Source organism: Lolium perenne, chromosome 3 (genome assembly GCF_019359855.2).
Source record: "Lolium perenne isolate Kyuss_39 chromosome 3, Kyuss_2.0, whole genome shotgun sequence".
Taxonomy (NCBI): domain Eukaryota; kingdom Viridiplantae; phylum Streptophyta; class Magnoliopsida; order Poales; family Poaceae; genus Lolium; species Lolium perenne.
The window spans coordinates 22638805-22698598 of NC_067246.2; the positions used below are offsets into that span (position 1 = coordinate 22638805).

The window sequence follows — 59794 nt, forward strand, 5'->3', positions numbered from 1 at the left end:
TAAACCACGTAAAATATGCAAACCAAATTAGAGACGTCTAACTTGTTTTTGCAGGGTTTGGTGATGTGATATGGCCATGATATGATGATGAATATGTATGAGATGATCATTATTGTATTGTGGCAACTGGCAGGAGCCTTATGGTTGTCTTTAAATTTCATGTTGAGTAGTATTTCAAAGTAGTTGTAATAGTTGCTACATGGAGAACAATCATGAAGACGGCGCCATGAATCTTGACGCTACGCCGACGATGATGGAGATCATGCCCGTTGATGATGGAGATCATGTCCGTGCTTTGGAGATGAAGATCAAAGGCGCAAAGACAAAAGGGCCATATCATATCACATATGAACTGCATGTGATGTTAATCCTTTATGCATCTTATTTTGCTTAAATCGCGACGGTAGCATTATAAGATGATCCCTCACATTAATATCAAGATAATAAAGTGTTCTCCCCTTGTATGCACCGTTGTACAGTTCGTCGTTTCGAAGCATCTCGTGATGATCGGATGTGATAGACTCAACGTTCACATACGACGGGTGTAAGCAATGTTGCACACGCGGAATACTTGGGTTTGCTTGACGAGCCTAGCATGTACAGACATGGCCTCGGGACAACGGAAACCGAAAGGTTGAACACGAGTCATATGGATGATATGATCAACATGTTGATGTTCACCATTGAAGCTACATCATCTCACGTGATGATCGGTTTTGGTGTAGTGGATTTGGATCGTGTACCACTTAACAACTATGAGGGATGTTGTATTAAGTGGGAGTTCATTAGTAATTAGATTAAAACATGAACTAATTATCATAAACTTAGTCTGAGTAGTATTTTGAATTAATTTTGTAGTTTTGGCATCCGTTTACTACTATGCGCTAGTCTTGTAATTGAGATAGAAATACTGTTAAAATCTGACAAGAAACTTTACGGATTGGTACCGTATTGTTAAGAATCAAGAATTGATTAAGTCCTATTGCAAACTTTTAGTAAACCTCACAATGTTGATTCAAAGAGCTATGGTTTCAATTAGTACCTAAAGTTATCTTGTCTCCATGAAACTTGAAGTTCAAATCTGTTTGAAAAGTAAGGAGCTGAAAATTTAGTTTTCAGAAATAATCAAGGTATGAGATATATGTGATATCTAAGACCTTATTGCAAGATGATAGAATATAAATTTGGTGAGACTACATAAACTCATAAGTTTTATGGGAATGTATGAAGGTTGAAGACGCCAGGTGTCACAATCCTCCAACTATTGGGGCACTAATAATATTCGCATATCCATGAAGTTATCATCCTTAGTATGCACCGTTGCTAAGACTCGTCGTTTCGAAGCATCACGTGATGATCGGGTGTGATAGATTCTATGTGTGCATACAACGGGTGCAAGCCAGATTTGCACATGCGAATACCAAGATTAAAACTTTATGAGCCTAGCATGTACAGACATGGTCTCAAAAAGTCATCATGATACAATGGATAAAATTATGAGTGAAATTGTTCATCATATTACAAGATTACTAATAGTGAAATCCGGAATACTTGTCATATGATGATCAACTTCAAAGTAAGAACCTCAAAGGTTATTGGTATTTGACCAACAAACCAAGAAGTTATTGATGTTGAAGTGTTTTTCTGAATAATGAGGAAAGCTAAAAGAGAAACTGCAAAAGATATTTTGGCAAAAAGAGAAAAGACTAGAAGGTCTAGCTCAGGTGTATATAAATGATATACATGTTATGGTTGTATTTCTAGTTAAGTCACACAATGAAATTCTTGGGTATTAGTACCATATTGGTTGGTATGAAGTGTCATACAAAACAACGCAATACAAGAATACAATGGCCTAAGTGACTGACAAGGAATATGATAGGAATGCACGTCTGGAACAAAATAAAGTGTTATTGTGTTCGTCGTTAGCATTCTATCTAGCCCTTAGAATTTATAATAAAGAACTTAATAATTGTTATTTTGCTCTGGTCAAATGAAAACAATGAGTTGTTTAAATTATGACATTACTCCATGTACAATGGATAAGTTATTATAAATCTTAATGGTGAAACACACATACATAACACTGACGCTAAAATGCCGTAAGGCAAATGATTTGAATTCCACTTATTTGTGGAACCGCCATTTAGGTCATGTTAGAAAGGAACGCATGAAGGAACTCCATGCAAATGGATTTTTGGAGTCATTTGATTTTTGAATCATTTGGCGCTTGCAAATCTTTTCTAAAGAGAATGATTAAAATATCGTTCATAGGCCAAGAGTTGAACGGGCAACTAACTTAGTGGAAAAATACATGATGATGTATGTGGTTCACTGGGCATAGTTGTGTGCGGGAGATTCTTCTACTTCATGAAAACTTTCAACAATGAATTGAGTATATATATGTGAATATATTCAATAAGGAAGAAGTTTGAAACATTTGAATGGATTCAAATAAATTTCAGCATGAAGTGGAAATCATCGTAATAGAAAAATCAAATATCTATGATTGGATCATTGTGGAAATATTTGAATTACGAGTTTTAGCGAACATCTAAGAGAGTTATGAAATTGTTCTACAACTCACATTTCTTGGAGTATCATAGTGATGATGTAGTATCCAAGAGATGTATCCAAACTTTGTTGGATTAATGATGAGATAAAATAAAATAAAGCCATTATATTTTTGTGGATTATGCTTTAGTGACTACCGCTTTTACACTAAATAGAGCATCATCATGATCCGTTGAAATGACACCATATGAGTTATGGCATAGGTAAGAAACCTGATAGTCTTTTCTTAAATTTTGGTATGCATAGCATAAGTAAATAAGTTTACAACCAAAATCGGATGAATGTCTTTGTTGGTTATCCCAAAGATTTGATTGGGAATTCTTCCCACGAAACAAAGACAAAAGTGTTTGTCAATGTTTCTTATTTCCGAGAAAATGTTTCTAGTGAAGTATTTGAGTGGGAGGACAATATAATTTGATAAGGTTTATGAACCTGAGCATAATGATCAGAGTAGCGCAGCATCGGAATTGGTTTCGGAAGCGGCCACAACGATCATGGCTCCCATGACTACAAAGTGTTTTAGTCATGGAGATCGAAGTACATATTGAACCTTGTAGGTATGGTTTACTTTGTGATCAAATAAATGATTTGTGGACAAAGGATTGATTTTGAACAATGATAAACCAACTACAAACAAAGAAGTTATGATGGGCCCTGACTCCGTTAAAATGGCCATGCGCCATGAAATCCATAATAGATGAATACTTTTTGAAAGTAAATGGATCTATAGACTTGGATGAAATATCCTTGAAGAAGCTCGACTTGTCGAAAAATTGTTTACGACAAAGTTCAAAGAGTTGACTACGATAAGATTAGATCTTCCGTAGAAATGCTTATAGTCTATATGGATTATTCTAGTAGGATGGCAAAATACATTACTTATCAGAAGTATGTATTAAAGGTGTATACAAGATACAACCAAGAGTTTTGCTGGTCCGTGGAATATTAGATAGGTATACAAACTTCAATTTGATGAAGTGAGTATCGCGGAGTTTGAATCTTCACCAGATGAAATAGTCAAAGAGTTTTTGATTTCATCAGAGACGATGAAGAGGCTTGCATTTGCAAGAAATTAAGTGGGAGCGCTAAGACATATTTATAATACTTTATGTAGGTGACATATAGTTGGTTATAAATAATGTAATTATATACTTGATTAAAAAGGTTTCATTGAGAAATTAACTTCAATGAAAAGATATGGACTGAAACAAATTTAGTGTCAAGATCTATGAAGATAGATTGAAACACAAAATAAGTTTAAGTCAAGGTACATAGAATGGATATTGAAATAGTTCAATATAGAAATATTAAGAAGATGTTCTTGTCATGTGAAGTTTTAACAAGACTTGAGTGTATCTGACACTCAATGAGTAAAAACACATGAGTGATTATAGATCACGAATAATATGTACACAATCAGATATCCTATGCTCTAAGAGTGTTATGAGCATGATTCATGTGATAATCACTGAAAAACAGTAAGAATATTCTTGAGTACTTAAGAAGAACCAAGTATATATATATAGTTTTATATGGAGAAATGACAAAACAAAATCGCTGTAAGGTGTTACACCGATACTAATTTTGTCACATATGAAAATAAAATTTCAAATCTCAAATTAGACTAAGTGTTGTTTAAAAGGTAGCACAATGAGCTAGAAGTTGTCTATGCTAGATTTAGAAGAGTTCTAAATATTGTGACGGATTCTACAAAAGAAGGCAGAGTATGTCATTGTTTTGACAATGACAAAGGATGTTAAGTCAAGAAGTTCTTTGAGAACTAGGTGTAGTTCCGATAGTGTTAGAACTTTGAAGCTATATTGTGTGTGACAATATTATTGACATATTTCAGACCGCGGAATTAAGGTTCCACCAGAAGACCAAATATATTTAATGCCGACTCATTTGGAAATGAGTGATGCGTTGAGACGCAAATAAATTACAAAATACATATGTTTCTGAACGTGTCAGATCCGTTGACTAAAACCTCTCCTGTGAGCAAAACATGATAAAGCACCGGAAGGCCAAGGTGTTATATCTTTACAAATGTAAACTAGATTATTGACTCTAGTGCAAGTGGGAGACTGAAGGAGATATGCCCTAGAGGCAATAATAAAGTGGTTATTATTTATATCTTTATGTTTGTGATAAATGTTTATATATCATGCTATAATTGTATTAACCGAAACATTAGTACATGTGTGATATGTAGACAACAAGAAGTCCCTAGTATGCCTCTTAAACTAGCTTGTTGATTAATGGATGATTAGTTTCATAATCATGAACATTGGATGTTATTAATAACAAGGTTATATCATTATATGAATGATGTAATGGACACACCCAATTAAGCGTAGCATAAGATCTCGTCATCAAGTTATTTGCTATAAGCTTTCGATACATAGTTACCTAGTCCTTATGACCATGAGATCATGTAAATCACTTATACCGGAAAGGTACTTTGATTACATCAAACGCCACTGCGTAAATGGGTGGTTATAAAGGTGGGATTAAGTATCCGGAAAGTATGAGTTGAGGCATATGGATCAACAGTGGGATTTGTCCATCCCGATGACGGATAGATATACTCTGGGCCCTCTCGGTGGAATGTCGTCTAAATGTCTTGCAAGCATATGAATAAGTTCATAAGAGACCACATACCACGGTACGAGTAAAGAGTACTTGTCAGGAGACGAGGTTGAACAAGGTATAGAGTGATACCGAAGATCAAACCTCGGACAAGTAAAATATCGCGTGACAAAGGGAATTGGTATCGTATGTGAATGGTTCATTCGATCACTAAAGTCATCGTTGAATATGTGGGAGCCATTATGGATCTCCAGATCCCGCTATTGGTTATTGGTCGGAGTGAGTACTCAACCATGTCCGCATAGTTCACGAACCGTAGGGTGACACACTTAAAGTTGGATGTTGAAATGGTAGTACTTGAATAAGGAATGGAGTTCGAATATTTGTTCGGAGTCCCGGATGAGATCCCGGACATCACGAGGAGTTCCGGAATGGTCCGTAGAATAAGATTCATATATAGGATGTCATTTTATGTGAATTAAATTGACGCGGAAGGTTCTATGGAAGGTTCTAGAAGGTTCTAGAAAAGTCCGGAAGAAACCACCAAGGAAGGTGGAGTCCCATGTGGACTCCACCTCCATGGCCGGCCAACCCTAGTGGGGGAGGAGTCCCAAGTGGACTCCCCCTTAGGGGCCGGCCAACCCCCCCATATGGGAGGTGGAACTCCCACCTCTAGTGGGAGTCCTAGCTTGGCTAGGTTTCCCCACCATATGGAAGGTTTTTTGTTCGGGTCTTATTCGAAGACTTGGAGACCAACCCTTGGGGATCCACCTATATAATGAGGGGCCAAGGGGAGGGGGCCGGCCACCCTAAGACCACAAGCTGGCCGCCCCCCTTGAAGTGGCCGGCCACCCCCTCCCAAACCCTAGCCGCCCCCCTCTCCTCCATATCTCCCGCGTAGCTTAGCGAAGCTCCGCCGGACTTCTCCACCGCCACCGACACCACGCCGTCGTGCTGTCGGATTCAAGAGGAGCTACTACTTCCGCTGCCCGCTGGAACGGGGAGGTGGACGTCGTCTTCATCAACAACCGAACGTGTGACCGAGTACGGAGGTGCTGCCCGTTCGTGGCGCCGGAACCGATCGTGATCAAGATCTTCTACGCGCTTTTGCAAGCGGCAAGTGAACATCTACCGCAGCAACAAGAGCCTCATCTTGTAGGCTTTGGAATCTCTTCAAGGGTGAGACTCGATAATCCCCTCGTTGCTACCGTCTTCTAGATTGCATCTTGGCTTGGATTTCGTGTTCGCGGTAGGAAAATTTTTGTTTTCTATGCAACGTTATCCTACAATTATAACCCAGTGATGATCATTAGATCATATATATTGTACTCTTTTTCCCTTAGTGAGTTTTCCTAATGGTTTCTCATAAAAGGTTTTTAATGAGACAATATAAATACAAGTGTCTAGATATGCCACATTGCTTTCTCCTTGTTTTTCCCCATTGGGTTTTAAAGGAGTTTTCGGTGGCACATCATATTGCACTCTTTGCAATATTTATATGTCGTACCTCCTATTTTCCCCACTGGGGTTTTTAAAGAAAGTATATAAGGCATATTTATTGATCTCTAAAGTCACTAATGAGATTTTTCCTTATCAAGGTTTTGCTCATATGAGTTCTCAAGAGATAATAACCTTTATATGTTGTATTATTTTCTCCTTATTTTTCCAACATGGTTTAAAGGAGTTTTAACAACATATCAAATACAACTCTCCTCATATTTTTCCCACAGGGTTTTTGGGGGAGAGATTTTAAAGATGATGACTTTCAAGATGATAGAATATTTACAAAGAGCACCGTTATTTACAAGGACATCCTCATATATAAGAAAGAAGACTTTCAAGACTATGCAAGAAGATCTTGAAGATTACACAAGAGATTTTTAAGAAACAGCGTTGTCCAAGGGTGAGTGTTGGAAGTAGGATAGCTTTGGTACTAAGCTAATTAGGCAGTTATTAAGATTAGCTTAGGTCCTAAGCTAAGTAGTCAGTTAGTTTTGTCCAAACACTGTAATACCGAAGAGGTGCCTTTGTAACCGCCTTATTGGCGTCTGTTCGATGGGTATATATACCCCCAACAATCATCAATGAAATATCACTTGATTCTCTCAATCATTAGTTCCTAAAAATCTGATCCATTATTATCGGAGTAGTGAAAAAGAAAAGAAAAAATAAGAAAGAAAGAATAGCTGGGATTATCGTTTTGCCCATCTGGTGGAGGTACTCCGCCAGTTTTGGCTGAGTTTTGGAGTTAGTATACTCTATGGGATGATAATGGAATACCGGAACACATGAGAGCATCTCCAGCCGTCTCCCCGATGAGGCTCCCGAGAGCCCTTTTTTTCATCCGGACGACGAAAATTGACCCAGCCACGCCCCTGGGTCCTTGTTTTCGTCCGGATTTGGGATTCCATCCATCCGACGAGCCCATGTCAACCCCCCCTCCCCCGGGCAGCGCTCGGGGAGTCCGGAGAAAACAATAGCGCGGGAATCGTCTGGTGGCCCCGACTTGTCGGCGACAGAGGCCGATCTTCATCCTCCTCGCATCGTCTTCCGGAGATACGGAGCGCGTGCGTTTGGGGGAAGTTTTTAATTTAATAGATAGAAGATATTTGTAGAAGCGCGTGCAACATAAATAAATTACATATAAATATTCGGGAAAAACATAAACAATACATATAAAAACTTCGAAAAAAAATTAAACTACTTCTTCTTCTTTGATGGCCCCGCCTCATCGTCGTCACGCTGGCGCTTCCGGCTAGTCACCTCCTTCGAAGAGGCGGTGTCGGTCGACGCATCGGAGGAACTCATGTCCTCCTCGTCGTCGAAGGTGCTCGCCGGCTGCACCTGCGCCTTCGCTGCGTCCGCGTCCGCCTTCGCCCGGGCTGCCGCGTCCTCCTCCTCCTCCTCTTCCTCGTCCTGCTCCTCAGCCTCTTCCTCGTCCTACTCCTCAGCCGCTTCCTCGTCCTCGCTGTCCGGCGGCGGGGAATCGTCGATTTTCGGAGGCGGGGAATCGTCGCTGCTAGGCGTTGCAGCTCGGTCCCACGAATGGCGCCATCCAGGCGATTTCCCCTCGCTGTCGGTGCTCGATGGCAAAGAGAGACTGCTCATGTTGAAGTGTCCGACGACAGAGGATGGTGAAAAGATGAATGGCGCCGGCCAGTTGTAGATCGCAAAACGTATATGTAGTGGTCTGTCGACGAAGAGAGTGGCCGATGTGGGCATTACCCTTCGGGTAACCCGTATTGTGCTACCTCTTGTGGCCCAACCAAGGGCCCATGAAGATCATCCATTGACCAAAGTGGGCCGCCATGTCGGTTCCGAAGAAAAATACTTGGCGAACAAGGCATGAAGACGAAGAACAAGGAAAGTTTGGACGTACAACTCTTTGTAACCTAATCGTACCCGGACAGACCTCTCGAGACCTGGCTCACAATATAAGGGTCAGGAGAGGTTCTGCCGAGGGACACACAATCAACTTAGCCATAACCACCATAGGTCTAGAGCTAGTTCATACGAAATCTTAGCCTCTCGATGAGATCTTAGTCCAAGCCTTCGGCTGCCCCATTGTAACCCGATATTTTCGATAATCAAGATCAGACAAGAAGGAAGTAAGGGTTTTACCTCATCGAGGGCCCCAAACCTGGGTAAATCTCTCTCCCCGTTTGTTTGGTATCCGATGTCTCATGTCATCCTGCATGATTCCGTCAACCCTAATCCCCAAAAGGTGGGCATTGCCGAGGAGTACCCTCGACAGCGGTGGTTGCTCTTCCGCGGAGTTCGTGCTCCATTGCGGCGGTTCGCGCATCGAGGCCATTGCGACGGTTCCCGGCGAGGCGTTTGGGCTCCCTAGGCCACTTGGCGGTCCATTACGACGGTTCAATGCATCGATGGACGCGGTTGCATCTGCGACGGTTCCCCTTCCCGGCAACTGCACCGTCGCTATTTACGCGGTGGTTGAGCGTCAGCACGCAACCCTGGGCTCGCCGTTGGGAATATGGGCCTCCCCAGGCCAAATTTTACATCCATCTGGTGCTAAATAGCGCCGGATTTCGGCCTGGAGAACCCCAGCGGATGGAGATGCTCTGAGCCCTTAGATCGTTTAAAATAAACGACTGCTGGTAGTTTCAGGGCACTGTAAAAGCCCTCTTTAGTGCTTTGTTGGCACGAGTCCAAGCTCTTCCTCCCAAACTTAGAGCAAAGTCGAACACAAGGATGACTCGGACTCGGATCGCTTACCTCTTCATCATTAATATTAAACGGTATGCCTAGCCTTATACAAAACCCGTATGATCCAGCTAAAATATATGAAATGTTGCATAGGTATGGCTACGAGTACGTACGTACGTCGGCTCATCGACGACGACTTTTCCGCACGGTGGCGGTCGTGGCTAGCAGGCACGAGGAACGATGAGGCAGTTGGCCAGCCACACTAAGAGCAGGCGCTAGCAGACATAAGCCTCGGAAATTTCTCGTAGGTATTTTTTGGCAGGGTTGGCGATGGCGTGCATGCTGGACGGTGGTGTGACGAACGGCCAAACAGTCTGGAGGAATTCGGCCGGATTTCTCGATGCGTCAGGTACAAGGTTTTAAATAGCGGGCTATTTCATTTAGAGAGGACCATCTCCAAACGCTATGCACGTTATAGCGCGCTATAACGCGGGAAATACAAAGGAGCTCTCGGATGCAACGCACCTCCATACTTGGAAAAAATTAAAAAAAATTAAAAAAAGTTTTAAGAAATTTAATTTTTTTTGGAAATCAAAGATGATCAGGTATTGTACCCGAAACAAAATATTTTCCTAGGAAATTACTTTTATTGTATCCTGGGTAAAAAACAAACTCGAAATGCCCCATGACCAGATACTATTCACTTTATTTTTGTCATAATTTTGTCTTTTTTGCCCTGGAGTCCATGGGAATCATTTCGTGTCTAAACATTTTTTTACGAATACAAACTTGATCATCTTTTATTTCCAGGAAGATTCAAATTTTTTTTTGACTTATTTAAATTATTATAATTTTTTTGGTCTATGGGGGTGCGTTGCACCCGAGAGCCATAAGTCTGTTTTGGCTATAACGCGCTATATATAAAATAGCGTTTTGCAAAAAGACATGCAAATGTTAAGGATTCCGGCAACTAAAATATTGTCCAGCAGACAAATTGCATAACCAGATCGTTTAAAGTAGATTCCCAGGACCAAACTAAAGACAACATTTTTTAACACGTACTAATATTGTGATTTAGAGCCAAGAAGGCAACAACAAAGTTGAAAGCACTCATTCAGAATCGGAAGAACTACACATCAATATATAGTTCAATACATCTACGCATCTACAAATCAGGATGAGGATGAGGCTCTAGTCAGCTCTAACCTGGTGGGTGATTTTTTCTAATGCGTCTTCGACATCCGAGCCGAAGGAAGTAGCTGACAGAACTCTGTGGGAGGAAGCAATGGACACCGACGTCACGCTGGAAGAGGCAGTCGCCGCCGTCGCTTCCGTGCGGAACTGCTAAACTGGGATTTAGGCTAGGTTTTGCCGTACGTATACGGGCTTTAGGTATTTAGCTTTGTTGGGGAAATTGGATTTTTGGGCGGATGGGCTGGCATGCAGTTTTGGACCTTTGTTTTTTGCAACTAAACGTTTTAGCACCGCTATGTGTTATGTGTTTTAGCGTGATTTAGCACGATTTAGCGTGTTATTTCGTGTTTAGCACTCTAGCGACCATTTTCTGTCAAATATAGCGTGGAGGGTCCAAATCCGCTATTGCGTGCTAAAACCGGCGAAATTGCGCGCTATTTAAAACCTTGGTCAGGAACGAGACTAGACAGGGCCGGCTCTGGCCCAGGGCAAGAAGTGCGACGGCCCGGGGCCCAACCGAAATGGGGGCCCATTATTTCTGTCATGGTGCATATAGGAAAAGGTAGAAGAATTTTTTTTAAGCCCATCTAGCATACACGTATTTTAAATTAGGCTCATTTATAGAATTTGTCCTAGGACCCTCCAAATCCTAGAGTCGGCCCTGGACTAGACGGATTGTGTCTCACACTTTTTGACAGTGTTGACGCATGCCGAACAATGTTGCGTCGGCGGTCGCGAGGTTGCCTGACGGCGGCCGTGATTGCGCGTTTAGCCGGCGGCAGTAGTACAGATCAGAATTGTACGTGGAACAGTGGTTGAAGAGTAGGGTATATCTATACGTGAACATAGACGGTTTCAGATTTGGATTTAATCATAAGCTTAAACAACACCGGTTGGGTTTGCGTGAGTTTGAGGGAGGGGTTGTACTTGAGCAAGGCTCATCCAGTAATATGACTTGAGTTTAAATGAATTTTTTATTATTTTCTTAAGTATTTCAGATTTTTCTGATCATAATGGACTAAACGCAAATCTCTTGCGTGATCTGAAAAGGAGGGAAACTATAAATGTATAGAATCCCGCTCATCTGGATATACTGATTTGGGTCGTCCATCTTTTTTCCTTTTCTTTCCCTGTGTCATGCCATGAACGCGACATGGCAAAGTAAAGAACCAAATAACCGGAAACTAGTAGGCCTTCCGAGACAATTACAACCATGATGCTGACAATTACAACCACAACTTATCTCATCGGTAGGCCTTACGTGAGTGTGTGGATGTGACACTATGGGCTTTGTGCACGTCTGCTTGTTGTATTGAAAAAAAGAAGCTTTCGTTGCAGGAAAATAAGAAAGAGAAAAGGTTGATCCACTAGCACAAAAGGTGGCAAAATTTCTAGGTTTGCATCAATCAGCAAAGGTATGGTGACGTGCCACTAATAACATGGCATGAAGAACATCTTCGGCTCATCCAACGAGAATGACAAAACGTAGTTCTCCTTTATGCCAACTAAACTCAGTCTATGATAAACCCGAGGTCAGAAGTTTTACGTGTAACCCAAGAGCCCGGTGTCCCTTGTGGTTGAATATTTTGATGGTTTGTTTTACGGTTGTACTGACTGTCGCTTGTCTCGTATTGGCTTGAGGAAGGTAGCAAAATATTGGTGATAGCTCCACCAAGGACTGAGGTCCAGTGAGTGATGACTACTAGTTGGTATGTGTAACTATTCAACTCACGGGCGGCTATTAGTTCGTGTAGCGGTGCAAAATGTTGTTGTCAGACCAATGCAAGTTTATAGGCGGTTTGGCAACATAGTTTTAAAGACCTATCCCTCCGTCTCAGTTTAACAGGCGCGCACGTAGTTTAAGAAATTGACTTGACCATTATTTTGGTCAATGAAATGTAAAACATATGTCATAATAATTATATTATTGACTTTTTTTTGCATACGAATCTAATGATATGAATTTTGTAGACATAAAATTTATATTTTGTTGACCAAATCAATGGTCAAAGTTTGTCTTAAACTGCGTGCGTTCCTATTAAACCGAGACGGAGGGAGTACTTGTGATCATTATCAAATTGAGTTCAATTACATAATAATTGTGCGTACCTTGCTCTACAAAGAGAGAAGACATAAATGTTTCTGTCTCCAACTTGTAATTGTGTGATTTAATTGATGTAAAAATGTACCTTTGCTAGAGGGGGGCCACCTCTCTGGTAGCAACAAAATATACCCACCTAACATTTCTAGACCAAAAAAGTCAGCCGCAAGACATGATCGGAAGTTCAATAAATGGGATATTGCGTACAACACCTTCGCAACCATGTGTGGTAGTAACAGATAATCTTTAAACTTGCCTTATTTCCATCACCGTGTCTGAGTTATGTACACGATTGAGTGCCCACAAAAACCTACCTCTTGTGCGACGTCTCTCTCTTTTACTTCTCAGGGCTACCCCAATATCTCTGAACATAGGCCAATCATGGTCACAGAAAAATAGTGTGTCCATATCTTGCAAGTAGCACCCGTTCCAATGGTACCTTATAGATAATTTTCACTATATAAACCTTTTGAGGTTTGCCATGTCTCTTCGTGGCTTGGCGAGTAACCTCGAGGACAATGTGTATCTCTGCGCATGAATACCGCATATGCAAGTTTTTTTGTGTGTGGAGGCAATAACAATAATTGGCCGTGAATAGTCCTCTATATATAAAGAAAATCATAACAATGTACATAGATTTCACACTTGGGTATGTTGTGTTGTCGACCCACATGCACACACACACACACAAGAGAGATTTGTGTTTGTGTACATCCGTCAGAAATGAAAAGGAAAACGATGTTGTCCTTCGATTTCACACTTCGTGTACGGAGTGTCCGATACATCAATTTGTTAATGGAAGGTTCGCTGTAGGAGACGGAGTGTGGTCTGAGACGATTTTTTTTCCAGAATACAGTGGTCTGACATGAATGAAGCTTAGATTTGTAATAGCTCAAATACTCAAGTGACAACGACGGAAAGCAAGACTACAAAAAAATGTCTTAGCCTTCTCACATCCTGGCTATAATGCGTCGGAAGGACTTCATTTGGGTAGTACAGATTCGACAACAAAAGATTATCCCGGATCATTTTGGACGCGAAGATTCTACTACATCCCAATATCCCCGCCAAAGAAAAAGGTTATGCTAGTATAGTCTTCATTGGCCCAAGTGTTGGAACAGAAGATTTCGACGGCCCGGCCTACTCGTTTCCACGAACCTGTGAGCTCTTCCTGTTCTTGGCGCTGGGCCAGTTACGTTGGGCTCTTATTACACGGACAGGCACTACAGAGCGTCTAGTGACACACTCCGCACGTGCAGTGGCGCGGGAGCGGGCTTGGGTTTTCCAGCAGTCTGGTAGCGTCACAGGCCGTGTACTGGAGGTTGTAAACAAAACCATGAGGCTGTACCGGGAAAGGGCAAAAAAAACCTGTTGCATATATCACTTCCTTTGGGACCTAACGCTAAGGCGATTAGGGTTTAGGGCGACTTCGGCGGCGATCGACATCGACGAAGGAATCTGCCCCGGTTGATCCCTGCTGCGGAGCCTCCCCCGTTCGGGCTGACTAAGGGGCTGTCTAGTACAGCTACCCGGCCTTGGCGGTGAGAAACTCGTGCAGGTTGGATCATATCGGTTGGGAGGACACGGTGATGGAGGCGGAAGGATCGAAGAAGGCGAGGGTCTATGAGGTGGATGAGTTGCTGAAGAATCTCAAGCTGAGCGAGGCGGAGCGAGAGGGGGTGTTCTTGGCAAAGGAGGATCGTGAGAGTTTGCCGGAGGTAAAGTGGATGGCTGTCGGGCGACTCCTGACGGTGAGGGGTTTCAGCGAGCAATCATTGGAGAAGACGCTGAGGGCGGCATGGAATCCCGCGAGGGAGGTATCGTTCAGATCGATCGAGCAGAATCTGTTCCAAGTGCAAGCACACTGCGTGGGAGATTGGAACCGCATCATGGAGGATGGTCCGTGGCTCTTTCGGGAGTGCGCGTTCATGGTTGAGAAGTTCTATGGGGCAACCCCGACACCATCGGTGTTGCCAAACAGGGTCCAGGCATGGATCCAGATTCATCGTATCCCACCAATGTATCGTACGGAGGCAATACTGAAGCAGTTGGCAGCTAGGGTTGGTGAAGTTGATCGGGTGGAAGCGAAGGTGGTGTCCTTCGGCAATGGATATTTCCACAGAGCTCGTGTCAAGCTGACTGCGGATAAACCTCTGCCTAGGGTGGTCACGTTTACACCGGAGGGATGTGAGAGCATGATGTTTGTGGTGATGTATGAGAAGCTACCCAAGTTTTGCAATTTCTGTGGCAAGATGGGTCATGAACACATGGAGTGTGGGACGGGGGAGTATGCTGGTACTGATTTGCAGTTTGGGAACTGGATGCTCGCGTCGGAAGCGTCGTGGCACCCGAGCACACCGAGGGTACGCCTGGGGTTTGCGCCATTTGGAGACGGAGCAAGAGGCGGACGTGGTGGTATGGGGGAGCGTGGTGGTAGGTTCACTGGGAGAAGAGGAGGCAGGAGTCGCCCTCCTACGAGTTGTGGACGGGATGGGAGGGTCTGGGTGGGAAGTCGAGCTTTGAAAAGATGCCACCATGGAAACGTAATTCAGGAGAAGCTGGCCTGGACAATGGTAAGGGGAACGCGCTGGAGGACTCAGCGACGAGTCCGCTCAAGCCGCTGTTGGAGGGGGTTGAAAAGAGTGCAGACAAGACAGGAGCACAAAGGCATTTGAACCTGAATGACGTCGATCTGGCGTTGGTGGCTATCCCTCTGCCACCGCCTTAGTATATACCACCGAAGGACAAGAAGAGGCAGAAGAAGGACAAGGAGGGTGCGGATAAGACCAAGAATGATGCTGGCAATGAGGCGGGCTCCTCCGAGGAGCGCCGCCAGCAGCAATGAGTTGCTTTGTATGGAACTGTCGCGGACTGGGCGAGGCTGCAGCAGTAAAGGAGCTTCGCGACTTCGCGAGGTGTTTCGCCCCCTCGATTATATGTGTGATTGAAACTCAAGTGCATAGATCGAGGGTAGAAGGATTACGGCATACACTAGGTTATGATCATTATTTTGCTGTAAGTAGCTCTGGACGTAGTGGAGGGCTAGGTATTTTCTGGAACAATGGAATAAAAATCGAGATTTTACCGTATTCGCAATATCACATTGACACTATTGTTACGGAGGCTGTTGGGCCACCGTGGAGATTAACGTGTGTATACGGGGAAGCACAGACAAGGGAAAGATACAAGACTTGGGATATGTTGAAATTCATCAAGTCATCATCAGATTTACCTTGGGTTTGCCTAGGGGGTTTCAATGAAGTTTTACATCGATCGGAACATGTAGGTGTGCAAGAAAGGAGTCATGCTCAAATGGCAGGGTTCCGGGAGATGGTGGACTTGTGTGGCCTCAGAGATCTTGGATTTGAAGGCTAGAGTTGGACTTTCGAGAAGAAAGTAGTAGGGGGCACTTACTGTCGGGTGCGTCTCGATAGGGCGCTAGCTACACCGGAGTGGAGTGACCGTTTTGCGGGGGCTTTTGTCCGAAACCTGACAGCGGCATCATCAGATCATGGTCCGATTCTACTCAACTGACGCTATATGGATGATCGTCGAAGGAAGCCGATGGGTTTTAAATATGAATTGATGTGGGAGGAACATAAAGATTTCTCGCCGATGGTCACTGATGCTTGGAAGGGAGCCGGCGAGGCAAGGGATTTACAGTCCTTGCAGGGTAAACTCGCATCCTTTGCGGGTGGTCTCAAGAGTTGGGGGAAGTCCACGTTTGGTAATGTGAGACTTGAGCTGGGTAAGCTCAAGGATGAGCTGGAGCGTCTGCAATCAGTACCTGGCAGACTAGGTCCAACACACGCTGAAATCAAAGTGACGGATCGCCTGGTGGAACTGAACCATCGAGAGGAAATTATGTGGCAGCAGAGATCAAGGGTACAGTGGCTTGCAGAGGGAGATAAGAATACTCGTTGCTTCCATATGAGAGCGAGTCAGAGAAGGAAGAAGAACCGCATAACACAGCTGAAAAAGCCTTGCGGTCAGGTGACGAATGACGAGGTAGAGATGAAGAATATGACCACGACTTTCTACAAAAATCTGTACACTTCGGAGGGTACGACAGGCATGGAGGGGGTACTCGATACAGTACCAACTAAGATTACACCAAGGATGAATGATTCACTTTTAGCTCCTTTCACGGAGAGCGAAGTGAAGGAAGCGATGTTTCAGATGTTCCCTACTAAGGCGCCGGGGCCAGATGGCTTCCCTGCTCATTTCTTCCAGCGTTATTGGGAGTTATGTGGCGCGGAGGTGACAACAGTGGTGCTGAGAGTTTTGAAAGGAGAGGATGATCCGGCAGTCATTAATAAGACTTTTGTAGTGCTGATACCAAAGGTGGCGAGCCCGGAAGAGTTGGGTCAGTTTCGACCAATAAGCTTGTGCAATGTCATCTATAAGATTGCGTCGAAGGTGGCAGCAAACAGACTGAAGGTGATTCTACCGGAGATCATCTCAGAGGAGCAGTCTGCCTGGCAGACTTATTACGGACAACATCATCATAGCATATGAATGCTTACATTTCATGAAGAAGAAGCGAGCAAAGAGGCTTCGTTGTTGTGCCCTGAAGTTGGATATGAAGAAAGCTTATGATCGAGTAGAGTGGAGCTACTTATGTGCAATCATGCTTAAGCTGGGATTTCCTAGGCTATGGGTGGAGATGATCATGCGATTGGTCACCTCTGTATCCTTCTCAGTACTGTTTAATGGAGGAGCTACAGAGAGTTTTACCCCTTCTAGGGGGATTCGGCAGGGAGACCCAATCTCCCCCTATCTTTTCCAGTTGGCAGCAGAGGGCCTTTCGTGCCTCTTAAAATCAAGAAGCGAGTCATCGATCTTAAGTGGAATTAAAGTGGCCATATCCGCCCCGGTGGTAGGACACTTACTCTTCGCTGATGACAGCCTGCTGTTCTTCAGAGCTGATAGGGAAAACGCGGAGGTAATTAAGGATGCGCTGGAGGTTGACTGTCGTGCTTCCGGCCAATAGGTGAATATGGATAAATCGTCCATTCACTTTGCCAAGGGTTGTAGTCAAAGTATCAGAGCTAAGATCATGTATTTGTTGGATGTTCATAACGAAGCTTTGAGTGAGAAATACTTAGGGATGCCTACAGATGTTGGCACTTCAACTAATGGAGCATTCAAATATTTAAAGGATAGAGTTTGGAAGAAAATCCAGGGCTGGTTGGAGATGTTACTATCCTCGGGAGGTAAGGAGGTTTTGATAAAATCAGTAGCCCAGGCACTAACAACATATTGTATGTCTTGTTTCAAGCTACCAAGGGGTTTATGCAAGCACATCAACGGTTTGATTCGAAACTTCTGGTGGGGTAGCAAGGAAGGCAAGAGGAAGACCTGCTGGGTGGCGTGGGAAGCTATGACTAAACCAAAAGGGCTTGGAGGGCTTGGGTTTCGAGACATAGAGCTCTTCAATGTGGCTCTTCTCGCAAGGTAGGCATGGCGAGTTTTGCAGGATCCTCGGAGTTTAAGCGCTCGAATTCTCAAGGCAGTTTACTTCCCATCTTGTGATCTCTTGGAGGCGGAAGTTGGATCATCTCCGTCTCGGGTTTGGAGGGCAATCAGAGAAGGGGAGGAAATTCTCAAGGAAGGCTTGATCCGCCGTATAGGCAATGGAGTGGGTACTAACATTTGGAACACGAACTGGCTGCCGCGTGATTGCATGTTGAGGCCGGTCTGTTGTCCACTCGATGATCCACCCCAAATGGTGAGTGAGTTGGTTGATGATCACACAAGGACGTGGAACGCTAGCAGAGTTCAGGAGGCGTTTGTACCCATGGACGCCGAACTAGTTCTGAATATACCGCTTCCGACGCGCCAACAAGATGACTGGTGGGCGTGGACTTATGAGAAGAGGGTTATTTTCACGGTGCGATCAGCATATAGGATGTTGGTAGACGCGAAGGAACGGCGGACTGCATGGTTGGAAGACAATGCAGGCAACTCAGATAAGAAGAGGGAGGAGAAGGACTGGACATCGCTGTGGAACGTCAGAGTTCCTTCAAAACTGCGAGTTTTCCTTTGGAGACTGGCTAAGCAGACTCTCCCCTCGATGCATCTTCTCCACCACAAACATATGGCGCCTAGTGATGCGTGCAAGCTGTGTGGAGTACAAGATTCCTAGCGGCATGCCCTTCTCGAATGTAATATGTCAAGAAGTGTTTGGGCCTTGCTACCTAATGTTATGGTAGAGGTGATTGTCAACATACAGGAGCCTGATGCTCGAGGATGGTTGGCAGCGGCAATTGAGGCGTTATCGCATGAAGAGTTCACTCTAACGGCGGTGAGTCTATGGGCGATCTGGTATGCGAGGCGAAAGGCGGTGTATGAGGAGGTATTTCAGAGCCCCTTGTCAACGTTGAGCTTCATCAACCATTTATGTGCGGACCTGAAGGTACAGAGGGCGCCGGACAAGCCAGAGAAGGGGGCAGGGCCGGCTGCGCCAAGGTGGATTCCTCCACCACCGGGTGTCACAAAGATAAATGTCGACGCAGCTCTGTTGAAGAATAGCAAGCGAGCAGCTCTGGCCGCTATGGCAAGGAATGATGCGGGAGTTTTCCTGGGAGCATCAACCGTGGTGATGGCAGGTGTTGATGACCCAGAGGTTTTGGAGACTATGGCTTGCAGAGAAGGTATGGCGTTGGCTGCTGACTTGCGCCAAGTCAAATTAGCGAGTGACTGTGCCAATGTAATCAAGAGCATCAACAATGATGATGTCCTCACATTGTATGGCCAGGTGGTGAGGGAGATCAGGATAACCAAGGAGGAGTTTGAGGTCTTTGAATTTGTTCATGAAGGTCGGAGATCAAATGGGGATGCACACGATCTAGCTAGAGGCTCTTTGTACTCCTGTGAGGGGAGGCATGTTTGGCTTAATGATCCACATGATGGGCTTTGTAAGAACATTTTAATTGAATAAAGCAATAAAGGGGTGGTGTGCTAAAAAAAAATGAGGCTGTACCGGGAAACTGAATTTGATACAGCTCGAGTGCTGCACTCCACTAAAAAGAAATACTGCTAGTGATCTCTCTCCTTCCTACCGCTCCCTAGAAGAAACTCGGCCTCCACCTACGTTTCTACCATAGGTCTATCCCCTCTCGTCCGTCTGGCCTCGCTGTTGTCGGGAGGTGTTGGGGAACATGATCTATGTGTAGAATTTCTCGTAAAAGTAGTATTTTCAATAGATTAGATAAGGATTTTAGTGTTTGTCTTTTTTGGCCTTAGCCTCAATGAAGATGCTATCTACAATAAGTGATCTTCTGACCTTCGATTGAAGAAGAGATCTTTTTCCTAGCGTTAATGATGGTGTTGGAAGATTACAGTTCTCTAGGTATGAGCCTTTAGATCTTATTTCTCCATATCGGTTTTGAATCTTTTCCCATGGTTTTTTCGAGGAGTCTCACTCATAATATTTGTCCCGGCCGCTAGGTCCTCGAAAATGTTGATTCATACGCTCGGCTCCCCAATGACGTCGCCGTGTTGTTCAGATATTTTTTCCTGGAATACTGGTGTTGATATCTTGCTGATGTGGATTGACTATTTTAATAGTTGCGCGCGTGCATATAGCTTTTTCATTGCGGCTCAAGCTAAAATTATGGGAGAACCTTTCTTGGTATTCACAGGTCTACGGTTCAGTATCTATGTTTGACTGCTTTCAGATAAGTATGGGATTGTGTCATGGACGAAAAAGAGTTATTTTTTCTTTTTCTTTTTATTTTATAATCATTAAAGACAGTTCATGTATCTTTACAATTACTATTTATTACTCTGAATATATGCGGTATTGATTGTTAAAAAAGTACTGCTGGTGCACATGACTCCGTATTGGATTAGCATTGGCTGCCACTGTCGCATCCCGGCCAGATCGACACAAAATAGATACAGTCGCAGCAAACAGGCTGGTCCCTTGGCCTGATGATGCCATGCACGCCTGCACTGTGCATATCCATATGGCCATATGGGTAGCAGATCCGATCAAGCATGAGCCTAGCTGGTCCAAACTACATACGGGGCCGCGCCATGCCCGCGGCATCTCGTGATCACCGATCACTCGCCTCTTCCCATCGCCCGTGGTATATCCATTGCGCACCCGTACAAGGTCAGGTTCTACCGTTAGTATCGGGATATCTATTGTTCTCTCGTTAGTAGTATCATCTTATAGCATCACGACACTATACTATTTTTTTAATATATACTATATAAAATGCCATTTAAACATTTAAGTTGAAATATCCTCCGTTCCTAGATATAAGGTGTATAATTTTTTGCAGAAAATTAAGAAATACACGTGCAAAGAAAACTCCACAAGGATTTGGCGCGATGGGCAATTGACATAACAAAATAGAGGAGTTTTCAAAAGATAAGGAAACGCAAGAAAATTTCTAGAAAAATATCCACACAGGTTATCCAACATAATATACCTTATATTTTGGAGTCTTTTCTCAAAAAACTATACACCTTATATCAAGAAATAGAGGCAGTATTAATTTGAATTTCGAGGATAGTAAATGTATTTCATAAAACCTAATCATGTAAATATTGCAGTTATATATTGAAACTAGAACAGCATAACTAATTATGAGCCCACAAAAAAAAAGATTGAAGCCTATATGCTTCAAAGTCAATATACAAACATGGTAATTGACCACTTTCTTCATGTATATACTATTCTTTATACCCATCTCGCCCAAACAAATGGAAGCTCTGGTATTTAAATAAGTTCATCTTGCGACTTAAAGAAAAGCTTTTCTTCTGCTTACCATGATGTGGTATCCTTATTTTTCAGCATAAAAGTAGAATTGTATGGTATCAACATACCAAAAATATTATTTTCACGATACAATTAAGATAACTTCGATCCAAAATACTTGTTGTAGATTTAGACAAAATATTTACTAAAATCTGTATAGATTTATTGAACCTAAGGCAAGATTTAGGCCGGAGGGAGTGTCAAATTAAAATAGCATGATACGTATAACCCTATATAAAAGTTGTTGAGTTACCGCGCCGGGGATTGATTTGGGCGCTGCTGATGGCCTATTTATCCTTCCATTCCTCCAATTGCCTAGTGACATGTACAACTCCCAGCAAAATCCTAAGATACTATACGATAAGTATCAGGATATTTTTATCTTGTGATATGGCTTGCACAGAAGCCCATTCTACGCAATACATGATAGGGTGTGCAGGAGCAGTAACTAACGTGCATTCGAGTATACGTGTAATGCAAGCCAGCGCCATTCTCGCCTTGGCTAGAGACGACGATCGTGGTTTCGTGTTCAGTTGCGATGGCTTAATCTCCGGGGAATCGGTCAAATGCGGTTGAATGTGTGCAAAAATTACAAGCGCCTGTTCCGGGACTGTATCTTTGAACGTATCCGGTGCAATCGCTTGTGATTTTTCCAACCCAAATCGAACACTGGAATCACTGCTCAACCAAGCTAGCAAAGTAGCAAATCAACCTGGATACATTCACTTTGATAATTACACGGGCAATGTTGTAAAATCTTAGGGAAGCATTGCATGTGAGCTGTTTAATTTGGGGGGCCTGCACGCATATATGGGATGATGGGATCAGTGTTTTGGCCGGGCGTACCGACTCATGTGGATTATGGGTGCACGCATGCGGCGTTTAGCCAGTGTGATGTCGGGAGGCGCCAGAGTCGTTCATGGCTTCTTGCGCCTTATCGGACGTCGTTGAGGCATACCCGTTGGCGAAAAATCATCCGTGCTTTCTTGAGCACTAGTAGGCTCGTTTTCTAAAAAAAATTGACTACCCTAGGTCAAAAAAATTGACCTCTCCGTTTTTGCTCTCCAAAAAATCCGAAAAAATAGGTACGTTGATATATATATAAATATATAAAGATTCTATACCCAAAAAGTTGTTTGAAACTATATTATACTTTATGAAATACAAATAAGGATAAATTTCTGACAGAACTACGCGCATGTCCCCCAAACAACCCCCCCCCCCCCCCCCCCTCCTGAGGAGTCGTACAGAGAAGACGAGAGCTGCAATAATCAGTGTGCGCCTCCTGTGAAATACCTGGGATTGGGATACTGTGATCCAACACCACATGGAGCCACCTCTTGGCCAAACATCCATGGAAGAGAGGTCGCACCGCCTTCTGTGTCCGGAGCAGCTGCTTCGGCTTCCCGCGCCACAGATCGGTCAACACCTCAGTCGAGACGCCTGTCCCCGTGAGAAGACGCCGGAGATCCACCGCACCGCCGGGTGAAGCAGTCGCAGAAGATCACACCGCTGCACCAAAACCCAACTGATGGCTGCCCCTCCCATCCATTCCACGGGCGTATCTACCCCTTCACCAGCTGCGCGGGGGTTTCCCGGCTACTGCCTCTAGGGACTAGGGGATAGGGGTGGCAGCGACTCGGGGCTAGGGTTTCTCTCCCGATCACCAAGGAGGGAAGCAACATGACAGAGGGGCTAGGTTCGATCGAGCTATGTTGAAGTCGGTGTATGTTAAAAAAATTTTGGCTCGGGATAGGTTTCCTATGGAGAGCGAGAGTACTACGGTGGTAAAACCGACCAAATGACTAGCTGGATTTCATTTTTGTGTGCCCTCATTGTCGAATGCTTAAAGTTGTGCAGGATCTGTGTGAGCTTGTCGGGGACCTGCTACCATGAACAAGCTGCGGCAATTATAAACCATAAAAACTAGAAAATTAATGAAAAATATGGAGGAAAAAAAAAGAGCTCCAAAAGATCCGGTGAATGAAAATGTGTGCATCTTTCGAATATACCAACATACTGAACCATGTAAAATGTTCAAAACACATTTTAAGCTTAGCTTCTCGATATAAGAGGGCGAGGGAACTAAAAGAAGAGCAGATCTCAAACATATTAACAAATATGAACAAGAAAACAAACAAAAAATGGAGAATAAATAGGCCATGAAACTATATGCTAGGTTTTCGTAACAACACCATGCATGTTTAGAGAATGAAGGCATGACACGTGATAGGTATTTTATATTTTAAATCTAATTCCAACTATATTCCTTGACATATGTGTTACTGTCTGCTCAAACTATTAGATGGAACTACAACTTAACTTGCGGATGAATCTGACGACATAAGTTTCACGGGGATAATTTTTATCCCATATATAACTACATAAATTCATCTATTACAAAAATAAATTATAGTGACAATGCAAAAAGTACTCATTTTCTTGTTTTAACACTCTAAAATCCACAATGATTACATACTCAAAGTGAGAACAATTGTGTTCGATTGTGATCATTTGTATGCCGATTTTTCATATATGGCTCATGTTTTACGATTAACATTTATTCAATTTATATAATGCTATGAGTAGTACATTCCATTATGGCATGCAATCCCTTTGCTAGAACCTCATTATGAAGCCACAAGAACCGCAAGTTACAATATTAATTGCATTCCAACTGAAGATTTAGCTTAACTAAAAATAAGCATCGTGAGGTGAGATTGGAAACCAAATACTTATTGCATAATCAACAAGTTTGGATCATACTTTTGAGTATGGTCTTTTATCTTTACTTATGTCACTCTGCAAATCAAGAACTCCCATAATTGGAAGCTTATGCTTCATCTTGAAATATTTCACATCCATATTATTGGATTGACGATAAGTGACACATCGCACCTCTAGAACACTTTACCATTTATGTTAAAAAATATCATAAGTCCATTCTAGAACCTCTAGAATGGATCTACATACAACAATATTATATGTTAACGTGTTAGTAATAGCTTCTCGAAAGAGAGGGTTGATAAAAAAAAAAACAAGCTAATAGATTTTGACAAATAAGGACATGTACATCCATTCTTCATATTGTTACTGATATCACATTGTTACATCTTCACATTGGTTTTAGACAAATAAGGACATGTACATACATTCTTCACATTGGAATAGACAATAGCAGCAAGGATGGAGTACACTAAGAAATACTTAATATTTACGACTCTATCAAGTACCGGAGCAACTCCAACTGCTTTTGTGATGTTTCGCACATTTATCGGAGGAATAACTTCACCCTAGGTTATAAGGTGTTCAATAGAACAAGCACTCAATCTTATCTCTTAAGGGTATGTTCGGACAAACTTTATCAGGAGGAAATTTAGTAGTGCGGTTTTAAAGAAAACAATCTTATGATTGTCATTTGAATCATTGGGTCTCCACCAGTCTGTTTCATAGCATAGGATTATTTTCTTCAAATTTTCAAAGAAAGCTAATAAAGAGTTATTTCCCCATGGATTCTATTAGACTTTCAATGCAGATTATCCATTTCCCATTTCCAATTTTCATGGTAAAGTTGTGTAATATTAGGTAAACATGGGCATTTCACATGCCAAGGTGGGCCTAATAAAGCACGACATGACAATGCCAGGCCCGAACCCAGCCCGGCCCGGCCCGAAGCAGCAAAAAACACATATTCTAGATTAAAAACATATTGTAGGGTTAATAGTATCAAAATAGCATAGAAATTTCCATAAAAAAAATTAAGTAACATCTAAATACAAAGTAGAAAAGGCGAGGGAGCTATCATCATACAACATAGAATTATTTAACCAAATCGGAAAGAGGCCTAGGATTTGACCAAATTGCTTTCAGGCGTAGATCGGGCTTTGGGGCCAAGCTTGGGTACAAAATGAGGCCTGTACCCGGTCAGAACATTGGACCAGGCTGCCCATGCCCAGGTTACTAAGATTCACGTGTGTTTTTTCAATGCAACATCCCAATAAGCTACCCTTTTTATTGGACAAACTACGACATTGGCAGCGTTAGACGGTGTTTTCACATGGCTATGTACATGCCTAAATTCCGCGGAAGTGTTTGGGCAGCTCTTATATGCCATGAGCAATAACTACGTTGACAAAAGCGCACACACGCCTGATAGGGATACGTCACACAGTTTGTGCCACATCACTTAGTAATCGTGTGTTGGCATTGTATATGTTAGCGTCGAAGCTAGGTTCGCCATGCTATGTGCCGCTAATATTGTCATTTGTTTTTTTATATTTCCTCCTTCTCTAAATGGTTGGCCATTACTAGTTAGTTGAACTTTTATGAATTTTCATTGACTTTGTAAATTTTCCACTTGGTTACCATGTAGCACGACATGTGATCCATGGTAAAATTAGCTACTCCAACAATATTAGACAAGTCGTTCACCCTGAAATTAAAGGTATTGCCCGCACATGTGATATTTTGTTTACCGTACTCCATGACTAGCAACACTTTTGGTGGTTGTAGAGTCCTAGTATTATTTCTTATTGTCACGTTTGGTTTCTGTCACCGACTGCTTTGTACTCAAGAACAGTATGGCTTTATAATATTTTTTGTTAGATCGCTTGATATCCATGAAACAAAACAAATTCAGGAACATACTTCTTCATACATCTAAATTTTTATAAAATTGAGACACCTTTGGTGGGACGGAAGAAATATGACTGATTCAATAGAAAACAACAACAACACATGATCACCTAAACAGGTTTGCTCCCAAACTCCCAATCCCATGCCGCCATTCCCAAGCCGCATGGCAACCGTGTGATTGATGTCATCACTGGCACGTAATGCGTGTTGTGTAAGAAGCCACCGTCGCGCCCTGGCTGGCAAGGTCGTCGGTGGTTTCGTGTGCATTCGCGATGGCTTTGCCAACAATCGAGGGCGGTCGAGTACAAGGGCCAAGCGCGTGCCCCGGAACTGTGTCTTTGAACGTATCCGGCGCGATCTCTGCGCGCTTTGTTCGTGTCCAACCTGATGATTAGACGAACAAACATGGATGTGGCCTAGACACATGGGATGTACTATTATGATTGGATCAAAGATTTGGCCGTCAGCGCCGACTGATGTGGACTGCGGAGGCCGTTTAGCCCGTGCTGTGACGGCATTATTGGGTCTGTCACGCCTTTGCCGGACATGCGTTGCTGAGGCATGTTTCTCAGGCTGTTCAGGCCATGATCAGCGATTCAGAGATGCAGGGGTCGTGGATGTGGTTATATCGACTGCCTTTGGTGCTCCGCGAGTGCGAGCAGTGAGCATGAAATCCTTGGATTTTTACCGGCTCTGTTTTTGTTGCTCCTAGTTGTAGTTAATTCGTATGAATATAGAACCAGCAACACACGGAGTCACAGAACACATCTATGGAGGAACGATGAATTTCTTGTTCGAAACTGACAGAAAAGCTAAGATTTGGCGCTGCTCGTCGAATGGCGACTTCTCCGTCAGTTCGGCTTACAGTCTATTCTTCATCGCCAGAACACGGTTTGCATGTGCTAAACCGATCTGGAAGTCCAAGGCACCAATGAAGTGTAAGTTCTTCATGTGGCTTGTGGTGAACAAACGATGTCTCACAGCAGATAACTTGGCGAGGAGAGGCTGGCCTCACAACCCGGTCTGCCCGCTATGTCGCAACGCCAATGAAGATTGCACACATCTCTTTTTGCATTGTCAGTTCTCGAAGATGGTTTGGAGTCGGGTCCAGGTTTGGTCACAGGCAAATTTCCCTAACCCCAGCGAGGCTTTCCAAAGCACTGAACAATGGTGGCTCGAGGCGAGACAAAGGGCACCAAAGAATCTGAGGCGTGATTTTGATACTATCTCCATACTGGTGCACTGGAGGTTATGGAAGGAGAAAAACGGACGTATTTTTCAGCAGGAGTACAATGGAGCTGATCGCGTCTTCGAACGGATTTTAGATGACATCAGAACCTGGAGGGCAGCTGGCTGTATTTTGACCTTTTAAATCCTCTTGTAGTGTCTGTGGGGGAGTTCAGCTTGTATCTCTCTTTTTGGCCTTTTTTTGTTGTTGGCTACCTCAGCCGTCTTTGGCCAACGCCTGTTGGTTCTGTGTAAAACCTCTTTTTTCTATCTTAATGAAGTTTCGGCCGAAGGCCCTTCGACAGAAAAGCTAAGCAAAACACAGGAGCAGCCAGCAGGCAAACCTGCCTCCCAGTATCAGGTCATTTGGTCTGGTTGCGCTCATTCGGATCCGTCAAAGATAGATTCCGCCCGCTTTATCGACTGCACGATGGTGGATGGATGGGGTGTTCATCTTCGAGAACTGACAATGCACATGGATGAGGTCGCGCTGCCTGTTCTATGCGAAGTCAAAAGAAGGGGTGGTGGGTGGAGGAGACTTGGGGCCGGTGGCAGTGGCATCGGCAAGCCGGTGCCCTCATAAAGGGGTCGTAGAAGGCCTCTATCAATTTATGTGTTGGTTTCTAGGCGTGTGACATTGATGGTGGCGCGGAAGCCAAGCCACCGCCGGCCAGTCCTGGCTCTGCTACACAAGCCGAAGCGATCCAATTGATGGCGTCATAGCGATCGCGCACTCGCAGGGACGAAACGATGTGGCCGCCCATTGACGAAGCACGGCCGCGTAGAGACAGAACGATTCAGTGCTCTCGCCCACTACTAGGAGGGCCTGGTTATTCGTGACGTGGACGCTCGTCGAGTCCGCGCTATGGCCAAGCCAACGCATTCGCGAATCAAATTTGGGCCACGAATGCGTTGGCGTGGAAACATCAATCAGCTTGCTCCGGACGCTGGGCCGGTGTTTACCTAATTTCTGACCGGCCAGACACAAGCGGCAGCTGGAGATGCCTTTAGAGTGTCCGGTGTCCGCATCAGACAAACGGCACTATATGTAAGGAGTCTATGGAGACATCGGTGTTGCCTCTAAGGTAAGAGTTGGAGTACTATATCAATGGTACATGTGAAATTTTCGGGGTTGCTGTGGGCGATGTCAAAGAGGCTTGAGAATGAACATGTCTCCCGGACAAGTGTGCAATCTGTGGCCAATCTCGTCTTTTGTTATTTTCTACATGTCTTACATTACTAAATTTGCAGATGGATGTCAAGACTGCATTCCTCAACGGCAACGTTGAAGAAGAGTTGTGCATAGGGCATCCCGAAGGTTTTGCCGATCCTAACGATGTTCGTAAAGTATGTAAACTTTAGTGTTCCATCTATGGACGGAAGCAAACATCAGTTGGTATCTCCGCTTTGATGAAATGATGCAGACAAATCTCCAAACTATTTACATGTGGAAACAAATCTCCAAAATCTGCATGTGTCCATTAAGAAACTAAGGAAAATGAATTATTAGATCTAACGTGGTGGTACCTATGTTGATTACACTAATACACGTAAATCGTGTCAAACAGGTTACATAACTATTTATTTTTTGGTTAAATCCTAACCATATATTTTAGATCTAACTATCATAATAATTTGAATGATGCGGATTAAGGTGACGCCTTTCATGAAACTACCGAGGGGTCATGCACCTTTGGGCGGGTAGCTTGAATGAGTTGGAATACCTAGAAATTCTTATTCTCGATGGATCTCACATGTTACTTTATTCTTTGCTTTTTGTGATACTACAAAAACATACCTCAAACAAAGACACACACAAAAACATGGGCATTTTTCTAGCAAAAAAGAGGGAATACGCTATGATTCACCATGTTTCATACCGTAAATGAAAAACTAGCTGATATGTGCTTTCATAGATTTATCTTGTTGATATACCCCTGATTCCCAACAAATATCAAGAAAAAAAATTAAATCATATACTATCGTATTTCTCCATCGGCTGTTCTTCTGATAGCAATTCCCGGCAAGCCAATGGCAGCTCAAATGGGTTTTAGATAAGCAAAAAAATATAACCCAAAAACACTGTCTAGTCTATTTGTTTATGGTTTTATTTTCGGCGCAAGAGGGGTATGCAAAAAAAGACAGAGTTGGATTCAAACAAGTCAAGAAATGTAGACAGTGAGCATATAAAACTGGAGGAGAGAGAATATTGAACTAGTGACATATATTTATGCAACCACGGTTGTTCCCACAATGAATAATAGACTAGGGATGCGACTTTCTTGTTCACCTCCACAACCAATGATTTTTCTCACAGTGAATATCCTTCATGATTGTAGAATGATATTGTTACCTCTCAAATGTCCTGTAACTTACAATACTAAGTAAAGCTCACGATAGATATTTTATCAGGATTCGTCTTCCATTGCATAATAGCTAGATAAATTCATCTATTACATTACTAATTTAAGACAACCCATATGAAAAGTCCTCATTTCCTCCTGTCAACACTTCAAAAGAAATGCAACTTACTACGTACCCACACCCAAAAGTTGTTATATGGTTGTTTCATTTGTATCAAGATTTGCCATACACTCCTGTTTTACAGTTACTCGACATTTTTTCGATCAATGATAGAATGTTATGAGTAATACATTCCATTCTAGGTTGCATTAACTTAGCTAGAACCTAATCATGAAGCCATGTAAAGTGCAATTTTCAAGCTTAAGTGGATTCCAACCAATGAGCTTCATTGTTATTTATCTTCCCTACAAATTAGCTTGGTGTTATCGGAAACATTTCATAGGCAACAAGTTTACATGGAAGTTTTCAAATGGGTGCTCCATATCTACTTATGTTTCGCCTATATATATATCATTATATTGGCGCTAGGTGGCTTCCCTCACATGGTATCATCTAGTACTCTTTACACATATCATAACTATCATATTTTAAAATATCACTATTATAACTTTAACATAAAAATGTAGTAATTCGGAGATAGACATGCATAGGTTGTATCGATCCATGGTTTGTCCTTCGCCGTGATGAATTCATAAGGTTTTCTACCGTTGTTCATAAACAGAGGAAAGATAATTCCTCTTAAGAATAAGCAAAACCAAACTAGCACGCACACCCTACCTTCATCATTACTGTGGGATTTGGTGATACAAACACACACACACACACACACACATGGGAATATACAAGGATCTAATTTTAGTTAACTCCTTGTAAAACCATGTCAAAATAGTGCAAATGTGAAGACGAAGGAGAAAAGAATAAAGTTCATTATACCCGATAAATGACACTTTGCTAAACTCAAAAGTTAGCAAGAACTAAATAAAGTACTTGTTCACTAATTATCACACCTCTAGCATTGAACAACATACATTTGTATGAGCTGTAATTTGTTAGTCCTAACTGTTCAAAAGAGATGATTGATAAGAGGCAACCAAATTGCTTTTAGAATAGGAAGGACAAATACATAGTCTCCACATTATAACATATGAAATCGGAAATTCAATTCGGCTCCCGGGTGCGTATGCTCCCTATACCGAAAAATTATATTTTGAGTTGTCGAAAAATTTTGACAAAAAATTATACATGTACATCTCCATAATATATGTGCATTCGTCAAGTTTCATGAAAAATCAATATTTTTTGTGGTCTATGTAAAAAAGAGAAAATTTATCTTGTAAAAAACATTATTTTTAGCACTGAGTTTTGTCTTTTTTACACACGTCACATGACAAGTCTATTTTTTATGAAACAACTTTATGAGCGCATAGCACGTGAAGATGTACGTGCGAATTTTTCATTTCAATTTTTTTGAAATTCAAAATATGTGTAAGATGAATTTCAAAATAGAGGGAGCATATGCTCCCATGTTCCAAAACACCACTCCCGAATGAAATCCACATAACAAATTGTTATATGAAAGAGACAACTAGATCGGAACAAATTTTGTAAGGAGAGAATTCAGTATTGCAATTCTAAAGAAAAACATTCTTACGATTGTCATTAGAATCAGAGGATTTCACCAAGAAATTTGTAGCATAGCTGCATAGAATTTTCTTTTGCCTTCCAGTTTCACATAAATCCAATACTGAGTTATAACCCCTCAGAAGTGGTCCCTTTTGAACTTTAATAGTGAATTTCATTTTATACCCGCTAGTTATTCATTTTTTACATTAATTACCCCGTCAGATGAAAATTCGTCTCGATTACTGAGTTCGGTGTTATTAAGATGACGACGGCGAATGGAGCAAACACACAAGAGAAGTATCGGCGTGATCCAACTATTATTTTGCTGACAAAAAAGCTAAGCAAAACATATGAGCAATTAAACCATCTGTGCCACCTGCCTCCTAGTATTAAGAGATATAATAGATGCCCCCCATAGGGGGACTCACAACGATTTGCGGCTCGTGGCCGTTGGATCTTCCTTAGAACCGATCTCGGCCGTTCATCTTTGTTACTATGTGGTATAAAAGAAGCAGCCCAAACGGTGGAAACCCTAGCCGCCGGCCCGCCAATCCCTGGTGTTCTCGTCCTCCCCAATCCTCTCCTGAGCTCTTCCGCCCCCAATCGCTCGCCTCTCTCCCCTCAGTACGAGCTCCGCGTTGTCCCCGTCGTCTTCGGCAAAGGAGGCCAGGCTGCAGACCTCCGGCTCGTGCTGCTCCGCGCGAGTAGCAGCAGCGCGGGGAGAGGCCCAGCCACAGGCACACCCCGGCGGCGGCGTTGCAGGTAGTCCCCTCCTTCTCCATGCTTCCTCCTCCTTGATATTCTTCCTCCCTCCGTCCTCTATGATTTCTCTCCTAAACCGTCCCTCCCCTGCAGCTCCCAAACCCTAGATCGACCGGCCTTCCATGGTGCTTTGCTGGCCGTGACGAGCTCGAGATGGAGCGTAGGGATGTCATTCATGTCGTTGTTCTCTAGGTGGCCGGTTCTTCCTGCGCCTCTGCTCCTCCTCTGTTTCGTCCTTCTCGCGCCGTTTGCTGCAAGTTCATCTCTGTGCAAGAGGATGAAGGCCCCATCCATGGAGCGACCACGATGGGTAGCATCACGGAGGTCTGCCTTCCTCCGGGTATCTCTCTCAGGATCCCCTTGTGGCAACTCGGGAAGAAGGAGAACAATGGTGTCTCCATGTATAACATGCCGCCGGTTTGAGTTGGTGGAGGTTTGGGAAGAGTCCAGTTTCCTGCTCCTCTGCCACTTCCTCCACCAGATCAGCACGACAAGAATGCTTTTCTACAGGTCAGTAATCATCTCCCTCCATTTTGTTCCTACATGTCACAGATCCAAAATTTCTGTTTTATTGAATTTCTGATTCTTGTCAACTATTAGATCCACAAATTTAATAGATTGTGGAGTTTTTGGAAGTGGTTATTCATTGTTCTATCTAGAAAAAAAATCCTTAATTGCTTTTTCGTGAGAATTAGCAATACAACCTAACCCTTGATGGTACTGGACAGTTTTATGCTTGCTGATGTTGACGTGAATTTCATGATGACCCCATACTACTTTGCTCTTACCTCATTGTCAATTCATTTATTCCCTTTGGAAGTGACAGAGTGGGGTTTGGTTTTGCAGCTTGCAGAAATTCTTAATCAGGGATGATTGGTGAATAAATGAAATTGTCAGTATTTTCTGAATAGCTCAAGAAAGGGGAAGAGAAGGAGAATATGGCATGGCAGAGATTTGGTGGAGATAACTGTAAGTGCAGCTACCTATGTAATATCTTTTTTCTTTTGGCAGGGCAGAGATTTGGTGTGTTAGGAATTGTGGGAAGCCATGATGGGTGCTGGCCACAATTTGGGTTTATTTGAAATTTTGGATGCACACGCAGGTAACTATTTTTTTGTAAGATGATTGTGAAAATGTGAAGATATATGGATTGTAGTGGTGTAGTTGCAATAGACAGAATCTGCAGATAAGTACTGCCTCCGTTCCATAATTCTTGTCTTGGTTTTAGTTCGAGAATTATCACGATAGGAATTATTGAACAGAGCGAGTAATACTTTTAGCAGGGGCAATCTAATTAAGTTGGTCAAATGTATAGTATCTAACTGAATATTTGAAGCATTGCTGAGCACTAATTGATATCAATATGAAGTGCATCACTGAAACAGAACAGTGCGCATACCATCATGTAGAAAATATAATTGTACGTATCTTCAGATGAAGGCAGTTTTAGAAAATATTTTAGGGAACACCTATTTCCTTTTTGTTTTATCTGAAGCAAACCTCTAAATTTTCCTTACACATGAAATGATTTACTTTGACTACACGAGATTGAGTATTTAGTGTGTTTGATTTGACGTCAACATCTTAAAATTAACTCACACTGTTTTTATAGAAGGAATTGCAATTACAGTAATAATGGCGTGCACCTTGACTCGTATTTGTCGCATGAAACAGTGTCTTCAGTGATACCTGTCTCCGATGACCACACCACATTGTGGTTTGTCTGTTGTTCACCTTCTCGGTCTGCTGTTGCTAGGGATTGGTTGGCTTAATGGCTCTCTTTTATTTTTGGCTGTTGCTAGGGATTGGGTGGCTTAATGAATTGTGTTGATGCTCCTGCGCATCTTATGTGGATGTTGCATCTCATGTTCGTTGTATGTGAATGCCTTTTGAGTTGCTAAGTTGTGTAATTAAATCTACTCTACTGTACCTTGCCCATGAAACTGACTATTGCAAGCTCCAATTATGGATGGTGCATACGCCGTTCACCGTGCTCACCATATGTGAGAATGTCTGGTCGTTTGTTAAGTTATGTAAATAGAAGATCTAGCCAACAGGAAACATACTACTTTAAGTTAATGATTATTGTCTCTATTTTGTTTCCTGTGCTTATTTGTCATGAAGCAATTATCTACTTTCCTCTTGTGTGGTTAGTTTCTAGGTTTATTATAAAATTTGTACCTCCGCAAGTAGCTTCATCTTGGCTTACTCTAGAAATTTCCTTGACGCTATTATATATCAGTCTACTACTGTTCAGCAGACTTGCCTCCTTTTGAGTTGTAAATTAGTCTCTAGGATTTCCTCTCTGTCTATATATATCCCCTACAAATATACCATGTCAGACTGTTAGCTGCTACCATGTTTCATATGATCACTATTCTCTGTATATTAGATAAAGAAACCTACCATGTCTCACATGTGTGCTATTTCGTCGACACTCCTCATTCCGTCTATTCAAAATGGGTACCCATACGTATAGCAGGAAAGGAGGAGAATACCTCAGCACCATAGGTTTTTTTTTTCTAATAGATACGTGGTTATTATAGGATTATACAAAATGGTTATTATAGGAGAATAACTCAGTGCGAAAATTTTATCATCCGGTAGTGCTAAGTATACTAGATTAACCATCCTCTTTGGAGATGCTTGTGTTGTTGTCTTATGGAGAAAATAGCTTATCTTATTATTTATAAGCAAGCGTGCTGGATAGCTTAGTTGAAGAACAATTCCTGAGACTAAAACAAAAGACTTCTAGGGCTATACCACATGAAGAGCAGGACAAGAACAGCTCTTATTTCTTCTTTTCTTTTGCCTGCTCGAAATGACTAATTTTTCCCTCATATGTAGATGCAAAACATTCTACAAAGTCCATAGATACTCGGTTTTGAGAAACTTAAATTTGGTTATTACTTCTCTATTTTCCCTATAAGAATATGTTCTCTCTCACACACATCAAATAGCACATACACAAGCAAGCCAAGCATACATCAATTTGCTTCAGATTTTTGGTACTTTCAACTGCAAAGTATTACCTGACTGGTTGGGGATTTGGGGACGTGTCAAACTGGTTGGCGATGGACTTTGGTCTTCTATGCAATTTCTCAGTGGTGATGACGGTACAAATGCTCCTGGTATTCCAGGTGTCCAACCTGACCTCGCGCTAATTGCCACTTTCCGCTGATTGATGTATTGATGTCCATGTACCTCAAAGGAATTGTCTGCATGTTGTCCAAGGGTACCAATTTAAGCCCTGCAGTAGTCTGCGAGCGGGTAGGTTCAAATTTTGAATCAAGTTGACTTTCATCTTTAGAGGAGACTATACAGATCCTTTTTCTATGTTACTCCATGTTAAGAATGGAATCAAACTAAACTAGCTTCATACAGTACTTCAGTAGATGTTAACTCATAAAAAAGAAGGAACCTATATTACCCATGTTAGTCTGTAGCTATTGTTGAAACAGACAATCAAATGAGATAGTGCTACTAATGTTGCCTCTATTTTATTCATTCGCTGATATACAGCAGGTTTTTTTTTAGTTTCAGGTTTCTGTTCGAAATAAGTATCCTATTTTGCTCTCCTGTTTTCAAGTCGTGTCCATGGTTGGGTTGTTTATTTCACTGACGTGTGGCCAAAGTGCAAATTCCTTTGGTTACGGAGGATTTTGTCAAACGAATACTAAGCTCCAAGAATTAATTGCTAAAACCAAAGTTATATATAGCTCTGTATAAAGTTCAAACTTACCTCTGTGCATGTTCGAATTTTCTTTTATAATAAGTTTTTAGAAGTGATATTATAAAATAGAGCCAAAATTATATTTATATTTCTCTGCATCTGATGCAAATATTAGACAAATTGGAAGCTACTCTATGGAATAATAAATGGGAGAACTCTATACCAAGGAAAAAGTCTGGGTAACCTTGGAATCAAAGAAAGATGGTAGGAGACTTCGTACACTATCCTCTCATGTCTTTCTTTCGTAGCATTTGGTGATGCTGACAAGGAACAATCACTCAGCTAGGTTTCCTTACAATTTAGTCCTAATATAGAATAACTACGAATGGTAGAATTCTATTCCCGCTTGATATTTTCCTGACATCTATATAGTATTGTAGAACCATTTTACGTTATGAAACTTTTGTATTGATATTTTAAATTATTATTCTAATGTGCTAAGAAATATTAGCACATTCTAAGCTAATGCTTTCTTTATTTTTTGTTTCCTAAACCAAAATAGAAGGCGAGTATGTGCCCTTTCTGTTTCAATGGCATACTGAGCCTCTAAAGCGAGTTTCTGCTCTTTCTGTTCATGCTTTATAGCTTTGCATTTCTTATTTTTTGTTCATGCTTTATAGCTTTGTAGTCTGTTGTCAATCAGGGCCTAATTGATGCATCCCTGACATTTGATTTGATTTGTCCTGTTTTTCTCTATATTTAGGTTCTAGACTAGCTAGCTAGCTTGCTAGAGTTGAACCTGCCTCTCATCAATTGGCAAAGATTCACTCTTGTTTCTTATCCTTTCATAAATCAGAAGGCCATATCATTTTGGAACTGTTTGAGTATTACTGAATGGTGTTCTAAATATTCCTTCTTCATTGGCCACTGGATTATCTATATCTTGGACTGCAGATAATGCTCTTTTCTTTGCTATTAAATTTGTTGCTATTGTTACTAACACCATTAGTCAAAATTTATGGGATCTGTTATGTCGCCATGATAAATATTAAAACAGATACCCCTTTCCTAATCAGTTCATCAGCTTATTTATTATTTATTTACTGAAAAGTTAGACTAAGCTTTGATGTGTTTATTTGCTTTGTTCCCAATGAGGTCAGCAAATTTGGCTGTTTCACTGAAAACTGATCAACTGTTGGAACTTTTTGTTGCTGTGTCACAAATTGCATTGACTGAGATTTTTTGATATTCAGACAATTGAGTGTCAATACTAATATTCAGGAGAAACTGTGCATTACAATTTTTTTAATCTGATTTTTTAACCTACTGATTATGTAATATCTTTTTGCCATAATCTATACACAGAGCTATACTCACTAGATCTGATTTTTTTTGTGTTAGTTTCTTATGATAGCATGATTGTGCTTATGCAATTAGAAGAATGGCTTATACAGTAATCAGAGTATGTCTTGCATCATGGTGAGGTGGTCTTCTATACTGATTTTTCACCAACTTAATTTTTTAAGTCATAGCATAAGCATCTCCGATGACGAGCATGTATGCTGAAATATGCAGAGACATCATTTGTTTTTAACCTCTTTTCTTGTATGTAATATGAAGTAGTGAATAGTGCATTTCCTGGAGATTTGCGATCTTTTTAACCTCTTTTATTGTATCTGATATAATCATTTTAATTTCTTACTCTGAACTATAATAGGTTTATTGACAATATCAAAGGTACTAAGCTCTACTGTGTAAATCAGATTGCACTGTTGTGTAGGATCCCCTGAATCAGTCCGGCAACCTGGGAAGATATTGACAGAATACGATGTGCTAGATCTTCCACAATAAAGAGATAATGTATATCACTAAAACAGTCTTGACTTGTGCTTGCTGTGACTTTGCCGTTCATAGAAGTTGCACGGACTAAGGTGTTTGAAGCATCAACTTCTGTGTTTAGAGAAGAGGAACAAAAAGGTGTATTGAGCTGTTTTTTTTGCAGGCCCAAATCAGCATGGACTGCTATATATATTTGGATATCATCTATGTACATTAGAAGGAAAAACACTAGAAGGAATTCAGATATCAGCTATGTACATTAGAAGGCAGAATTCTAGAAGGAATTAATCACAGCTAAATCTCCATGTGCCCAACCGTGGAGGTGGTGAGGAAGATCTTGCAGCGAAGTAAGACCTCCATGTGCAGCTATGCCATCACCGTTCAGGGCGCCACTGCCGCCGACCTCAGTGTAAGAAGAAGTCCACCTACAGGTTCGTGCCTCCCTCCCTCTCTCAAGTCTCCTCCCCGCAGATTCTCATCTTTGTTTGTCCAAGTTTAGTTTTATATATGCCTACAAGGTGTTTGACAAAAATCCTGTAGGGGAAGATTAATCTGTTCTTATCTTAGCGTTCCTGTTGACTCAATAATTTCATTTTCCAATAATTTGTCCCCCCAAAAAAATAAGAACTTGAGTTGTCTGCTTGAAACCACTTCTAGGATTTATTAGTGTTTTCTTTCCAGCTATCTTATAATTGTTGGCAAAATTAATATGTAAGGTAGCCCTATTGCTTACGGAGTATCTCGGTTCTGTTCCTTCATCTGATTGTTCTGTGCTTGCTTACCTTGCTGAAACTCCCCAAAAGTAGGCAATTTAATTTTTAGGTAGTTTATAAATTTTGGGTCTGCACATTGTTCAGAGCATGTGTCCTTGGGTTTCCATATTAATTTTGACTTACCAGCTGTCATGCATGTTCGTTTGTTTACTGCTCGATGGATTAAATTCATTAAAACAAACCATATTTTTCTGCTCAAGTGATGCTCAAAGCTGTGCACAGAATTTTGTGCAAAATGTTATAGACACCTTGGTATTCTATTCATTATTCTTTCACTGTATACCTTTACCTTGTGTAAACCTGTCTACACTCGGTGAACTGACATACAAGTCCCATAATTATGTGAGGAATGGTTGATGCTGGCTTCAATAAAGCAGACATGTATTTTGACCACATCACCATTCAGATATGTTATAGGCTCCTTATTCTCCTGGTTCTTACTCTTCCACTACGTTCCTTTGTGTGCACAACTTTTACGCTAATTAAACATATGTTTGTGAACTGGCAAACAATTTCCTCTTCTCGAAATACTACCTTTACGTAGTTAAGAGGAATTTGATAGTTTGGTCTAAGAAGTATTAAATGGAATTGTAGCTTAGTAACGTCTTGCTCAAACATTTAGGATCACAGGGACACTGCTGAAATAAATGCTCTTAGATGATGTATACAACATGTCCTTCAGCGTTTATAGTAGGATTTTAAAGCTTTTCTTATGCTGTTGCAGACCATATGCTAGCTGATTATTGTATCATTATTAGTGGGTACTTTCAGGTAACTCCACTTTTTTACTTACATATTGCTCTTATTTCTCCGATTATGGTTTCATTATCAGCTTGACCTTACCAATGTAGGTCTCTAACAGATGAAGTTCAGGTTTTTGCTCTCGGCTAAATATACAGAATGAAGCTGGAGTCTTAGGCAATCTTCAACTCAGTTTTTCAGCAGTGAATTTCACAGTTTTTAGCCAATGTAATAAAGGACTTAAAGTAATCATATCCTGTATTGAGCATTGACACCGAATGAACAATACAATATAGTGATCGCAGAGCTAGAATTTCTGTTTATTGCCCGATGTTGTTAAATTAGAGGCATTGTTTGATGGAGTAGTGTTAACCCCAAGGTCTTCATGGAACATCTATGTCAGTGTTTTATTTATGCTATATGTGATTGCTTTTAGGTTGAAAGGCTTGATATTCAGTCCAGAATGTTTTTCCTTGGTTCAAGAACTATTGTGTGTGACATTTATGTACATGTTTGCCATGGATTTGTTGTTGGCCACATTGCCGCGTTACTTATTTGTTCATTAGTATTATTATGCATGCCGGCTTACTATGATCATTTATATCTATCTTCTCTATTTGCATGTTTGTCTTGTGAACGTGTAATTTTAGAGCTCTCGGCTGCCATAGAATTTTGACCGTCAGATTTACTCCGCTAAGGTACCGAGCCAATAACGCCAATAACGTATTATCATTTTCCCACCTGGTTTTCATCGTTGTTATACGAACTGTGAATTTGAGTGAATTTCACGGGTTCGTGCGCCAAGGCGCACATCTAAATCTAGTTAGGTCAATTGGTCTGGTTGCACGCATTGGTGCCATTCGGATCCGTCAAAGATAGATTAGGCCAGCTTTATGGAGTCCACTGTACCGTATGCCTACGTTCAGAAAAATAATGGAGTAGGACTGCACGAGGCCTGAGGATGCAGAACACAGCACATCAGCACAACACAGGGCGCGAGGTTTGATCTGGTCTTTCGTGAGGTGTGCTTGAATGGTTAGAGCATCTCCAGCGGCGCGACGTATTTCGGACGTTTAAAAATGGTCGCGAGCGTCCGTTTGCGTCCCGCGGATATTTTTTGTCCACGCGTCCGTTTGCGTCCGGGTGTGCTCCCACCGGGACGACCCATTTTTTGAATTGCAACATAATTAAAAATTTTCAAAGTAGTACATAAAAATGCATAAAAACTATACAGAGTAGATCTATAGGTCTAGACTACTTGCTTCCTGACGGGCCGGCACCGTCATTTCGTCGCTCCGTCGCCTGCTTCTCCGCCGCCTCCCGCGCGGCTGCTATGGCTCGGTACGCCGCCGCGTCCTGGCTCAGTGCCTGCTCCAGCCTCGCGTTGGCGGCGGCGTCCTTGAGCGTCTCGAAAGACTCGACGATGGCCCTCTGCTCTGCCGCCCTCTCCTCCGGCGTAGGCGCATCAGGGTCATCGGAGGACCAAGATATCTCTGAGTCGGAGTCCTCTGCTGCAGCGGCGGCTGATGTCTACGTGCTTGCGCACAGTTGACGTGGTCGTAGTAGCTTCCTTGTGACGGTAAAGCACTCGTCCGTTGGGAACTCCAAGAGGAAGGTGTGATGCGTACAGCAGCAAGTTTCCCTCAGTATGAAACCAAGGTTTATCGAACCAGTAGGAGCCAAGAAGCACGTTGAAGGTTGATGGCGGCGGGATGTAGTGCGGCGCAACACCAGGGATTCCGGCGCCAACGTGGAACCTGCACAACACAACCAAAGTACTTTGCCCCAACGAAACAGTGAGGTTGTCAATCTCACCGGCTTGCTGTAACAAAGGATTAGATGTATAGTGTGGATGATGATTGTTTGCAGAGAACAGTAAAACAAGTATTGCAGTAGATTGTATTCGATGTAAAAGAATGGACCGGGGTCCACAGTTCACTAGAGGTGTCTCTCCCATAAGAAATAGCATATTGGGTAAACAAATTACAGTTGGGCAATTGACAAATAGAGAGGGCATGACAATGCACGTACATGACATGATGAGTATTGTGAGATTTAATTGGGCATTACGACAAAGTACATAGACCGCTATCCAGCAAAAAGTCCACTTTCAGGTTATCATTCGAACCCCTTCCGGTATTAAGTTGTAAACAACAGACAATTGCATTAAGTATGGTGCGTAATGTAATTAATAACTATATCCTCGAACATAGCATCAATGTTTTATCCCTAGTGGCAACAGCACATCCATAATCTTAGAGGTTGCTGTCACTCCCCCAGATTCACGGAGACATGAACCCACTATCGAGCATAAATACTCCCTCTTGGAGTTACAAGCAATGACTTGGCCAGAGCCTCTACTAGCAACGGAGAGCATGCAAGATCATAAACAACACATAGATAGATTGATAATCAACATAACATAGTATTCTCTATTCATCGGATCCCAACAAACACACATGTAGCATTACAGATAGATGATCTTGATCATGATAGGCAGCTCACAAGATCAGACAATGAAGCACAATGGGGAGAAGACAACCATCTAGCTACTGCTATGGACCCATAGTCCAGGGGTGAACTACTCACACATCAATCCGGAGGCGACCATGGCGGTGTAGAGTCCTCCGGGAGATGATTCCCCTCTCCGGCAGGGTGCCGGAGGTGATCTCCAGAATCCCCCGAGATGGGATTGGCGGCGGCGGCGTCTCAGTATGTTTTCTCGTATCGTGGCTCTCGCATCGGGGGTTTCTCGACGAAGGCTTTAAGTAGGCGGAGGAGATAGGTCAGGGGGGTGCCCGAGGGGCCCACACCACAGGCCGGCGCGGCCAGGGCCTGGGCCGCGCCGCCTGGTGGTGTGGCCACCTCGTGGCCCCACTTCCTTTCCCCTCAGGTGTTCTGGAAGCTTCGTCCAAAAATAGGACCCTGGGCGTTGATTTCGTCCAATTCCGAGAATATTTCCTTACTAGGATTTCTGAAACCAAAAACAGCAGAAAACAAAGAATCGGCTCTTCGGCATCTCGTTAATAGGTTAGTGCCGGAAAATGCATAATAATGACATATAATGTGTATAAAACATGTGAGTATCATCATAAAAGTAGCATGGAACATAAGAAATTATAGATACGTTTGAGACGTATCAAGCATCCCCAAGCTTAGTTCCTACTCGTCCCGAGTAGGTAAACGATAACAAAGATAATTTATTAAGTGACAATGCTACCAACATAATTTTGATCATACTATTGTAAGCACATGTAATGAATGCAGCGATCAAAACAATGGTAAATGACATGAGTAAACAACTGAATCATAAAGCAAAGACTTTTCATGAATAGTACTTAAAGACAAGCATCAATAAGTCTTGCATAAGAGTTAACTCATAAAGCAATAATTCAAAGTAGAAAGTATTGAAGCAACACAAAGGAAGATAAAGTTTCAGCGGTTGCTTTCAACTTGTAACATGTATATCTCATGGATATTGTCAATGTAAAGTAATATAACAAGTGCAATATGCAAGTATGTAGGAATCAATGCACAGTTCACACAAGTGTTTGCTTCTTAAGGTAGAGAGAAATAGGTGAACTGACTCAACAATAAAAGTAAAAGAAAGGTCCTTCAAAGAGGAAAGCATCGATTGCTATATTTGTGCTAGAGCTTTTATTTTGAAAACAAGAAACAATTTTGTCAACGGTAGTAATAAAGCAGATGAGTTATGTAAATTATATCTTACAAGTTGCAAGCCTCATGCATAGTATACTAATAGTGCCCGCACCTTGTCCTAATTAGCTTGGACTACCGGATCATCGCAATACACATGTTTTAACCAAGTGTCACAATGGGGTACCTCTATGCCGCCTGTACAAAGGTCTAAGGAGAAAGCTCGCATTGGATTTCTCACTTTTGGTTATTCTCAACTTAGACATCCATACCGGGACAACATAGACAACAGATAATGGACTCCTCTTTAATGCATAAGCATGTAGCAACAATTAATGTTCTCATATGAGATTGAGGATATATGTCCAAAATTGAAACTTCCACCATGATTCATGGCTTTAGTTAGCGGCCCAATGTTCTTCTCTAACAATATGCATGCTCTAACCATAAAAGTGGTAGATCTCTCTTACTTCAGACAAGACGAACATGCTTAGCAACCCACATGATATTCAACAAAGAAATAGTTGATGGCGTCCCCAGAAACATGGTTATCGCACAACAAGCAACTTAATAAGAGATAAAGTGCATAAGTACATATTCAATACCACAATAGTTTTTAAGCTATTTGTCCCATGAGCTATATATTGTAAAGGTGAAGAATGGAAATTTTAAAGGTAGCACCCAAGCAATTTACTTTGGAATGGCGGAGAAATACCATGTGGTAGGTAGGTATGGTGGACACAAATGGCATAGTGGTTGGCTCAAGGATTTTGGATGCATGAGAAGTATTCCCTCTCGATACAAGGTTTAGGCTAGCAAGGTTGTTTGAAACAAACACAAGGATGAACCGGTACAGCAAAACTCACATAAAAGACATATTGTAAACATTATAAGACTCTATACCGTCTTCCTTGTTGTTCAAACTCAATACTAGAAATTATCTAGACCTTAGAGAAACCAAACATGCAAATCAGATTTTAGCATGCTCTATGTATTTCTTCATTAATAGGTGCAAAGTATATGATGCAAGATCTTAAACATGAGCACAACAATTGCCAAGTATCACATTATTCAAGGTGTTATACCAATTACCACATATATCATTTTCCAATTCCAACCATATAACAATTTAACGAAGAAGAAACTTCGTCATGAATACTATGAGTAAAGCTAAGGACATACTTGTCCATATGCTACAGCGGAGCGTGTCTCTCTCCCATACAATGAATTGTGGGATCCATTTTATTCAAACAAAACAAAAACAAAAACAAACAGACGCTCCAAGCAAAGTACATAAGATGTGATGGAATAAAAATATAGTTTCAGGGGAGGAACCTGATAATGTTGTCGATGAAGAAGGGGATGCCTTGGGCATCCCCAAGCTTAGACGCTTGAGTCTTCTTGATATATGCTGGGGTGAACCACCGGGGCATCCCCAAGCTTAGAGTTTTCACTCTCCTTGATCATGGTGTATATCATCCTCCTCTCTTGATCCTTGAAAACTTTCTCCACACCAAACTCAAAGCAACTCATTAGAGGGTTAGTGCATAATTAAAATTCACATATTCAGAGGTGACACAATCATTCTTTATACTTCTGGACATTGCACAAAGCTACTGAAAGTCAATGGAATAAAGAAATCCATCAAGCATGACAAAACAGACAATGCAAAATAAAAGGCAGAATCTGTCAAAACAGAACAGTTCGTAAAGACGAATTTCTAACAGGCACCAGACTTGCTCAAATGAAAAAACTTAAAACTAATGAAAGTTGCGTACATATCTGAGGATCACTCACGTAAATTGGCATAATTTTCTGAGTTTCCTACAGAGAATTAGCCCCAGATTCGTGACAGTAAAGAAAACTGTTTCTGCGCAGTAATCCAAATCTAGTATCATACTTTTATTAGAGACTTTACTTGGCACAACAATGCAATAGAACTAAGATAAGGAGAGGTTGATACAGTAGTAAACAACTTCCAAGACTCAAATATAAAATAAAATTACCGTAGTAAAAACATGGGTTGTCTCCCATAAGCGCTTTTCTTTAACGCCTTTCAGCTAGGCGCAGAAAGTGTGTATCAAGTATTATCAAGAGATGAAGCATCAACATCAGTGTTTGGGGTTTTCTCAACTATGCATAGTATATTGGATACATAAGTTTTAGCGTCCCCTTTTCATTAGTCTTGGGCTTGCTACTCTCATCAAAAAAATTTCAGGAACAAGCCAAGCATAGTTATTTTCTAGTGCATCATTAATAGCTAAGAGTTTACATGGTATTGGTGCTTTGATCTCCCCACCATCATCAATATTATTAGTGTACCTTATTCTCTCCAAGTCCATCTTTTCAAGGAGACTAACAAAATTGGTGCAAGAACCAAGCATATTATATTTAGCAAAGACCTTTCTAGCCTCTCTTGCTATACCACCAAATTCTCTAAGAAGGGTTTCTAAAACAAAATCTTTCTTTTCCCCTTCTTCCATATCACCGAGTGTAAGGAACATGTGTTGGATTATAGGATTGAGATTAACAAATTTAGTTTCCATCATACGAACTAAAACAGCAGCGGCAATTTCATAAGTAGGAGCAAGGTCTACCAAGTATCTATCTTCAAAATCATCAGCCATACTAACATGAGTGAAAAATTCTTCTATATTATTTCTCCCAATTATAGACCCACGCCCTACCGGCATGTCTTTAACGGTAAAATTAAAAGGAAACATAATGAAATAAGTAAAGTAAATGCAAGTAACTAATTTTTTTTGTGTTTTTGATATAGAGTGCAAGACAGTAAATAAAGTAAAACTAGCAACTAATTTTTTTTTGTGTTTTGTTTTAGTGCAGCAAACAAAGTAGTAAATAAAGTAAAGCAAGACAAAAACAAAGTAAAGAGATTGGATTGTGGAGACTCCCCTTGCAGCGTGTCTTGATCTCCCCGGCAACGGCGCCAGAAAAAGAGCTGCTTGCGCACAGTTGACGTGGGCGTAGTAGCTTCCTTGTGACGGTAAAGCACTCGTCCGTTGGGAACCCCAAGAGGAAGGTGTGATGCGTACAGCAGCAAGTTTCCCTCAGTATGAAACCAAGGTTTATCGAACCAGTAGGAGCCAAGAAGCACGTTGAAGGTTGATGGCGGCGGGATGTAGTGCGGCGCAACACCAGGGATTCCGGCGCCAACGTGGAACCTGCACAACACAACCAAAGTACTTTGCCCCAACGAAACAGTGAGGTTGTCAATCTCACCGGCTTGCTGTAACAAAGGATTAGATGTATAGTGTGGATGATGATTGTTTGCAGAGAACAGTAAAACAAGTATTGCAGTAGATTGTATTCGATGTAAAAGAATGGACCGGGGTCCACAGTTCACTAGAGGTGTCTCTCCCATAAGAAATAGCATATTGGGTAAACAAATTACAGTTGGGGAATTGACAAATAGAGAGGGCATGACAATGCACATACATGACATGATGAGTATTGTGAGATTTAATTGGGCATTATGACAAAGTACATAGACCGCTATCCAGCATGCATCTATGCCTAAAAAGTCCACTTTCAGGTTATCATCCGAACCCCTTCCGGTATTAAGTTGTAAACAACAGACAATTGCATTAAGTATGGTGCGTAATGTAATCAATAACTATATCCTCGAACATAGCATCAATGTTTTATCCCTAGTGGCAATAGCACATCCATAATCTTAGAGGTTGCTGTCACTCCCCCAGATTCACGGAGACATGAACCCACTATCGAGCATAAATACTCCCTCTTGGAGTTACAAGCAATGACTTGGCCAGAGCCTCTACTAGCAACGGAGAGCATGCAAGATCATAAACAACACATAGATAGATTGATAATCAACATAACATAGTATTCTCTATTCAGCGGATCCCAACAAACACACATGTAGCATTACAGATAGATGATCTTGATCATGATAGGCAGCTCACAAGATCAGACAATGAAGCACAATGGGGAGAAGACAACCATCTAGCTACTGCTATGGACCCATAGTCCAGGGGTGAACTACTCACACATCAATCCGGAGGCGACCATGGCGGTGTAGAGTCCTCCGGGAGATGATTCCCCTCTCCGGCAGGTGTTGGAGATATGCCCAAGAGGCAATAATAAAAGTGGTTATTATATATCTTTATGTTTATGATAAATGTTTATATACCATGCTATAATTGTATTAACTGAAACATTGATACATGTGTGATATGTAAACAACAAAGAGTCCCTAGTATGCCTCTTAACTAGCTTGTTGATTAATGGATGATTAGTTTCATAATCATGAACATTGGATGTTATTAATAACAAGGTTATATCATTGTATGAATGATGTAATGGACACACCCAATTAAGCGTAGCATAAGATCTCGTCATTAAGTTATTTGCTATAAGCTTTCGATACATAGTTACCTAGTCCTTATGACCATGAGATCATGTAAATCACTTATGCCGGAAAGGTACTTTGATTACACCAAACGCCACTGCGTAAATGGGTGGTTATAAAGGTGGGATTAAGTATCCGGAAAGTATGAGTTGAGGCATATGGATCAACAGTGGGATTTGTCCATCCCGATGACGGATAGATATACTCTGGGCCCTCTCGGTGGAATATCGTCTAATGTCTTGCAAGCATATGAATAAGTTCATAAGAGACCACATACCACGGTACGAGTAAAGAGTACTTGTCAGGAGACGAGGTTGAACAAGGTATAGAGTGATACCGAAGATCAAACCTCGGACAAGTAAAATATCGCGTGACAAAGGGAATTGGTATCGTATGTGAATGGTTCATTCGATCACTAAAGTCATCGTTGAATATGTGGGAGCCATTATGGATCTCCAGATCCCGCTATTGGTTATTGGTCGGAGTGAGTACTCAACCATGTCCGCATAGTTCGCGAACCGTAGGGTGACACACTTAAAGTTGGATGTTGAAATGGTAGAACTTGAATATGGAATGGAGTTCGAATATTTGTTCGGAGTCCCGGATGAGATCCCGGACATCACGAGGAGTTCCGGAATGGTCCGGAGAATAAGATTCATATATAGGATGTCATTTTATGTGAATAAAATTGACACGGAAGGTTCTATGGAAGGTTCTAGAAGGTTCTAGAAAAGTCCGGAAGAAACCACCAAGGAAGGTGGAGTCCACATGGGACTCCACCTCCATGGCCGGCCAGCCCTAGTGGGGGAGGAGTCCCAAGTGGACTCCCCCTTAGGGGGCCGGCCACCCCCCCCCCATATGGGAGGTGGAACTCCCACCTCTAGTGGGAGTCCTAGCTTGGCTAGGTTTCCCCACCATATGGAAGGTTTTTTTGTTCGGGTCTTATTCGAAGACTTGGAGACCAACTCTTGGGGATCCACCTATATAATGAGGGGCCAAGGGGAGGGGGCCGGCCACCCCAAGACCACAGCCTGGCCGACCCCCTTAGAGTGGCCGGCCACCCCCTCCCAAACCCTAGCCGCCCCGCTCCTCCAATTCCCGCACGCTTAGTGAAGCTCCGCCGGATCTCTCCACCACCACCAACACCACGCCGTCGTGCTGTCGGATTCAAGAGGAGCTACTACTTCCGCTGCCCACTGGAACGGGGAGGTGGACGTCGTCTTCATCAACAACCGAACGTGTGACCGAGTACGGAGGTGCTGCCCGTTCGTGGCGCCGGAACCGATCGTGATCAAGATCTTCTACGCGCTTTTGCAAGCGGCAAGTGAACATCTACCGCAGCAACAAGAGCCTCATATTGTAGGCTTTGGAATCTCTTCAAGGGTGAGACTCGATAATCCCCTCGTTGCTACCGTCTTCTAGATTGCATCTTGGCTTGGATTTCGTGTTCGCGGTAGGAAATTTTTTGTTTTCTATGCAACGTTATCCTACAGTGGTATCAGAGCCGTGTCTATGCATAGATGGTTGCACGAGTAGAACACAATGGTTTTGTGGGCGTTGATGCTCTTGTTATCTTTAGTTTGAGTACTTTGCATCTTTGTGGCATAGTGGGATGAAGCGGCCCGGACTAACTTTACATGACCGCGTTCATGAGACTTGTTCCTCGTTCGACATGCAACTTGTATTGCATAAGAGGCTTTGCGGGTGTCTGTCTCTCCTACTATAGTGAAGATTTAATTTACTGTTCTATTGACAACATTAGTATCACCGTTGTGGTTCATGTTCGTAGGTAGATTAGATCTCTCTCGAAAACCCTAAACCACGTAAAATATGCAAACCAAATTAGAGACGTCTAACTTGTTTTTGCAGGGTTTGGTGATGTGATATGGCCATAATGTGATGATGAATATGTATGAGATGATCATTATTGTATTGTGGCAACCGGCAGGAGCCTTATGGTTGTCTTTATATTTCATGTTGAGAGGTATTTCAAAGTAGTTGTAATAGTTGCTACATGAGGTGAACAACCATGAAGACGGCGTCATGGACCTTGACGCTACGCCGACGATGATGGAGATCATGCCCGAAGATGATGGAGATCATGTCCGTGCTTTGGAGATAAAGATCAAAGGCGCAAAGACAAAAGGGCCATATCATATCACATATGAACTGCATGTGATGTTAATCCTTTATGCATCTTATTTTGCTTAGATCGCGACGGTAGCATTATAAGATGATCCCTCACATTAATATCAAGATAATAAAGTGTTCTCCCCTCGTATGCACCGTTGTAACAGTTCGTCGTTTCCAAGCATCTCGTGATGATCGGATGTGATAGATTCAACGATTCACATACAACGGGTGTAAGCCATGTTGCACACGCGGAATACTTGGGTTTGCTTGATGAGCCTAGCATGTACAGACATGGCCTCGGGACAACGGAAACCGAAAGGTTGAACACGAGTCATATGGATGATATGATCAACATGTTGATGTTCACCATTGAAGCTACATCATCTCACGTGATGATCGGTTTTTGGTGTAGTGAATTTGGATTGTGTACCACTTAACAACTATGAGGGATGTTGTATTAAGTGGGAGTTCATTAGTAATTAGATTAAAACATGAACTAATTATCATAAACATAGTCTAAGTAGTATTTTGAATTAATTTTGTAGTATTGGCATCCGTTTACTACTATGCGCTAGTCTTGTTATTGAGATAGAAATACTGTTAAAATCTGACAAGAAACTTTACGGATTAGTACCGTATTGTTAAAGAATCAAGAATTGATTAAGTCCTATTGCAAACTTTTAGTAAACCTCACATTGTTGATTCAAAGAGCTATGGTTTCAATTAGTACCTAAAGTTATCTTGTCTCCGTGAAACTTAAAGTTCAAATCTGTTTGAAAAGTAAGGAGCTGAAAATTTAGTTTTCAGAAATAATCAAGGTATGAGATATATGTGATATCTAAAACCTTATTGCAAGATGATAGAATATAATTTGGTGAGACTACATGAACTCATAAGTTTTATGGGAATGTATGAAGGTTGAAGACGCCAGGCGTCACAATCCTCCAACTATTGGGGCACTAACGATATTCGCATATCCATGAAGTTATCATCCTTAGTATGCACCGTTGCTAAGACTCGTCGTTTCGAAGCATCACGTGATGATCGGGTGTTATAGATTCTACGTGTGCTTCCAACGGGTGCAAGCCAGATTTGCATATGCGAATACTAAGGTTTAAACTTTATGAGCCTAGCATGTACAGACATGGTCTCAGAAAGTTGTCATGAATTGATGGATAAAATTATGAGTGAAATTGTTCATCATATAACAAAGTTACTAATAGTGAAATCTAGAACACTTTGATCATATGATGATCAACTTCAAAATAAGAACCTCAAGGTTATTGGTATTAGACCAACAAACCTATAAGTTATTAATGTTGAAGTGTTTTCTGAATAATGAGGAAAGCTAAAAGAGAAACTGCAAAAGATATTTTGGCAGAAAGAAAGAAAAGACTAGAAAGTCTAGCTCAGGTGTATATAAATGATATACATGTTATGGTTGTATTCCTAGTTAAGTCACACTATGAAATTCTTGGGTATTAGTACTATATTGGTTGGTATGAAGTGTCATACAAAACAACGCAATACAAGAATACAATGGCCTAAGTGACTGACAAGGAATATGATAAGAATGCACGCCTGGAACAAAATAAAGTGTTATTATGTTCGTCATTGGCATTCTATCTAGCCCTTAGAATTTAAAATAAAGAACTTAATAATTGTTATTTTGCTCTGGTCAAATGAAAACAATGAGTTGTTTAAATTATGACATTACTCCATGTACAATGGATAAAGTTATTATAAATCTTAATGGTGAAACACACATACATAACACTGACGCTAAAAATGCCATAAGGCAAATGATTTGAATTCCACTTATTTGTGGAACCGCCATTTAGGTCATGTTAGAAAGGAACGCATGAAGGAACTCTATGCAAATGGATTTTTGGAGTCATTTGATTTTTGAATCATTTGGCGCTTGCAAATCTTTTCTAAAGAGAATGATTAAAATACCGTTCATAGGCCAAAAGTTGAACGGGCAACTAACTTAGTGGAAAAATACATGATGATGTATGTGGTTCACTGGGCATAGTTGTGTGCGGGAGATTCTTCTACTTCATGAAAACTTTCAACAATGAATTGAGTATATATATGTGGATATATTCAATAAGGAAGAAGTTTTAAACATTTGAATGGATTCAAATAAATTTCAGCATGAAGTGGAAATCATCGTAATAGAAAAGTCAAATATCTATGATTGGATCATGGTGGAAATATTTGAATTACGAGTTTTAGCGAACATCTAAGAGAGTTATGAAATTGTTCAACAACTCACATTTCTTGGAGTATCATAATGATGATATAGTATCCAAGATATGTATCCAAACCTTGTTGGATTAATGATGAGATAAAAATATTATGACGCCATTATATTTTTGTGGATTATGCTTTAGTGACTACCGCTTTTACACTAAATAGAGCATCATCATGATCCGTTGAAATGACACCATACGAGTTATGGCATAGGTAAGAAACCTGATAGTCTTTTCTTAAATTTTGGTATGCATAGCATAAGTAAATAAGTTTACAACCAAAATCGGATGAATGTCTTTGTTGGTTATCCCAGAGATTTGATTGGGAATTCTTCCCACGAGACAAAGACAAAAGTGTTTGTCAATGTTTCTTATTTCCGAGAAATTGTTTCTAGTGAAGTATTTGAGTGGGAGGACAATATAATTTGATAAGGTTTATGAACCTGAGCATAATGATCAGAGTAGCGCAGCATCGGAATTGGTTTCGGAAGCGGCCACAACGATCATGGCTCCCATGACTACAAAGTGTTTTAGTCATGGAGATCGAAGTACATATTGAACCTTGTAGGTATGGTTTACTTTGTGATCAAATAAATGATTTGTGGACAAAGGATTGATTTTGAACAATGATAAACCAACTACAAACAAGAAAGTTATGATGGGCCCTGACTCCATTAAAATGGCTATACGCCATGAAATCCAAGATAGATGAATACTTTTTTGAAAGTAAATAGATCTATAAAATTGATGGACTTGGATGGATTATCCTTGAATAAGCTCAACTTGTCGAAAAGTTGTTTACGACAAAGTTCAAAGAGTTGACTACGACAAGATTAGATCTTCCGTAGCAATGCTTAAAGTCCATATGGATTATTCTAGTAAACACTACATATTTCCTTTATGAGATATGTTAGTAGGATGGCAAAATACATTACTTATCAGAAGTGTGTATTAAAGGTGTATACAAGATACAACCAGGAGTTTTGCTGGTCCGTGGAATACTGGATAGGTATACGACTTCAAATTGGATGAAGTAAGTATCACGGATTTGGAATCTTCACCAGATGAAATAGTCAAAGAGTTTTTGATTTCATCAGAGACGATGAAGAGGCTTGCATTTGCAAGAAATTGAGTGGGAGCGCTAAGACACATTTATTACACTTTATGTAGGTGACATATAGTTGGTTATAAATGATGTAATTATATACTTGATTAAAAGGTTTCATTGAGAAATTAACTTCAATGAAAGAATTTGGACTAAAACATATTAGTGTCAAGATCTATGAAGATAGATTGAAACACATAAATAAGTTTAAGTCAAAGTACATAGGATGGATATTGAAATAGTTCAATATAGAAATATTAAGAAAATGTTCTTGTCATGTGAAGGTTTAACAAGACTTGAGTGTATCTGACACTCAATAAGTAAAAACACATGAGTGATTATAGATCACGAATAATATGTACACAATCAGATATCATGTGCTATAAAGTGTTATGAGCATATACCAGAATGATTCATATGATGATCATTGGACGACAGTAAGAATATCCTTGAGTACTTTAGAAGAACTAAGGATATATATATACTTTTGTATGAAGAAATGACAAACAAATCGCTGTAAGGTGTTACACCAATATTGTTTTTGTCACATATAAAATATAATTTCAATCTCAAATTAGACTAAGTGTTGTTTAAAAGGTAGCACAATGAGCTAGAAGTAGTTTATGCTAGATTTAGAAAAGTTCTAAATATTGTGATGGATTCTACAAAAGAAGGCAGAGTATGTCATTGTTTTGACAATGACAAAGGATGTTAAGTCAAGAGGTTCTTTGAGAACTTGGTGTAGTTCCGACAGAGTCAGAACTTTGAAGCTATATTGTGTATGACAATATTAGTGACATATTTCAGATCGCGGAATTAAGGTTCCACCAGAAGACCAAACATATTTAATGCCGACTCATTTGGAAATGAGTGATGCGTTGAGACGCAAATGAATTACAAAATACATACGTTTCTGAGCGTGTCAGATCCGTTGACTAAAACCTCTCCCGTGAGCAAAACATGATAAAGCACCAGAAGGCCAAGGTGTTATATATTTACAAATGTAAACTAGATTATTGACTCTAGTGCAAGTGGGAGACTGTTGGAGATATGCCCAAGAGGCAATAATAAAAGTGGTTATTATATATCTTTATGTTTATGATAAATGTTTATGTACCATGCTATAATTGTATTAACTGAAACATTGATACATGTGTGATATGTAAACAACAAAGAGTCCCTAGTATGCCTCTTAACTAGCTTGTTGATTAATGGATGATTAGTTTCATAATCATGAACATTGGATGTTATTAATAACAAGGTTATATCATTGTATGAATGATGTAATGGACACACCCAATTAAGCGTAGCATAAGATCTCGTCATTAAGTTATTTGCTATAAGCTTTCGATACATAGTTACCTAGTCCTTATGACCATGAGATCATGTAAATCACTTATGCCGGAAAGGTACTTTGATTACACCAAACGCCACTGCGTAAATGGGTGGTTATAAAGGTGGGATTAAGTATCCGGAAAGTATGAGTTGAGGCCTATGGATGAACGGTGGGATTTGTCCATCCCGATGACGGATATATATACACTCGGCACTCTCGGTGGAATATCGTCTAATGTCTTGCAAGCATATGAATAAGTTCATAAGAGACCACATACCACGGTACGAGTAAAGAGTACTTGTCAGGAGACGAGGTTGAACAAGGTATAGAGTGATACCGAAGATCAAACCTCGGACAAGTAAAATATCGCGTGACAAAGGGAATTGGTATCGTATGTGAATGGTTCATTCGATCACTAAAGTCATCGTTGAATATGTGGGAGCCATTATGGATCTCCAGATCCCGCTATTGGTTATTGGTCGGAGTGAGTACTCAACCATGTCCGCATAGTTCGCGAACCGTAGGGTGACACACTTAAAGTTGGATGTTGAAATGGTAGAACTTGAATATGGAATGGAGTTCGAATATTTGTTCGGAGTCCCGGATGAGATCCGGACATCACGAGGAGTTAGGAATGGTCCGGAGAATAAGATTCATATATAGGATGTCATTTTATGTGAATAAAATTGACGCGGAAGGTTCTATGGAAGGTTCTAGAAGGTTCTAGAAAAGTTCGGAAGAAACCACCAAGGAAGGTGGAGTCCACATGGGACTCCACCTCCATGGCCGGCCAGCCCTAGTGGGGGAGGAGTCCCAAGTGGACTCCCCCTTAGGGGCCGGCCAACCCCCCCATATGGGAGGTGGAACTCCCACCTCTAGTGGGAGTCCTAGCTTGGCTAGGTTTCCCCACCATATGGAAGGTTTTTTTGTTCGGGTCTTATTCGAAGACTTGGAGACCAACTCTTGGGGATCCACCTATATAATGAGGGGCCAAGGGGAGGGGGCCGGCCACCCCAAGACCACAGCCTGGCCGACCCCCTTAGAGTGGCCGGCCACCCCCTCCCAAACCCTAGCCGCCCCGCTCCTCCAATTCCCGCACGCTTAGTGAAGCTCCGCCGGATCTCTCCACCACCACCAACACCACGCCGTCGTGCTGTCGGATTCAAGAGGAGCTACTACTTCCGCTGCCCGCTGGAACGGGGAGGTGGACGTCGTCTTCATCAACAACCGAACGTGTGACCGAGTACGGAGGTGCTGCCCGTTCGTGGCGCCGGAACCGATCGTGATCAAGATCTTCTACGCGCTTTTGCAAGCGGCAAGTGAACATCTACCGCAGCAACAAGAGCCTCATCTTGTAGGCTTTGGAATCTCTTCAAGGGTGAGACTCGATAATCCCCTCGTTGCTACCGTCTTCTAGATTGCATCTTGGCTTGGATTTCGTGTTCGCGGTAGGAAATTTTTTGTTTTCTATGCAACGTTATCCTACAGCAGGGTGCCGGAGGTGATCTCCAGAATCCCCCGAGATGGGATTGGCGACGGCGTCTCAGTATGTTTTCTCGTATCGTGGCTCTCGGTACTGGGGGTTTCTCGACGAATGCTTTAAGTAGGCGGAGGAGATAGGTCAGGGGGGTGCCCGAGGGGCCCACACCACAGGCTGGCGCGGCCAGGGCCTGGGCCGCGCCGCCTGGTGGTGTGGCCACCTCGTGGCCCCACTTCCTTTCCTCTCAGGTGTTCTGGAAGCTTCGTCCAAAAATAGGACCCTGGGCGTTGATTTCGTCCAATTCCGAGAATATTTCCTTACTAGGATTTCTGAAACCAAAAACAGTGAAAACAAAGAATCGGCTCTTCGGCATCTCGTTAATAGGTTAGTGCCGGAAAATGCATAATGATGACATATAATGTGTATAAAACATGTGAGTATCATCATAAAAGTAGCATGGAACATAAGAAATTATAGATACGTTTGAGACGTATCACTACGCACACTCCTTTTCCTGTAGACAGTGTTGGGCCTCCAAGAGCAGAGGTTTGTAGAACAGCAGCAAGTTTCCCTTAAGTGGATCACCCAAGGTTTATCGAACTCAGGGAGGAAGAGGTCAAAGATATCCCTCTCAAGCAACCCTGCAATCACGATACAAGAAGTCTCTTGTGTTCCCAACACACCTAATACACTTGTCAGATGTATATGTGCACTAGTTCGGCGAAGAGATAGTAAGATGCAAGTGGTATAGATGTATATGAGCAGTAGTAACGGTGCCAGAAAATAGTTTGTTGGCGTGCAGTAAGTAAACATGCAGCAGAACAGTAAATAAACGGAGATTGCAGTATTTGGAAACAAGGCCTAGGGATCATACTTTCACTAGTGGACACTCTCAACATTGATCACATAATAAAACCACTCTACACTCTCTTGTTGGATGATGAACACCATTAATTGTGTAGGGCTACAAGAGCACCTCAATACCGGAGTTAACAAGCTCCACAACATTCGATATTCATATTTAAATAACCTTAGAGTGCATGATAGACCAACACAATTATACCAAGTACTAACATAGCATGCACACTGTCACCATCACACTATGAAAGGAGGAATAGATCACATCAATACTATCATGGTAATAGTTAACTTCATAATCTACAAGAGATCACAATCATAACCTACGCCAAGTACTACATGATGCACACACTGTCACCATTACATCATGAAGGAGGAATAGGGTACTTTAATAACATCACTAGAGTAGCACATATATTAATAGTGATATAAAGCTCATTGCAATCATAAATGAATATAAATAAGCACTTCACTATGCTATTCTGAATTACTCTCTGGCAAGATAACGAACACTAATTCATCATGTAGGAAAACCTTAAAGATGTATTCCCACGTACTAATAAACACCCCACGCTGTCACTGTGAGCATTCATAGGAGGTACTAACACACCATAATTTCATAGAGGCATCCGACTCAAATCATAACTCAGTGAATAAGTATTCTGTGAAATATAGCCTAAGAGACCCACACGGTGCACACACTGTCACCTTTACACACGTGGGACAAGGAGTCTCCGGAGATCACATAAGTAAAATCCACTTGAATAGCATAACGACATCTAGATTACAAAGCTCATCATATGGATCTCAATCATGTAAGGCAGCTCATGAGATCATTGTATTGAAGTACATGGAGAGAGAGATTAACCACATAGCTACCGGTACAGCACTTAGCCTCGAGGGATAACTACTCCCTCCTCATGGGAGACAGCAGCGTTGATAAAGATGGCGGTGGTGTCGATGGAGATGCCTTCCGGGGGCACTTCCACGTCCCGACGGCGTACCGGAACAGAGAGTTCTGTCCCCCGAATCTTGGCTTCGCGATGGCGGCGGCTGCAGACATTTTCTCGTCCCGTGGCTTATATCTTTAGGGTTTTCGCGAGGGAGGCTTTAAGTAGGCGGAAGGGCAGCCTCGGAAGGGGTCTGGGGCCACCAGACACTAGGGCGGCGCGCCCCCCCTGGGCCGCGCCGCCACCATGTGTGGGCCCCATGTGGCCCTCCTCTGGTGACTCTCGGGTGTTCTGGAAGCTTCTTGGAATTATAAGATGCTGGGCGTTGATTTCGTCCAATTCCGAGAATATTTCCTTACTAGGATTTCTGAAACCAAAAACAGCAGAAAACAGGAACTGGCACTGCGGCATCTTGTTAATAGGTTAGTTCCAGAAAATGCATAAATATGACATAAAGTGTGTATAAAACATGTAGGTATTGTCATAAAACAAGCATGGAACATAAGAAATTATCGATACGTTGCAGACGTATCAGCGACCGCCAGCCTGCGTTGTTCCAGCTCGGCGTGCAACGCCGCGTGGCCCGCCAGCTCCTCCTGTGCTTCCTTCTCCGCTTCAGCCAGGGCCTTGGCGTCCCTGACCGGGTCGAGGAGGTCGCCCGTGCTGTCTTCGGAGTCGAACTCCTCGGAGGAGCTCGAGGCCGGAGGAGGTGGAGTGGGAGGTGAAGGTGGAGGTGGAGGCGCGGCACCCTGGCCGCGTTCGGCGCTGCTCATGGTGAATCTGCTGGAGGCTGCGAGGAAGCGGCGCTACGGCAGCGACGGCTAGGGTTTAGTGGGGAGGAGATGAGATGCTCGCGCCCCTGTATATATAGGTCGGAGGCAGGGCGACGGCCGCGCCACGCGTGGCATTGCCATTACTACGTGCGCAGAGGTAGGCGACGGTCGCACGCTACGCGAGGCATCGCCATTTACGCGGCCGCAGACTGCCGAAGCGACGCCTCGCTGCCAGTACTGGCGGAGAAGACGCATCGACGCAGGGTCGCTGCCAGGCGGGCCCAACAAAACGTCCGCTTGACGCGAGCGGACACTTTCCGCGTCCGCCGTGCGTCCGCCAGAGACGCATCCCAGACGCATATTTGGGCCAGGTTTGCGTCTCCGCGCATGGCCCGGTCACTTTGCGTCGCCCTGCTGGAGGTGGTGGCAGACGCATTTCCGGTCACGCCGGACACAAACGGTCGCTCAGCGTCCGTTTGCGTCGCGCCGTTGGAGATGCCCAACGGGGCGATGTAAACGGACGTCTGTGCGGACAAAAAAGGCGCTCCAGCGGCTAGACGCAAAACGTCTGCAGCGTCCGTCCAGACGCAAACGTGGACCAAATATACGTCAGGAATGCGTCTGTGCGGACGTGTCCGCTCGTCCGTTTGCGTTCGTTTGGGCTGCATGGCTTGCTCTCTCCTCTTTTAATGCAGGGAAAACCCATGTGCTGGCCATTCCTAGCCACACAAACGGAATCTTTGCCTCTCTCCTCTCTAATCATGCATGTGGTAAAAAAAAATACGTTTCTGCCGCGCTAGAGAAGGGACAGACGCATACGGACGTGTGGACGTTTTTTATGTTCGTACCCGACGCAAACTGACATAAAAATGCGTGGTTTTTTATGTCCTTGCTCCCTGCTCAGATTTACCAAATGTGTTGCGCTCAAAAGTATCAAATGGATGATTGAAGCTGAGTTTGAGTGATGAAACCGACACTGACGCATACACGCCGGCTGTCCGGTAGCCCGCCATGGTCCACGAGTTGGCCAGAATCCGTGGCCGGGATAAGATTTGTGCCCATCTGTTGCCCTTTCTTCGCTGTTTTCGCTGCATTTGCAGTTCACTTCCGTCTAGGGATACTGTTAAGAGCATGTTACGGTACGCGGTATAAACAACGGACTGAAGTTGAGTCGCAACAGTATTTTAGTAGTATATGGTTTTTCCTAAGTGTACTGTGTCCGCACCATTTCTTGTGCAGAGAGAATAGGCACATGTATGCATGGATGCACTAAAACTAAGAGCATCTCCAGCCGCGTCTCCCAAAGCGTCCCCCAAAGGGATTTGGGGCGCGCCGGACAAAAAAAGCGTTCCAGCCGCGTCCCCCAAAGCCTTTTTTTGTCCGTCGCGCCCCCATTCGGTGTCCGGCGCCCCGAGCCCGTCCCCGTCCCACAGGGGACGCACCGGGGATGCCGGACACAACGAAAAGCGAGGCGGGGAGTGGCGGGGCCGACTCGTCAGCGGCACAATAAATTTTTAACCTAACCGTCGCCTACCTCGCGACGAAAGTTATTGGCGGTGCGGTTCCCGCAGCGACGCAGCGACGCGTCCCGTCGCGCCTAGCTCTGCGTGCCGGCGTTAATGCGCGCCACCGCTCCCCGCCTCCCTCCGGCCTATAAAAGGGCCGCATCTCATCGTCCCTCTCACACACAAACCCTAGCGCCTCTCTCTCAAACCCTAGCCGCCACCATCTCAACAAGACTCGACGCTATGTCCGGTAGAGGCGGAGGCCGACCTCGCGGTCGTGGTCGTGGTCGTGGTCGTGGTCGCGGTCGCGGCCGCGG

General features: G+C 42.3%; 1 protein-coding gene and 1 long non-coding RNA gene across 4 annotated transcripts; both read left to right on the forward strand.

Annotated features, from left to right (window-relative positions):
- Positions 1–14214: 14214 nt before the first annotated feature.
- LOC127339154 (uncharacterized) lies at positions 14215–15353 on the forward strand. The gene is made up of 2 exons (XM_051365033.1): positions 14215–14988; positions 15063–15353. Exons 1-2 carry the CDS (start codon positions 14215–14217, stop codon positions 15351–15353), a joined length of 1065 nt encoding a protein of 354 aa, XP_051220993.1.
- A 16285-nt stretch (positions 15354–31638) lies between these two features.
- Positions 31639–39585, forward strand: LOC127340922 (uncharacterized). 3 transcript variants are annotated; one of them, XR_007875022.2, is made up of 6 exons: positions 31639–32009; positions 32103–32519; positions 32856–37161; positions 37463–37952; positions 39019–39065; positions 39157–39585. It is a non-coding gene; the product is annotated as an uncharacterized lncRNA (long non-coding RNA). The 3 variants fall into 3 exon arrangements; XR_007875021.2 differs by having other exon boundaries at positions 32856–37952; positions 39146–39585; XR_007875020.2 differs by having other exon boundaries at positions 32856–37952.
- Positions 39586–59794: the final 20209 nt, after the last annotated feature.

What these genes read in the sequence shown, in the direction of transcription:
- LOC127339154 (XM_051365033.1), top strand. Translation starts at nt 14,215, where the DNA reads ATGGAGGCGGAAGGATCGAAGAAGGCGAGGGTCTATGAGGTGGATGAG. An exon ending in GGCACCCGAGCACACCGAGG is followed by an intron (nt 14,989 to 15,062) that starts GTACGCCTGGGG and finishes GCGTGGTGGTAG; the next exon opens with GTTCACTGGGAGAAGAGGAG.